The sequence below is a fragment of the Nicotiana tomentosiformis genome, chromosome 9, assembly GCF_000390325.3.
Source record: "Nicotiana tomentosiformis chromosome 9, ASM39032v3, whole genome shotgun sequence".
Taxonomy (NCBI): Eukaryota; Viridiplantae; Streptophyta; class Magnoliopsida; order Solanales; family Solanaceae; genus Nicotiana; species Nicotiana tomentosiformis.
The window spans coordinates 103626974-103699062 of NC_090820.1; the positions used below are offsets into that span (position 1 = coordinate 103626974).

Here is a 72089-nt window from a genome sequence, read left to right on the forward strand (position 1 = left end):
CCATATCACGACGGTAAGGTACCGAACTCAGAACCGAGGTACCTGTCGAGATCGAGGCTAGCAGCAATCGAAACCAAATGTGACAAACATCGAGCAAGATCGGAGATAGCATAATAACAGAAAGGCAAGATATCCGTGGCTGACCGAGGATCATAGCATAAATCACGGTGACTGGTCGAGGATCATGGCATAAATTTCGGAACGGATCAAACCAGAAGGTTAATTAGCTAATCATGGGGTTTCTTTCTGTAATTAGAATTGTACCATAAGTGAAACTCCTCTACTATATAAAGGGGGATTCTAATCATTTGTAGGACATATTTTTGACAGACATAAAAAGCAATACAATTCTCTTTATTGTTCTCACCATTGTTATTCATCTTGCTATACTTTCAAAGTTCTTGCACCAATCAGTTCGAGAGTGTCCAAACTCGAGGGCTGAGTTTCATTCTAACACTGGTTTGTTTTACTTTATTGTTAATTTCTATTGCTTATCTTCACATTTATCAATTGGTACGAGGTAAAATCACGTGTCCTTAGAACCATATTATAAGTTTAATTGTTATCCATTTTTAAGGGTAAGCAGTTTGGCGCCCGCCGTGGGGCTAAAGATAATAGTGATTGCTTAATACTAATTTCAATAACACACACTGCTTTACACTTGTTCTCGTAAGAATCTTTGTTTTCAGGACAAACATGCCAAACTCACAAGTAGCACCTACACATGGTGACAACAACCTTGAATTTCACGGGGAAAATGACAACATAGCCGCCTCAGGAATCGAGGTGCCTCAGGCCGACCTCGAGGGAGCACCAATTGCAAATCCCGTCGATGTCAGTTCACATGTCGCCCTAAATGCAAATTTGGGCATTGAGCCCGAAAGTAGTATACACAGGGAAGTTCGATTAGGTCATTGAGGTACACAGGGCGGAGAAGATGGTGGAGTTAGCCTCCAATTAATATTCGAAATGTTACATGCTCAACAGGCCACTATAGCACAACTACAAAATTAACACCGAACACCGGGTAGGATTGAACCAGAAGTCGTTCAAAGGACCGAGCCTGTACCGAAAAGGTCGAATGCCAATGAATCGGGGACTGACCCTGCGATTATGAAAATGTTCAAGGAGCTCACTAAACGGATTGAATCGGGAGAAAAGAAAATCGAGGCAAATGACAAGAAAGTAGAGACATATAATTCCCGGGTTAACCAAATACCGGGGGCGCCGCCGAAGAAATTCCAAATGCCAGAAATTCCTAAGTACAACGGGACCACTGACCCTATTGAGCATGTCACTTCTTATACATGCGCAATAAAGGGAAATGACTTAGAAGACGATGAGATTGAATCTGTTCTACTGAAGAAATTTGGAAAAATCTTGTCGAAAGGAGTAATGATATGATACAATAATTTGCCGCCTAATTCTATCGATCCCTTTGCCATGCTTGCAGACTCCTTCGTAAAAGTACATGCCGGAGCAATAAAGGTCGCGACTAAAAAATCAGACCTCTTCAAGGTGAAACAAAAAAGATAACGAAATGTTGAGGGAATTCGTATCTCGGTTTCAAATGGAACACATGGAACTACCACCGGTCACAGACGATTGGGCTGTTCAGGCCTTTACTCAAGGTTTGAACGGACGAAGTTCGGTGGCATCATGACAGCTAAAGCAGAATTTAATTGAATATCCTGTGGTAACCTGGGCCGATGTACATAATCAGTACTAGTCGAAGATCAGGGTCGAGGATGATCAATTGGAGACCCCTTCCGATTCTGCTTATCCAAACAGGCATGTCGGCAGAACTCAAAGGGATATCGACAGAGAACCCCGGTCAAGCAGAGATCGGTATCTACCATACAACGCAGATCGTAGAAACAACGGCCCAAGACGCAATCCCATCTGAAATGATCGAAGGAACGATCGAAGACAGAGCTCTCGAGGGCTCATGAGCAAACATGGCTTCGATAAATATGCCAATCCCACAGAAGCACCACGATTGTCAGAATACAACTACAGCGTCGACGCATCAGATATTGTGTCAGCCATTGGGAGAATCAAAGATACTAGATGGCCCAGACCCGTACAAACCGATCCATCCCAAAGGAACCCCAATCAAATATGCAAATACCATGGTACACATGGTCATAAAACCGAAGACTGTAGACAATTAAGGGAGGAGGTGGCCCGTCTATTCAACGAGGGTCACCTTCGAGAATTCTTAAGCGACCGAGCTAAAAACCATTTCAGAGACAGAGACGCAAATAGAAAGAACAAGCAGGAAGAACCACAACACGTGATTCACATGATCGTTGGTGGGGTCGATGTTCCACAAGGGCACGTGTTCAAACGCACTAAAGTATCAATCACCAGAGAAAAACGAACTCGGGACTATGTGCTAGAAGGCACTTTATCATTCAATAATGAGGAAGCAGAAGGGATTTCACAACCCCACAATGACGCTTTGGTAATCTCTATCCTTATGAATAAAATTTAGGTTAAACGTGTTTTAATTAATCCAGGAAGTTCAGCCAATATTATTCGATCGAGGGTCGTGGAGCAGCTCGGCCTACAAGATCAGATCATACCCGTAGCTCAGATTCTCAATGGCTTTAACATGGCAAGCGAAACAACCAAAGGTGAAATCATCCTACCAGTAAATGTAGCCATAATTATTCAAGAAACAAAGTTCCATGTGATCGAAGGCGATTTGAGATACAACACACTGCTCGGAAGACCCTGGATTCATAATATCAAGGCGGTCCCCTCAACCCTTCACCAAATGCTGAAGTTCCCAACACCGGATGGAGTAAAAACGGTGTATGGGGAACATCATGCTTCCAAAGAGATGATCGTGGTCGACAAAGTGATACCGGTATCGGCACTTTCGTCAACAAAAGGATTGGAGTCCAAAGGAAAATAGGGAGCTAAATAGCAACCACATCTACCAGCCTCGACTCAATCGGAGAAGCAGGGAACGGACGAGGATGATGGTTATTGGATCCCTCGATCCTTCATAATCCCAGAGGATTCCGATGCCACCAAATCGATGGTCGAGGAGCTGGAACAAGTCATACTGATCGAGTATCTACCCGATCAAAAGGTATACCTGGGTACAGGGTTAACCCCCGAGCTTAGGGAAAAACTCATTAAATTTCCTATCGATAATATGGATTGTTTTGCTTGGTCCCACATAGATATGACAGGGATCCACCGGAAATGGCTACACGTCGACTAAGCTTGGACCCGAAGTTTCGCCCAGTAAAATAAAAGAGAAGACCCTAGTTCAAGGTAAAACATGCATTCATCAAGGACGAGGTAACCAAACTTCTCAAAATAGGGTCCATTCGGGAGGTAAAATATCCCGAGTGGTTAGCAAACGTAGTCGTAGTCCCTAAAAAGGGAAATAAACTTAGGATGTGCGTAGACTATAAAGATTTAAACAGAGCATGTCTTAAAGACTCTTTTCCTCTGCTGAATATCGATCGCATGATCGATGCCACGGCCAGCCACGAGATCCTTAGTTTCCTCGATGCCTACTCCGGGTACAATCAAATACAAATGAACCCGGAGGATCAGGGAAAGACTTCGCTCATCACTAAGTACGGCACCTATTGTTATAATGTAATGCCGTTTGGACTACAAAATGCTGGTGCCACCTATCAACGCTTAGTAAATCAAATGTTAGAAGAACGAATAGGTAAGTCAGTGGAAGTTTATATTGACGATATGCTAGTTATGTCCCTGCCAGCAGAGGACCATTTGACACATTTGCATAAGATCTTCGATATACTAAGGAAATACAATATGAAACTCAACCCGGAGAAATGTGCATTCGGGGTCAGCTCGGGCAAGTTCCTCGGCTTTATGGTATCAAATCGGGGTATCGAAATCAACCCCGATAAGATCGAGGCAATCGAAGACATCACAGTCGTGGATAATGTTAAGGTCGTACAAAGCCTAACAGGCGCATAGCCTCCCTAAGCCGATTCATCTCGAGGTCTTCAGATAGAAGTCACAGGTTCTTCTTACTGCTCAAAAAGAACAACAATTTTGCATGGACCCCGGAATGCCACCAAGCATTGGAAGAACTAAAGCGGTACCTCTCGAGCCCGCCACTGCTTCATACTCTGAAAGCAGACGAGCAACTATACTTGTACTTAGCAGTCTCGAAAATCACGGTAAGTGGGGTCCTAGTTCGAGAAGAGAAAGGTTCGCAATTTCCTATTTATTATGTTAGTTGAACTCTAGGTGAGGTCGAGACCGGTACCCACACTTAGAAAAATTAGCATTTGCCTTAATAAGCGCTTCTAGGAAATTAAAATCATATTTTCAGTGTCACCCGATCTGTGTGGTGACTACTTATCCCCTTCACAATATTTACATAAACCCGAACTTTCGGGCCGATTGGCCAAATGGGCCGTCGAGATCAGTGGTTACGATATCGAGTATCGACCCTGAACAACCATCAAGTCTCAAATCTTAGCGGACTTCATGGCCGACTTTACACCCGCCCTCATACCTGAGGTCGAAAGGGAATTGTTATTAAAATCAGGTACATCATCGGGGGTGTGGACCCTCTTCACAGACGACGCTTCGAACGTGAAGGGGTCCGGGCTACGCATCGTTTTGAAGCCGCCCACGGGTAATACAATTAGACAAGCTATTAAAACTTCCAAGTTAACTAATAATGAGGCCGAGTATGAGACCACAATTGCAGGTCTTGAGCTAGCTAAAGGTTTGGGAGCAGAAGTCATCGAAGCCAAATGTGACTCCCTGCTTGTGGTAAACCAAGTCAACAGAACTTTCGAGGTCCGAGAAGATCGAATGCAAAGGTACTTGGAAAAATTACAGGTGACTCTACATTGGTTTAAATAATGGACCTTACAGCATGTACCTCAAGAATAAAATGGCGAAGCTGATGCCCTTGCAAATTTGAGTTCATCAATCGAAGACAGTGAGATTAACTCGGCGACTGTCGTACAACTTTCAAGGTCAGTAATCGAAGAAGGCCACGCCAAAATCAGCTCCACAAGTCAGACCTTGGATTGGAGGAACAAATATATCGAGTACCTAAAGAACGGGAAGCTTTCATCGAATCCTAAAAAATTGAGGACTCTACGTACGAAGGCCGCACGATTCACATTGGCCGAAGATGGAACACTATATAGAAGGATGTTCGATGGACCATTGGAGATATGTTTGGGACTAGAAAATACCGACTACGTCTTACGAGAAATCCACGAGGGCACCTACGAAAATTATTCTGGTGCCGAATCATTGGTTCACAAAGTCATCAGAGCTGGATACTATTGGGTCGATATGGAAAAGGATACAAAAGAGTTTGTTTAAAAGTGCGACAAATGTCAAAGGTATGCGCCGATGATTCACCAGCCTGGAGAACAACTCCACTCAGTCTTATCCCCATAACCATTCATGAAGTGGGGAATGGATATCGTTGGCCCTCTTCCATCGGCCCCAGGTAAAGCTAAATTTATTTTGTTTATGACTGACTATTTATCTAAGTGGGTTGAAGCACAGGCTTTCGAGAAAATTAGAGAGAAAGAAGTCGTAAACTTCATCTGGGATCACACTATATGCCGATTCGGGATGCCTGCCGAGATCGTATGCGACAATGGAAAGCAATTCATCGGCAGCAAAGTAACAAAATTTCTCCAAGATCACAAAATAAAGAGGATCTTATCAATGCCATATCATCCTAGTGGGAACGGACAGGCCGAATCGACAAACAAAACCATTATTCAAAATCTAAAGAAAAGATTGGACGACGCTAAGGGAAAATGGAGAGAAATATTGCCCGAAGTCCTTTGGGAGTATCGAACGACGTCAAAATCCAGTACGGGGGCAACACCATTTTCTTTAGTATACGGCGCCGAAGCTCTGATCCCGGTTGATGTTGGGGAACCCAGCGTCAGGTTTCGATATGCAACTGTAGAGTCAAATCACGAGGCTATGAATACAAGCCTCTAATTGCTAGATGAAAAATGGGAAGCCGACCTCGTTCGAATGGCCGCACAGAAACAGCGGATCGAAAGGTACTACAATCGAAGAACCAATCTTCGACACTTCAAAATCGGGGACTTGATTCTGAGGAAGGTCACCCTCAATACTCGAGACCCAAATGAAGGAAAACTTGGTCCGAACTAGGAGGGACCATATCAGGTCCTCGACATTGTCGGAAAAGGATCCTACAAACTTGGCACTATGAACAGCGAACAATTACCAAACAATTGGAACATATCACTCCTCAAACGATATTATTGCTAAGGTATGACCTTCTCCATTTTCGTTTATATTTTATACTAACCATTTGCAGATGTTTGATCGAAGGCATCAAAGGATTCTTCAAACGTAGTCTTTGGGTATGAAAGCACGTGTTGCACTCTTTTTCCCTTAGACAGGTTTTTATCCCAAATGGGTTTTTCCGGCGAGGTTTTTAACGAGGCAACCAATGTTCGTGCTAACTTAGAGCAATTCAACAGTATCCGAGGCTCCTTTACAATCAACCTCGAATATTGGGGGCATCACCCTCGGATAGTTACAATGAAAATACTTCGCGTCAACAGGGTCTCGATAGTAAATTTTGTAGAGGACCAAACAGTCAAATAAACCATGTTTGTGTAGATTACTCGAGCCCTAATGGAAAAATATGTACACATGTATAATTTATTGGAAGAAGTATTTTTCCTTACCAGATGCTACATGCTTTAGAAAAATTTATACTTTACAATTTCATACTTATGATCTATGGTGGAAACTGGCTTAAGGGCCAATCACAACTGAAGTTCAAACAATTTACCCGATACTCGGGGACTGCTGTACAAAAAATCGACATGATCGAATTACTAAACCTCGAGATCGTAAGACCTTAAAAAGGCAATCCTCGATTTTATAGGCCATGGCCACCCCACTCGGGGACTGATACTTTGAACAAGTTCTAAGTATAACAAGGGAACAAGCCCAAAAGGCGAATCCCAAGTTAAAGGCTACGGCCAAATCAACACGGTTCGGAGACGTCCGATTTCCGTTATTAAACAAGCATTCGAATATTTTCACAAATTGGTTAAAAAAGGCTACCCTCGGCTAAATTTCTAAGGGTCTCGATAATATCGACCCTCGAAAACCCTAATGGATACAAAGGTGTTCGAACTCTCGAACAAATGCTTTATTTTATACGAAGGCATTACAAAACAAAGGGTCTCGATAATATCGACCCTTGAAAATCCTAATGGATACGGAACCGTTCGAACTCTCGAGCAAATCCTTTATTTAATATTAAGGCATAACAGAATTTATATAACGATAAACTTTTCAAGCCGAAAAGGGGGAGGAAGCCATTTGTTTTTTGCTATGGCTGTATCGGCCTAATTCAAGAGCCTAAAGGGCTAGTTTATTTTTGAGAAATCATACTCACTCAATTAAAACCTAAGGGTCACCCTATTCCGAGTTCGATCAAGTACTCACTCAAATATAAAAACTACACTAGTTCGGCTTCGACCAAATTGCCTAAACCTCGAACTTATGAACAAAATTTTCACAAGGCATAAATGAAATAAAGACAAGTCGGAAAGAAAAGAGATTTTTATATATATGAGAATATTTACAAGGTTCGATTAGGATCCTATACAAAAGATCAAAAGTAAAAAATCCTAAGGTTCATGATCTTCTCCGGGGGAAGCTTCTTCTCCATCGAGGTCCTCCCCATTCTCGGACCCGCTATTGCTGCCATCATCATCATCTTCATCGGAAGTGGCCAGCACTCCAGCTTCAGCTTCATGCTCTCTATCCTTTATTATCTCGTTGGTAAGATCGAAACCTCGAGCGTGGATTTCCTCAAGGGTTTCCCTCCGAGATTGGCATTTGGCAAGTTCGGCAATCCAATATGATCGAGTTTGAGCGGTCTCGGCTGCCTCTCTTGCTTGGACTTGAGCGGCTTCAGCATCGATCCGGTAGACGGCCACGATCGCATCTGCCTCGGCCTTTGCCTTTTCGGCTTCAGATTTGGCCTTGGCAAGTTCGTAAGCTAACCGAGCCTCGAGCTCCTCTATTTTCCTTGCTTGAGTCAAGATCTTCTCATTCATACCTTGAAGCTGACTTTCGACTGATGATAATTGGGCTCGAGCAGTCTCTTTTTCTGCAGCGAAGCGGACCATACCTTGTTTCCACCCCAAGGACTCCTCCTTTATCATATCTACCTCCTCTCCGAATTGCTCGATCCTCTCGATCTTCTACGGCAGCTGTGAGATTGAAATGTTAGCCACCGTTCCTGAATCGAGCCCATGAGCTTTTAAGATTTTCATTACCTGCTCGATCAGGTTGGTCTGATATTTGTGAGTCGTGGCCAACTCGGTCGGAGGTCCGTGATTTGTTCTTCTTTTTGCTTGTTGGGAAGGTTGAGGGTATTCCTCTCATCGGTAAGCCTTTGAATGTCGGCCTCGTACCGACTCAGCTCGGCTCGAGACCGAAAAAATGCTTCCCGATGAGGCGCTGAAGCCTACGCCGAAAAAAAAAAGTTAGAAAGAGAAAAATAAACACAAAGGTAATACCAACAAGGGGAGTTAAGGCTTACCCTATTTAGAGTTTGATGCGCTTCATTGAAAAGGTTCGATGCCTCACCCGAGTCCTTCCTCGAGACTTCCAAGTCACTCGGGCCGGTAGCATCTTCGACCCCAGTAAAGTAATCGCGGAAGGGATCCTCCCTTCCGTGGGCTCCTTAGATGGAGAGGGTCTTCAAGGCCCGAGCCTCTTGAATCATCTCCTCAGAAAATGAGGGGAGCAGCGGGGAGCCTCCAATTTCTATTGCCCAAAGTGAATCACTTGGGGCATTCCCCTCATCTCGAAGGGCCTCGATAGTCGTACCCACCGTTGTCTCAGTGTGATGGGAGGCATCTTCGATCCTCGATGACTCGGGGACTTCGCCCAAGTCTCTTCCCGAGACTCTCTCATCTCGAGACTGAGTCTCTGCAACCTTCACCGATTCAGTGGCCTTTGGGGCCTCGGTGCTAATTCTCACTCGGGCCACCAGCCCGGATCATCTTCTTCCAATACTTCATATTCCTCCCTTAGACGCCGAATAGACTCTTTGGTTAGGAGGATGATGTTCTTCCTCGACTTGCGAGCCTTCTTCTTCTTAGGTTCTGGATCCTCAGAGGGTGAGGATTTTTTCCTTTTCTTGTCCTTTGCCAGTTTCGGTGCCGGGATCTAAGTCTCCCCCTCACCAGATAAAGGCATCATAACAGCATCTTTGTCAAGGCCTATATGAAAAGAAATTAAGTGAGAAATGCCTTGACAAAACCATCAAAGACATGGAAAAGGGGCTTACATTCATGAGTTTTGGCCTCCCATTGGCCCTTTGATAAATTGCGCCACGAGCGCTCAGCGTACATAGAGGTCGAGGCCAGGTCTCGAACCCAGCTTTTGAGGTTAGGAATTGCACCGGGCACCCAAGAAACCGCTACATCACGGAAAGGGATATCGATAAGAAGAAGCAAAGGGGAAAAACAACAAATAAGAAATAACAGTGGGATTGTACTTACGCTTCATATTTCATTTCTCAGTAAATGGCATCTTCTAGGACGGGATTAGGTCAGAAGTCCTCACCTGAACGAACCGGCCCATCCAGCCTCGGTCCTTGTCCTCATCTATGCTCGAGAACATCACTTTGGTGGCCCGACATTGGAGTTTTATTAGCCCACCTCGATAGAGGCGGGAGCTGTATAACCTAATGAGGTGGTCGAGGGTGAAAGGCATCCCCTCGACTTTGCTCACGAAGAATCAGAGCAGAATAACTATTCACCAAAAAGAAGGATGGATTTGGCCTAGGGTTATTTGATACTGTCAAAAAAATCAATGACGACGGGGTCGAGGGGGCCCGGCGTGAAAGGGTGAGTGTAAATACTTAAAAACCCTTCCACATGGGTGGTAATGTCTTCTTCCGGGGTCGGGATCACTACTTCTTTGCCTTTCCAATTGCAGTCTTTCTTTACCTGTTTAAGGTACCCTTCAGCTATCGATCATATATACCTCGACATTGGCTCACATCGACCAGGAATCGACGAGGCTTTATCGGTCTTGAAGTCAGAAGTGAGAACATACACCCCGGGAACACACTCTTCAGGCCGTGGTTCCACCGGTGTTTTGTCGCTGGCCGGCCGTGATGAAGAAGCGTTTTCCTTTTGAGGAACAGTTTTTTATGTTTTTGCCATTTTTGTATGGGTTTGAAGTTAAAAATAGATGGAGATGATAAGATTTGGTGTTTTGAGAAGATGGTAGCAGTGAAAATCGTAGATTTGCATATGAAGGAGTTAGAAGATATAAACATCTTTGGAGATTAGAAATCTGAAAGTAAAAGTTCGAAAAGATGGAGAGAGCGGCTATTTATAAATTTCACAACGATGGTTCAATATTGGCGGTGGCTGACCATCAACTGACGCGCATTTAATGTCTTGGTAACTGTACATACGGGACGTTTAAGTCACTTCCGTCGCTTACATCAAAAGGATGACGTCATGACAGGTCGAGGTAGAAAATCGAAGGCTCAATTCGTTTCTTGTCATTACACTCCAAAAAAACGAGGTGACTATCTGTATACAGTTAAAACCAGGCCCATCCGATTTTACTGTTTGACCAAGATCGGGGGTTTACATCGAAGGACGGTCTCGTAATGAAATAGGCCATATCACGAGGGTAAGGTACCGAGCTCAGAACCGAGGTACCGATCGAGATCGAGGCTAGTAGCGATCGAAGCCAAATGTGACAGACATCGAGCAAGATCGGAGATAGCACAATAACAGAAAGGCAAGATATATGTGGCTGACCGAGGATCATAGCGTAAATCTCGGTGACTGGTCAAGAATCATGGCGTAAATTTCAGAACGGATCAAACCAGAAACGGTTAATTAGCTAATCATGGGGTTTCTTTCTGTAATTAGAATTGTACCATAAGTGAAACTCCTCTACTATATAAAGGGGGGTTCTAATTATTTGTAGGACACGTTTTTTACAGACATAAAAAGCAATACAATTCTCTTTATTGTTCTCACCATTGTTATTCAGGTTGCTATACTTTCAAAGTTCTTGCACCAATCAGTTCGAGGGTGTCTAAACTCGAGGGCTGAGTTTCATTCTAACACTGATTTGCTTTACTTTATTGTTAATTTCTATTACTCATCTTCACATTTATCAATTGGTATTAGCTGAAATCACGTGTCCTTAGAACCATATTATAAGTTTAATTGTTATCCAATTTTAAGGGTAAACAACACCAAATTCTAAATTCATTATTTTTGAGGATGCATGTGAAATTTAAAGATGAATTGGATCATCGCATTTTGTATTTTTATATGATTACCAAAGTACACTAAGAATAAAAGAAACATAAACTCAATTAGATTCTTTAGTTTGGGTTTGCTCACAGACCGGAAAATAAGTTAAAATTTTGAATATAAACTTTCCACGTAAAAACATGAAATGTCACCTATAAGTTTTCTATTAATTATAGAATGAGGTAAATAAAAACTTATATATAAAAATGACTTATGTGATCAAGTCAAGTCAATTCTTTTGTAATAAAATATACGTGGTGAAAGTGGGAACCCCAATTAAGAATATTTACTTGACTTGACTTGATTTTAGATCCGTACTTTGATGAAAGATGCTCGTACGAATTAATGTGGAACTCGATTTATTTTTTAAAATTGAATATTAGTTTGGATTGTGTTATTATTTTGAGGACATCAACGACGCAGTGTATTATAATGGATCTGTAGCATTGTCCCATTTGAATATGCAACCTAAAGTTAAAGCACGGGCGGAGCTAGAAACCCGAGTACGGATTCGATCAAACTCAATAGTTTTTGTTCAAACAGTGTATTTGTATTAAAAAATTCATTAAATATATACACAAATTTTAAATTTAAAACTTGTTTATTAGCACTTGAAGTCATTCTTTTAAAATCCAGAACCCATAAAGTTAAAATCTTAGCTCCGCTCCCTGATCTGGCTCAGTTCAATTCAATTTTTCTTCCACAAATTCAAAAATTAAAAATAATCCATATAATTAAAACACATTTCTATCAATAAGTAAATTAGTAATGGTGCTATATTTCAGCAACCCTAACTAAAAAAATGGACTTCACTATATTTTAGATACGTTATTAATGAAAAATACTTGACACTAAGTTTCATATCAAATTACTTTCTATTTCAGTACAACAGTAATGAATTCATTATAAGTCCAGCTAGATTATGAGTTGATTCTTAAATTTGACATTTGCTAGTTGGTTTTTCTACACATCTACGTGAAGTTATAGAATGCTTAAATATACAAACAAAAGATGCTCATTAATTCCTTTCAAGCAACAATTTTGCACAACAATATTATGATTGAAACCATCCAACTATATATTTTTCTTCACAACTCTTTTTCATAGAGGAGAAGAAAACAAATGGCTTTCCACAAAGAGTACCTTGATTTGTTCTTAGTCCCAACTGGCCTAATTATTATGTTTGGTTATCATCTCTACTTGCTCTACAAATACTTCTATGTTCCTCATACTACTGTTATGGGCTTTGAAAACAATGACAAAAGAGCTTGGGTTGAAAAAATTATGCTGGTAAGTGGTAACTACCAATTTATCTCTCAATATTATGTTGCAAAAATGCTTTGAAATAACATTTTCAATTACCATTGAGGAGTGTGATGAAATGGATCGGATCCATCTCCCCTTATTTAGAGGTCTCGTCTTATTTAAAATATTACCGATGATCATCAATTTATTGTCTTATTTTGGTTCTTTACGATTACGCTATTAGTGTCATGTTCTTCATAATTTTTAGAGTTTTAGCCTCCATAGTCAATGGCGGGGCTAAAGGTAAGGAAGGCGGTTCAATTAAATCTCGTCTTGGATATCACGTTGTGCGAGTAGGTTAATATTTTGAAGGAAAAATATTATATTTATGAACTATTGAAAAAGTAAATGCACGAAGAAATCAAGAAAATTCAACAGCTAATATATATATGAATATATGAACATTTAACCTTACATACCCTGTTTAATTTTCTGGCGAATGAACCCCCTTTCGCCACCCTGGCTCCACCCATGAACGAGTGAAGCCTCTAGGTATAACATTTTTGGCATTTTTTGGATCCCTTGTTTGGACGTTCCTGCCTCTGCCACTGTCTCTCAATTATTTTTCTCAAAAGTATTTTGAAACAACGTCTCTTTTATATTTATTTTATGGAATATTGCAGGCTGATAAAAAGAATATTGATACAGCTCTAACTGTTTTAGGATCCAGCCTCAATGGAGCAACATTCTTGGCATCAATTTCACTGAGTTTAAGTTTCCTCATTGGAGCATGGATGGCAAATAATAGTGTATTTAGCAGTGAATTAATATATGGTGACACAAGATTAGAAACCATGTCCATTAAGTTCATAAGCCTTCTACTCTGCTTCTTGCTCGCCTTTGCATGCTTTGTTCAATCGTCGAGATGCTTTATTCATGCAAATTACCTAATTAGCACGCCCGATACTGATATTCCAATAAGCTACGTTGAATTAGCGGTGATTAGAGGAGGTGATTTTTGGTCATTAGGACTTAGAGCACTTTATTTTGCTACACCTTTGTTGCTATGGTTTTTTGGTCCAATTCCTATGTTTGTTACTTCAATAGGGATGGTTTTCCTCTTACATTACCTTGACAAAAACACGAAGCAATTGCATTGTTATCGATCTTCTGCAAAAGGAAAACAACCATACAAGAGACTCGAGGAAACAACAAGTAGCTAGGGAAGCTATATCGAGCATTTTGTTATGTGAAATTTGGTTGTGTGAGAGATGTGGCCCTGAAGCTTGTCAAGATCTTGATCATATAATAGAATGAGCCATGCATTTAAGATTGTACAAATATGATTTTTATTCTATGGTTTTATGAAGTAATGTAAATAATTGGTTGTACCTAAGGCATATTTTCTAACATGTACTTGCCATGTACTTGGTATAGGAAAAGCTCGTTCATTGAAACAAAAAAAAAAGGTTCTATTTGTTATTTTTCATTATATATTGATCGTAGCAAGAAATGAAGCAGTGGCAGATCCAGAATTTATTCATACATTACAAGGTTCTACTTAATATTTGATTCCGATACTCCTACAAAAAAATCATCATCAAGTACCAACCACTAACCCTGGCATATTCTATCTAACTAGAGATAGATATTATTTAAAGGGAAAACTACCCTCTATAGCCTTCAAAATTTTAATAGCCCATATTTTTTTTCACTTACACGAAATGGCCTTTCGGTCCAAACATATTATATCTAATAGTCCGAAATATCTTTTTGTAATTTTTTGTATAGTGGCAGTCTATTTTGTATATTTTTTGTATAGTGACAGTCTATTTTGTATAATGACAGTCTATTTAGTATATATTTAGTATAGTGACAGTCTATTTTGTATATATTTTGTATTATGACAGTCTAGTGTATATAAATTGTATAGTGGCAGACTATTTAGTATATTTTTGTATAGTGACAGTCTATTTTGTATATATTTTGTATAGTGACAGTCTATTTATATAAATTGTATAGTGACGGTCTATTTTAATATATTTTTTGTATAGTGAGAGTCTATTTAGTATATACATTACATAAAATTTGTATATAGAGTGTATCGTGCATCTTGCAATGTATCCATAATATATCATTAATGTATCCCGAGCGCTTTTGTGCATTCAAAGTGTATAGACTGTTCTACAATGTATAAATTTTGTATATATAAAGTGTATCGTGCATTTTACTACGTAGTGATGTAGTAAAATGTATACATGAAAGATTTTCTAGAATTTAATATTGTGTTAAAAATTACAATGATGATAGTTATTGACAATTTATATCTATTATATAGTATTTATTTGAATGTACATTTACGTTCTTTGTACGTAAAGGGGTATTTAATTTAAAGAGTGAAGAACATATTATTGTGTATTAAATAAATAAATAAATAAATAAATAAATAAATAAATAAACCCATGAAACGAAAATCATAACTATAAAGATATATTACTTTGAAGATGACCGATTGCTTTCATCTAGCCAATTAAGAGTCAACAACAACAAGGATATATTTTTTTGGGTTTTATTGTACACTACACTATTTTTATAATTAAAAGCTTTTTTGATTTGGTTAGAAAATTAAAATAGTTCTGTATTTCACGTTGTTTGGGGATTAAAGATATATTTTTCATTTATAAAAATGAGATTCTTAGAAGAAGAAAAAGCATTTGAAATATCTGGCATCGGGTTTGGGATGCGGCTGATGGGACTTTTTGTTTCATCAGATGGCTATTGTAATTAATTAATTTCTGGCTAGTGGTTGTTAAAAGTTTGGCCCGAGCAGCCAACAATAATAAAAGCTCTTATTTAAAGACTAAATTACTAAAATATATGAAAAGTTTGTTATAGATCAAAGTAGTTTACTGCAAATTACTTCTAAGCCTAAGTAATGACAAGTTCAACTCCATGAGTTGAGTGTAACAGCCTAAGAGTTTCATATTGACAAGTGTTCCTATGCAATACGTGAAGCAACAAGTTTGCTCTAATAAAAGAAACCCGACGCTTCTATGTAGTTCCTTTCAAGCAACAGTAAATTCACCTAATTAATGTGCAAAAACACAGGCAATTATTCCACTTTTAAAATCTTCTTTAAGAAAAAAGGGGAAGGACGCAGCTGGACAATAAGTTATATTCCAAAAAGAATATCATGAGGCTGTCACGATCCAAAATTTATTAATCGTGATGGCACCTAACCCAACCCGCTAGGTAAGCTAACTAATAACTTTCCAAATTCAATAATATTTAACAGGACAATTAATCAAAAGAAATTATCTGAATCTTATACATTTCCCAAGGACTGGTAGTACAAATTATGAGCTTCTAAGAATAGAATTTACAAAGTTGGAATGAAATAAATACATTGTCTATTTGAAAAGTACATAAACAGAGTTTCATAGACCTAAAGCTACCACGAACAAGGGGCAGCTACAACCGGGACGCAGGTACATCTTCAATCTAGCTCCCATCGAACACCGCAACATCAGCAACTAATATCTGCACGCAAGGTGCAGAAGTATAGTATGAGTACAACCGACCTCATGTACTCAATAAGTAACAAACCTAACCTTAGGTTGAAAGTAGTGACGAGCTAACAAAAAAAAGGATCGGGTCCAACACCAATATTCCACAACAGTTCATAACAGCATAGTACAAGTAATAAAAGAGGTATCTCAGAAATAAAATGCTCAGTTCGTTCATAGTTCCAGAAAAATAAGCATTTCTTTTCAAGTATCTCAGCGAAAACCCAAATCTTTTAGCGAAAATGCCAAAATACGAGTAAGTTTGAAAACTGTAATTTTTCCCAAAACTCCTTTCAATAATAAGTAAGATATTTCATTTTCATATAGCATGAGAAAAGTACGTCTTGATGCCTACATGTCAAGATACAGGTAGAATCATAAATGTCACCAGCACCGGGTAGCAGAAAGAAATGCATCTCTATGCATGTATCTCAAGTACGCATGTCAAATGCAATGCATCTCAATAATGAGCTCATGTACTCACACTCTCAGAGTACTCAATCTCACTGTCTCGCATTCTCTCTCACTATGCTCAATGTTCAGTACACTCAATCACTCAGCGTTGTACAATACCTGATGCGGCGTACAGCCCGATCCATATATGACCATAAGGCCCGTTGCGGCATGCAACTCGATCCACATATAAATAGTCGATTGCGCTCATTGGGGATGTGCAGACTCCGGAGGGGCTCCTTCAGCCCAAGTGCTATATCGCTATGGCGTGCAGCCCGATCCCATAACATATAAATAGTCATAAAGCTCGTTGCGGCGTGCAACCCGATCCTATATATATATATATATATATATATATATATATATATATATATATATATATATATATATATATATACACACACACAACCCTAAGGCGCGTTGCGGCGTGTAACCCGATCCATATACATACAGCCCTTAGGCTCGTTGCGGCATGCAACCCGATCCATATAAAATATAATCAATATAATATGCTACAGCGTGCAGCCCGATCCCAAAATGTCACTCTCACTCAGGCCCTCGGCCTCACTCAGTCATCAATCTCTCCAGTCTCACTCACGGGCTCACAATGTCATGAAACTAACCCGACAACAATGATATGATGTATCAATAAATAATATCTGAGACTGAGATATGGTATGAATGCATGGATATGACTGAGTATGAAATATTAATGAAATTAGTGAGATGACAGTAAGAAACGACCACTATGGGTCCAAACAGTATCGGCATAATGCCTAAACATGATATCTAGCATGATTGACAGCTTAACTACTTTATCACATGGTGAGAACACGGATATCAACAAAGTAGGACCACTATATAGTGACATGGGAACAACAAAGTCTCAATTCACATGGTACACGCCCACACGCCTGTCACCTAGCATGTGTGTCACCTCAACATTAATCACATAACACGTATTTCGAGGTTTCATACCCTCAACTCTAAGATTAGAAGAGTTACTTACCTCTAACAAGCCAATTCCAACACCGAGCAAGCCAAGCGATGCTCCAAAATGCCACCCAGCGCGTTGCGACCTCCGAACGGCTCGAAACTAACAAAAAATAACTCAAATACATTAAACAATGCTAAAGGAACCAATCCCGATCGAAAAAGATCAAATCTTGAATCAAAAGCCCAAAATCAGCCAAAAGCCCAACCCGATCCCGAACCTCGGAACCCGACAAAATTTACAAAATTCAACAACTCATTCAATTACGAGTCCAACCATACTAGTTTCACTCAAATCCGACTCCAATTCGATGTTCAAAACTCAAAATTTCATATTATGGAACTTTAGGCCAATCCCCCCAATTTTCTCCTTAAAATTCACAATCCAATTACCAAAAACGAAGGTAGATTCATGAAATATAACCAAAACCGAGTAGAGAACAGTTACCCCAATTCATATGGTGACATTTGCTTGAACAATCGCCTCAATTCGAGCTTGGAAATGTTAAAATGAAGCCAAAATCGCAAACCCTTGTATTTATCATTCTGTCTAGCACTTTCACACCTGCGACATATTAGTCACTTCTGCGGCGTCGCTTCAGTGACATAACCTCCGCTTCTGCGAAATCAACTAAGAACTCGACCCTCGCACCTGTGGAAAAAATATTCGCTTCGGCGCCATCGCAGGTGCGAGCCACCATCCGCACCTGTGGAATACCTCGCTCATGCGCTTCATCACTTCGCACCTGCGCATCCGCATATGTGCCCAAATCTTCGCTTCTGCAGTCTTCCTCACCCAGCACTCACCTCGTCTCTGCGATGCCTTTGTCGCTTCTGCGGCCATCGCACCTACCCAAAGCAGCCGCAGGTGTGGTCACGCCAGAACCAGCAATAGCAACATGAAGTGAAAATGATCCGAACCTCATCCAAAATTCATCTGAGCCACTCAGGCCCCCGTCCGAACATGCCAACAAGTTCCATAACACAATACGTACCTACTCGAGGCCTCAAAACACACATAACAACATCAACACGATGAATCACACCTCAACTCGAAATCAATGAACCTTGAAACTTCAAACTTCCACAACCGATGCCGAAACCTATCAAATCACGTCCGATTGACCTCAAATTTTGCACACAAGTCACATTCGACATTACGTACCTACTCTATCTTCCAGAAATCAAAATCCGACCCCGATATCAAAAAATCCGCTCCTGGTCAAACTTTCCAAAATTTCAACTTTCGCAATTTCGAGCCAAATTCAACTACGGACCTCCGAATCACAATACGGACGAGCTCCTAAGTCTGAAATCACACAACGGAGCTAATGGAACAATCAAAACTCCATTCCGGGTTTAAATTTACAAAAATTCAAACTTGGTCAACTCTTTCAAATTTAAAGCTTCTAGCTGAGAATCATTCTTTCAATTCAATTTCGAATAACCTGAAAATCAAAACTGACAATTCACATAAGTCATATTACAGCATACGGAGATACTCATGCCCTCAAACAACCGAGCGAAATGTAAATGCTCAAAAATACCGGTCGGGTCGTTATATCCTCCCCCACTTAAACATACATTCGTCCTCGAACGCGTCTAGAGTTGTTCTCAAAGCCATCAAACTGCCGTATAACCTTACCATGCACATACCTGGGGGTGATCCTACGTCACCCTATCCCATACAGGTCCGATAACACAACATAACTAAAATTTCTCAATTTAACCTAGTCCATAAGCCTTAGAATCCATTTTTTTTCAACATCCGGAATTTCTTATAAGATCTGAATCTCGCAACCTACACCCTGTATAAGTCTGAACAAGTTGTACCAAGCCGCAACCATAACCCAAGATACAATCACATGATATATCACATAACACAGATACTCGAAACAATGATTTCTAATCACAGTAGCTGCTCAAATAACCCAATGCCGGTAATAAACCTCATATCAAACAAGACTCCATTCTAAAACCTTCGTACACTGTCGATGATGAAAGAAACACGCAGAAACTCGTAACGATTCATCAGATCAACCAGTCATGGAACTCCTTCTCCTTCGACAAGAATTATCGCAAATTTCAAAGCCGACTTTCGATATTACCCTTCCAACCATGCAGTAATCTATTCCGATAGTATCCATTCTAGGTCCAATGACCTCATCTCATCCAACACGACCACTCTAGTAATATGACACATCAATACAATATAAAGCCATAACCCGTGCAATCCGTGCACCAATAAGCAACATTCCAAATATACTCAATCATGAAAAACAAATGACTCAGATGAGAGAACTGTCCCGCAAGCTCAACAAGTACCATCACAATGCAATATTAAGAACCTATCACACACCGTAGAACCAAAACACATGAATCTAACACGAAGGATCATGTCTCAACATAACTCTGCCGCTATGTGTGACCCCATCCAAACACTGGCCCATATGAGACACCTCGAGCCACCATGCTCAAAATCAATAGCCACGCGAAATTCAACATCGAGTACCCAAAGTGCATTACCATAACCACGGAGAATCATATGACACAATGCCACACAAACCCGAAAGAACATAACCAATACGCTCTCAATCATGCAATACCCAACTACTCATCTCGCTCACATTCTGCGATAAGACCACAATAGAACCGCACCATGTGTGCCAAAAACCAACGAACCACAACTCCTCGTAGCATAAAAGAGTAAGTCACAGATCATTTCAGAACACGAATAAGCTCAACAACAACTGAATGGCACATCTCTCAACAATAGCAGTATGGACCCAACTAATCCGGCTCGGTACAGAATACACATCCTAATTGGGCCAACCAATGGACCCCCAAATCGACTCTGGTCACCCACAAATAGATAAATAATCCTCCAAAAGTCCACAATGACTGAATAATAACACATACTATCATCTGGCTAGCTTCGTCCACAACCTCACAGTCCACAACCATGAAACAATCTGCTCCTGAGAAATCCCAGACTCCAAATCCATAAAACACACGAATCACCATATCTGATTCCATCTCCACCGCCTGAATGTCTAACACATCTCTCATACACGATCATCCCACGAGGAATACTTCTAAAATTCTTCCGTGCCACCTTGCAAAATTTGAATATCAGCAGTCGATCAACCAGAAGAGTGTCGCAATACTAGTGAAGTATCCATAAATCAAGCACATTGCCCCTTCTGAAATGTATACTCTCATCAAGCCATACCAAATAGTAATATCATTTACCTAGTTATCTGAAACCGTCCATGCTGCCTACGAATTTTATAACCTTCCCTTCCAAACAGAACTATGATCCCACTCACGTAAATCCCAATCCCACACAACACACTGCATATACCATGCCATCATATGAAAAATACGAGAACTTCATAGTCCTCTCCGAGTCACAAGCAACTACATACTCAATTAGCCAAGGACCTTCCATTTGATTTCATCCGGGGAAAATTCACTATAGATGTAACGACACGGTCGGTCGTTTCGAGAGTTATAGTCCCATTTTCCCCATTTCTACTTCCTTTTGTGATATTCAGCAATATTATGTTATATCGGGTTAGTTGGTTCGGGTCCGGAAGGAACTCAGAGTGAATTGAGACACTTAGTCTCTTAAGTAGAAACTTGAGTTGAAAAAGTCAACTGGATGTTGACCTATATGTAAACAATCTTGGATTTGAATTCTGATAGTTCCGTTAGCTTTGTTAGGTAATTTTGGACTTAGGAGTGCGTCCGGAATGTGATTTGGAGGTCCGTGATAGAATTAGGCTTGAATTGGCAAAATTAGAAATTTGACGATTTCAGTCGGCAGTAAAAAATTTGATATCGGGGTTGGAATGGAATTCCGAAAGTTGGAGTAGGTTTGTAGTGTCATTTGTGACATGTGTGCAAAATTTGAGGTCATTCGGACGTGGTTTGGTTGGTTTTGGCATCGGTTGCCGAATTTAGAAATTTAGAAGTTCTTAGGCTTGAATCCGACGGTAATTTGATGATTTGATGTTGTTTTGAGTGATTCGAAGGTTCGACTAAGTTGGTATGTTGATATATGACTTTTTGGTATTTTTGGTTGAGGTCCCGAGGGCCTCGGGGTGATTCCGGGTGGTTAACGGATTTGTTGAAGTTGGAATTGCAGCTGGAGCTGCTGCTTCTGCTATCCGCACCTGCGGAAGAAAGGGGCGCAGGTGTGAGGCTGCTGGTGTGCGTGGGGAGTGCGCAGGTGTGGGAGACACTAGGCCAAGGCTGGGAATGCAGGTGCGAAGAATTAACCGCATCTGCGAGCCCGCAGGTGCGAGGCTTTGAGCGGAGATGAGAAGTTTGGACTGGTTTCGCAGATGCGAGTCCGCAGGTGCGAGGAAGGGGCCCACAGGTGCGGAATCTGGGTGATTAAGTGAGTTGCGCAGGTGCAGCTTTTTGGACCGCAGGTGCGGTCGCGCAGGTGCGAGAAAATGGCCGCAGGTGCGAAAAACCTGGACAGAAACCATAAATAGAACCCTTCGCAATTTTGGTCATTCTTCACAATTTCAACTCAGTTTTTGGAGCTTTTGGGAGAGATTTGAAGAGGGAATCAAGGGGGTTTCGTTGAGGTAAGTTACTTGAGCTCTAATACTTGTATATATGGTGATTTCCCATTGTTTTAATCATGGTAATTTGTAGAAATGAGGGGTTAGGGCTTGGAATTTTTGGAGAGTGATTTAAGGATTTGAAGGACCAAATGATGTCGGATTTTGATGAATTTGGTATGGTTAGACTCGTGAGTGAATGAGCTTTCTAGTTTTGTAAATTTTGTCGGATTTCGAGATGTGGGCCCGGGGGCTGTATTTGAGCCAATTTCGAGTTTTTGGTCTAATTGTTATAGTTTTTCTTGTGGAATTCATTCCATTAGCGCGTATTGATGGTATTGTACTGATTGTGAATAGATTTGGAGCATTTGGAGGCCGAGTCCAGAGGCAAGATCATTGCGGGTTAGAGATTTGACCGATTTGAGGTAAGTAATGATTGTAAATCTAGTCCTGAGGGTATGAAAACCCGGATTTTTTATCATTCTACTATTTTTAGTGACGTACATGCTAGGTGACGGGCGTGTGGGCGTGCACTATTGGGGATTTGTGACTTGGTCCGTCCCATAGCAACTGTAAAGTTGCATACTTTGTTGAAACCATATGATACTTATATGTTTTAGAAAGAATTTTTGTAAATTGGGCTGAATGCCATGTTTGGGCCTTGCGCCAATGCTGTTTGGACCCTTAGGGGCTGTTTCTTACCATCCTCTCATTGTTTTTGATTGAAAATCTATACTCAGTCATGTTTATACTTGTTTACCGCATAACTCTATTTTATGACTCTATTTTGATGCATATAAATGTTTTGGGCCGAATGCCCTGTTTTACTGAAATGCCCGAGTGGCTTGAGAGGTTTATGACTGAGTGAGGCCAAGGGCCTGATTTGTGAGGATGAGTGTGGATCGGGGCTGCCCGCCTGCAGCATACTTATGACTGAGTGAGGCCGAGGGCCTGATTGGTGCTGCCCGCCTACAGCATACTTTATTATTATCGCACGTGAGTTGTCCGTGTAGATTATAGCGCTTGGGTTGAGGAGCCCCTCCGGAGTCTGTACACACACCCAGTAAGCGTAGGTACCTACTGAGTGCGAGTGTTGAGTGCTGAGTGACTGGGAGGCAAGAGTGATTGTGAGGTATGCCCGAGCGGCAAGAGTGATTGTGAGGTATGCCCGAGTGGCACGAGTGACTGTGAGGTTTGCCCGAGGGGCTGTTTATGATTTCATCATTTTTACTCACCTTTGCATTGAGCCTTTGTTTGAAAAACTATTGGAAAAATGTCTTTAAAAATGATTTTTACTGGAACTGGGTTTAAACGAGATGTTTGATTCAAATCTTGATTTTTAAGAGCATGTGGTATTTTACTGAGATTTCCTGATATGAACGTTATATGCTTTATTGCTCGTCACTACTGATCAGTCTTTATTTATTGTTGTTACTTACTGAGTTGGCGTACTCACGTTACTCCCTGCACCTCGTGTGCAGATCTAGGTGTAGCTGGACACGGTAGCGGTTATTGAGTGTTCTGGTTGCAGATTTTCTTGGAGATAGCAAGGTAGCTGTTTGGCCATCATAGCCCCTGCTCTTCTCCCTCTTATCTTCCTCTAGTTGTATTTAGCTATTTTCCGGGCTAAGTTATCCTTGATATTGTTAGACAGATTGTAGTATATGCTCATGACTAGTGACACCCCGATGTCGGGCTTTTCTTTTCTGCACTTCTATTTTTCTTTGGTTTGAACTCTTTTAATGGAGGTTTTATGTCAAATAACCTTGAAATTATCTTTAAAATGAAATATCGGTTGTTTTGGAAATGAGTCGGCTTGCCTAGTTCCACGATAGGCGCCATCACGACAGGGGTTAGTTTTGGGTCGTGACAGATTGGTATCAGAGCCTAGGTTACATAGGTCTCACGAGTCATGAGCGGGTTTAGTAGAGTCTTGTGGATCGATACGGAGACGTCTGTACTTATCTTTAGGAGGCTGCAAAACCTTTAGGAAACTCCACATTCTTGAATTGTTGTCGTGCGAATCTGTTGATTCTAGTAACTAAACATCTATTGTTTCATTATCTCATAGATGGTGAGGACTCGTACTACCGGTCAGGAGGGCCAGCCACTAGTACCACCAGCCAGGGCCGCGAGAGGCCGAGGCCGCGGTAGAGGCAAAGGTGCAGCCTGTACAACAGTTGGGGCAGTACTTACAGATCCACCGGTTGTCCCAAATCAGGACCAAGTTCCAGTTGTTGATGCACCAGCAGAGGCACCGCATGTGCCTATTGTGCTTCCAGGCCTTTAGGAGGCCCTAGCTCAGATTCTCACAACGTGTACTGGCCTTGCTCAGGCGGTCTCTATTTCGACGGCCGCAACCACTTCTCAGGCCAGGGGAGGCACTCAGACTCCCGTCGCTCGCACACCTGAGCAGGTTATTCAGGGACTTCAGACACCAGAGGCACCACCAGCCCAGCCGGTTGCTGTTGCTCAGGATTATGTGGTTCCTGCTATGCCTGAGGATGATCAGCGTAGGTTGGAGAAGTTTGGGAGACTTCAGCCACCATCTTTCAGTGGCACAGAGAGAGAGGATGCTCAGGACCTTTTGGACAGGTGTCAGAAAATACTTCGTAATACTGGTATTTTGGAGACTTGTGGGGTCTCATTCACTACCTTTCAATTTTCTGGGGCTGCACTCAGATGGTGGGAGACTTACGAGAGGCGTAGGCCTATTGGCGCAGCACCCCTTACTTGGCAGCAGTTCTCCGTGGTCTTTTTGGAGAAGTTTGTGCCTCGATCTCGCAGAGAGGAGCTGCGTAGACAGGTTGAGCGGCTCCGCCAGGGTGATATGTCTGTGACACAGTATGAGATGCGGTTCTATGAGTTGGTCCGTCATGCTATCTGGTTGGTTCCCACAAATAGAGAGAGGATCATGAGGTTTATTAATGGCCTCACTTATCAGCTACAGTTGCTCATGACCAGGGAGCGGATTTTGGGTGCTACCTTTGATGAGGTTGTCGACATTACTCAGCAAATTGAGATGGTTCGCGGTCAGGAGAGTGTTGAGCGGGAGGCCAAGAGGCCTCGTGGTCAGGGTGGATTCAGCGGTGCTCTTTTTGGGGGTCAGTTCCAGCACGGTAGAGGTCGTCATTTCAGACAGGCTCAGTCAGCTCGGCCATTTCATCGGGGTGCATCATCTGGCCATGGTTCTCATCAGGGCCACTCATCACTTAGTGCCCTTCCAGTTCAGAGTTCGTCCCGTGCTCCACCTGGTCAGGGCTCTTCTATGCCAGGTTCTTCTACCAGTCATCCAGGTGCTAGGGGTTCCCTTTAATTTCCGCCGCCAGCACCAGGGAGTTGTTTTGAGTGTAGGGAGCTTGGGCATATGTGGAGGCAGTGTCCTCATCGTCATGGAGGTCTATCTCAGTAGAGGAGTCAGCCTCCGACTACAGCGCCAGTTACCTCACCATCTGCCCAATCAGCTCGGGGTGGAGGTCAGTCAGCTAGGGGTCGCCCTAGAGGGGGAGGCAGATCAGGGGGTGGTCAGGCCCATTTCTATGGTCTCCCTGCCAGACCAGATGCTATTGCTTCAGATGCTATGATTACAGGTATTGTCTCAATTTTCCACAGAGATGCCTCAGTATTATTTGACCCTGGTTCTACGTATTCATATGTTTCCTCGTATTTCGCCCATTTTCTGGATATGCCCCGTGAGTCCTTAGTTTCATCTGTACATGTATCTACTCCTGTTGGCAATACTATTACTGTGGACCGCGTATATCGGTCATGTGTGGTGATAATTGGGGGTCTGGAGACCCAAATAGATCTATTGTTGCTCAGTATGGTTGACTTTGATGTGATATTGGGAATGGATTGGTTATCTCCGTGTCATGTTGTTCAAGATTATCACGCTAAGATGGTGACGTTGGCTATGCCGGGAATTTCGAGGGTTGAGTGGAGCGGTTCTGTAGATTATGTACCAAGTAGGGTAATTTCATATTTGAAGGCGCAGCGCATGGTTGAGAAGGGTTGCCTGTCTTATTTGGCTTTTGTGAGGGATGTTAGTACTCCTGTCATTGATTCTGTTCCGGTGGTACGTGATTTTTCGGATGTGTTTCCTGCAGACCTACCAGGCATGCCGCCTAACAGGGATATTGACTTTGGTATTGATTTGGTGCCGGGCACTCAGCCCATTTCTATTCCACCGTATCGTATGGCACCGGTGGAGTTGAAGGATTTGAAAGAACAACTTCAAGAACTCCTCGATAAGGGGTTTATTCGGCCTAGTGTGTAACCTTGGGGTGCACCGGTTCTATTTGTGAAGAAGAAGGATGATTCCATGAGAATGTGTATTGATTACAGGCAGTTGAACAAGGTCACAGTCAAGAACAAGTATCCTTTGCCTCGCATTGATGATTTATTCGACCAGCTTCAGGGAGCGAGGGTATTCTCAAAGATTGATTTGAGGTCCGGTTATCACCAACTGAAGATTCGAGATTCAGATATTCTCAAAATAGCTTTTAGAACCCGATATGTCCATTATGAGTTCTTGGTGATGTCTTTTGGGCTGACCAATGCCCCAGCAGCGTTCATGCATTTGTTGAACAGTGTATTCCAGCCCTATTTGGACTCATTCATCGTTGTATTCATTGATGACATCCTGGTGTACTCTCGTAGCCAGGAGGAGCACGCTCAGCATTTGAAGATTGCATTACAGAGATTGAGGGAGGACAAGCTTTATGCAAAATTCTCCAAATGTGAGTTTTGGCTCAGTTAAGTAGCATTCTTGGGGCACGTGGTGTCCAGCGAGGGTATTCAGGTGGATCCGAAGAAGATAGAGGCGGTGCAAAGTTGGCCTAGACCGTCCTCAGCCACGGAGATTAGGAGCTTTCTTGGTTTGGCGGGTTATTACCATCGTTTTGTGGAGGGATTTTCATCTATTGCATCGCCCATGACCAAATTGACCCAAAAGGGTGCTCCATTCAGGTGGTCGGATGAATGTGAGGAGAGCTTTTAGAAGCTCAAGACTGCTTTGACCACAGCTCCAGTGTTAGTTTTGCCATTAGCTTCAGGTTCTTACACCGTGTATTGTGATGCCTCGAGGATAGGCATTGGTTGTATTTTGATGTAGGAGGGTAGGGTGATTGCCTATGACTCGCGCCTGTTGAAGACACATGAGAAGAACTATCCTATCCATGATCTTGAGTTAGCAGCCATTGTTCACGCCTTGAAGATTTGGCGTCATTATTTGTATGGGGTTCATTGTGAGATCTATAATGATCACCGGAGTTTGCAGTTGCTGTTAAAGCAGAAGGATCTTAATTTGCGTCAGCGGAGATGGTTGGAGCATCTTAAGGACTATGATATCATTATTTTGTACCATCTGGGAAAGGCCAATGTGGTGGTCTATGCTTTGAGTCGCCGGGAAGAGAGTTTAGGGAGTTTAGCATATCTTCCAGCAGCAGAGAGACCTTTGGCATTGGATGCTCAGACCTTAGCAGGCCAGCTTGTCAGATTAGATATTTCGGAGCCTAGACGGGTATTGGCTTGTGTGGTCTCCAGGTCTTCTCTTTATGACCGTATCAGGGAGCGTCAGTATGATGACCCCCACTTTCTTGATCTTCAGGACAGGGTTCGGAGAGGTGATGCTAGGGATGTGACTATTGGTGATGACGGCGTGTTGAGGATGCAGGGCCGGATATGTGTGCCTAATGTAGATGGGCTTCGAGAGTGATTCTTGAGGAGGCCCACAGCTCGCGGTATTCCACCCATCCGGGTGCCGCGAATATGTACCAGGATTTGAGGCAGCACTATTGGTGGAGGCGGATGAAAAAGGATATAGTTGGGTTTGTCTCAGTGTCTAAACTGTCAGCAGGTTAAGTATGAGCATCAGAGATCGGGTGGCTTGCTTCAGAGGTTAGAGATCCCAGAGTGGAAGTGGGAGCGGATCACTATGGACTTTGTAGTTGGGCTTCCATGGACTTCGAGGAAGTTCGACGCTATTTGGGTTATTGCGGATCGGCTGACCAAGTCCGCGCACTTCATTCCAGTTGGTACTACTTACTCTTCAGAGCGGTTGGCTGAGATTTACATCCGAGAGATCGTTTGCCTGCATGGTGTCCAGTTTCCATCATTTCAGATAGGGGTACTCAGTTCACATTGCAAGTTTTGGAGGGTTGTGCAGCGAGAGTTGGGTACTCAGGTTGAGTTAAGCACAGCTTTTCACCCTCAGACGGACGGGCAGTCCGAGTGCACTATTCAGATATTGGAGGACATGTTGCATGCTTGTGTCATTGACTTTGGGGGTTTATGGGACCAGTTTCTTCCACTCGCGGAGTTTGCATATAACAACAGTTATCAGTCGAGTATTCAGATGGCTCCGTACGAGGCTTTGTATGGGAGGAGGTGTAGATCTCCGGTTGGATGGTTTGAGCCGGGTGAGGCTAAGCTCTTAGGTACAGACTTGGTCTAGGACGCATTAGATAAGGTGAAATTAATTCAGGAGCATCTTCGCATGGCGCAATCCAGGCAGAAGAGCTACACGGATAGGAAGGTCTATGATGCGTCTTTTATGGTTGGGGAGAAGGTTTTGCTGAAGGTATCACCCGTGAAGGGTGTTATGAGGTTTGGGAAGAGGGGCAAGTTGAGCCCCCGGTTCATTGGGCCTTTTGAGGTGCTTCAAAGGATAGGAGAGGTGGCTTATAAGCTTGCCTTGACACCCAGCTTGTCGAGTGTGCATCCAGTGTTTCATGTTTCCATGTATATTGGAGATTCGTCCCATGTTTTGGATTTCATCACGGTTCACTTGGAGGGTGATATGACTTATGATGTGGAGCCGGTGGCTATTTTGGATCGGCAGGTTCGAAGGTTGAGGTCAAAGGATATAACTTCAGTGAAGGTGCAATGGAGAGGTCAGCCTGTGGAGGAGGCCACCTGGGAGACCGAGTGGAAGATGCGGAGTAGATATCCACGCCTATTCGAGACTCCAGGTATGTTTCTAGACCCGTTCGAGGACGAACGAATGTTTAAAATGGAGAGGATGTAACGACCCGGCCGGTCGTTTTGAGAGTTATAGCCCTGTTTTCCCCATTTCTACTTCCTTTTGTGTTATTCAGCTATATTATGTTATATCGGGTTAGTTGGTTCGGGTCCGTAGGGAACTCGGAGTTAATTGAGACACTTAGTCTCTTAAGTAGAAACTTAAGTTGGAAAAGTCAACCGGATGTTGACCTATGTGTAAATGATCTCGGATTTGAATTTTGATGGTTCCGTTAGCTCCATTAGGTGATTTTTGACTTAGGAGTGCGTTCGGAATGTGATTTGGAGGTCTGTGGTAGAATTAGGCTTGAATTGGCGAAATTGGAAATTTAATGATTTCAATCGGCAGTGAAAAATTTCATATCGGGGGCGGAATGGAATTCCGGAAGTTGGAGTAGGTTCGTAGTGTCATTTTTGACGTGTGTGCAAAATTTGAGGTCATTCAGACGTGGTTTGGTTGGTTTTGGCATCGGTTGCCGAATTTAGAAATTTAAAAGTTCTTAGGCTTGAATCCGACGGTAATTTGATGATTTGATGTTGTTTTGAGTGATTCGAAGGTTCTACTATGTTGGTATGTTGATATATGACTTGTTGGTATTTTTGGTTGAGGTCCCGAGGGCCTCGGGGTGATTTCGGGTGGTTAACGGATTTGTTGAAATTGGAATTGCAGCTGGAGCTGCTGCTTCTGCTATTTCTGCACCTGCGGAAGAAAGGGGTGCAGGTGCGAGGCCGCTGGTGCGCGTGGGGAGTGCACAGGTGCGGGAGATGCTGGGCCAAGGCTGGGAACGCAGGTGCGAAGAATTAGCCGCATCTGCGAGCCCGCAGGTGCGAGGCTTTGAGCGGAGATGAGAAGTTTGGACTGGTTTCGCAGATGCGAGTCCGCAGGTGTGAGGAAGGGGCCCGCAGGTGCGGAATCTGGGTGATTAAGTGAGTTGCGCAGGTGCGTCTTCTTGGACCGCAGGTGCGGTCGCGCGGGTGCGAGAAAATGGCCGCAGGTGCGAAAAACCTGGACAGAAACCATAAATAGAACCCTTTCGCGAATTTTGGTCATTCTTCACAATTTCAACTCGGTTTTTGGAGCTTTTGGGAGAGGTTTAAAGAGGGAATCAAGGGGGTTTCGTTGAGGTAAGTTACTTGAGCCCTAATACTTGTATATATGGTGATTTCCCATTGTTTTAATCATTGTAATTTGTGGAAATGAGGGGTTAGGGCTTGGAATTTTTGTAGAGTGATTTAAGGATTTGAACGACCAAACGATGTCGGATTTTGATGAATTTGGTATGGTTAGACTCGTGAGTGAATGAGCTTTCTAGTTTTGTAAATTTTTTCGGATTTCGATACGTGGGCCCGGGGCCGTGTTTGAGCCAATTTCGGGTTTTGGTCTAATTTTTGTAGTTTTTCTTGTGGAATTCATTCCATTAGCGCGTATTGATGGTATTGTACTGATTGTGAATAGATTTAGAGCATTTGGAAGCCGAGTCCAGAGGCAAGATCATTGCGGGTTAGAGATTTGACCGGTTTGAGGTAAGTAACGATTGTAAATCTAGTCCTGAGGGAATGAAACCCCGGATTTTGTATCATTCTACTATTATTAGTGACACACATGCTAGGTGATGGGCGTGTGGGCGTGTACTGTTGGGGATTTGTGACTTGGTCCATCCCGTAGCAATTGTAAAGTTGCATACTTTGTTGAAACCATATGATACTTATATGTTTTAGATAGAATTTCTGTAAATTGGGTTGAATGCCATGTTTGGGCCTTACGCCAATGCTGTTTGGACCCTTAGGGGCTGTTTCTTACCATCCTCTCATTGTTTTCGATTGAAAATCTATACTCAGTCATGTTTATACTTGTTTACCGCATAACTCTATTTTATGACTCTATTTTGATGCATAAAAATGTTTTCGGCCGAATGCCCTATTTTACTGAAATACCCGAGTGGCTTGAGAGGTTTATGACTGAGTGAGGCCGAGGGCCTGATTTGTGAGGATGAGTGTGGATCGGGGCTGCCCGCCTGCAGCATACTTATGACTGAATGAGGTCGAGGGCCTGATTGGTGAGGATGAGTGTGGATCGGGGCTGCTGTAGGAGCCCGCCTACAGCATACTTTATTATTATCGCATGTGAGTTATCCGTGCAGATTATAGCGCTTGGGCTGAAGGAGCCCCTCCGGAGTCTGTACACACCCCTACTGAGCGCAGGTACCTACTGAGTGCGAGTGCCGAGTGCTGAGTGAGTGGGAGGCAAGAGTGATTGTGAGGTATGCCCGAGTGGAAAGAGTGATTGTGAGGTATGCCCGAGTGGCAAGAGTGATTGTGAGGTATGCCCGAGTGGCACGAGTGACTGTGAGGTTTTCCCGAGGGGCTGTTTATGATTTCATCAATTTTGCTCACCTTTGTATTGAACTTTTGTTTGAAAAACTGTTGGAAAAATGTCTATAAAAATGGTTTTTACTGGAACTGGGTTTAAACGAGATGTTTGATTCAAATCCTGATTTTTAAGAGCATGTGGTATTTTACTTAGATTTCCTGATATGAACGTTATATGCTTTATTGCTCATCACTACTGCTCAGTCTTTATTTATTGTTGTTACTTACTGAGTTGGCGTACTCACATTACTCCCTGCACCTCCTGTGCAGATCCAGGTGTAGCTGGACAAAGTAGCGGTTAGTGAGTGTTCTGGTTGCAAATTTTCTTGGAGATAGCAAGGTAGTTGTTTGGTGATCGCAGACCCTGCTCTTCTCCTTCTTATCTTCCTCTAGTTGTATTTAGCTATTTTTCGGGCTGAGTTAGCCTTGATATTGTTAGACAGATTGTAGTAGATGCTCATGACTAGTGACACCCCGATGTCGGGCTTTTCTTTTTCGCACTTCTGTTTTTCTTTGATTTGAACTCTTTTAATGGAGGTTTTATGTCAAATAACCTTGAAATTATCTTTAAAATAAAATATCGGTTGTTTTGGAAATGAGTCGGCTTGCCTAGTTCCATGATAGGCGCGATCACGACAGGGGTTAGTTTTGGGTCATGACACTACACCACATGCTCCTCACACCAGCAGGAAATATACCTCTCGAACCTTGGTAAAAACCATTGAGAAATTTTCGAAACCCATTTACACATAGCCAAGCTATCTGAACCAAATCTCTCTAACTCAACCCAACCACACAGGTTTCCAAAACCCAAGAGCATTGCCACGAAACACCTGTAGAGACTAGCCACGTCATAAGTACCCAAAAAACCAATCATACTCATTACTGTGCTAACCCAACCTACTACTACGCTGTCCTATTTCTCCAAGTCCTTTCTAAATTGCCTTCAAGTTGATATTTCTCCTTGTTGGAGCACCACGATCCTTAACCAAAATTCACCACACAAGAGGCCCTAGTATAAAACCACCACGCCCTAAGGCCCATAAGCTGCTGACTTCCCTCTTAAGCACCCCAAAGCACCACAACCGAGATACCCACTCTAAAGAGACCTTATGCGAACCTAAAAATATTTCCTTCACCTTCTTGATACTGAAATGCATAATCCACAACGATATAAAAATGCCACAAGTCTCGACACCATCCCATGCAAATATGAGATCCTAGCCATATATCAATCCAAAATTCTCAATTTCTACATATAATTCTTGAATCCATTAGAACCATTCTCGAGAGTCATCCACTCTACTCAAATCTCAATTGAACGGACGAAACGACATGTGCCCCATTAGTACACTAACACCCAAGGGAGTAGTCCACACTCCTAAGCAATCGAGCAAATTCCTACTCCATGTACCCTACATCCTTCACGAATAATCACTCAATTATTTTATGATTCCCATATACTCATAGAGCGTAATACAACCTGTATCCAGAAATTCCTTTACCCGAGTTATCCTCGATCTCGACCTCTACAATTCATAACTGATTCACCAGTATACCCCGAACCAAAACCAATACGACACATAACCGTGCAAACAACTTGTCGATAGCAGACTCCCCCACTTGGCTCAAAGCCATAGAACAAAATAGTCGATAACATCACGATACCCATACTCTAATACTGCCAGAATCCCGCACTGAAATTCAACTAAATTCTTCGCAAGCCCATGTAACACAAATCATATAATACCTCAAATCGTTTGCAAATCTCGCATTCACCCTTGTAATAGTCAAGCCAACTTCCATAAGCGATCCAAACTCAAATTGCAACATATATCATTCACTGGTAAAAGAGAACTCTCTACAAAACATCATAAGGACCACACAACCTCAGGACACCTTGCAAGAGATAACCCGCCTGCTCTGCCTCAAACTAACATATCTCTATACCCTTCCACAGTCACGACTACTACGCAATCACTTAATCTTCTTGATTCTGAACTCATCAACAAGACATGAGAATCTACTTCACTCCATAACTAAACAACATGAGAGATCCCTTAACACACCCAAAACTCGAGACCATACACCAAATCAAGACAGAAATCAAACACCCCATAGTCCTTGCTACATCTCAAGTAAACTCTTCTCGTCACATTCGAATAATCTGAACATATATCACAATCTCATCATACTCACCACATAGTCATCCAATCACAAATTCCTCTAACAGGGACACCACTAGACATATAAGTCCCAAAAACACATGCTCACACAACTGAAATCTTCGTGCTCAAGCCACCGTCAAAACCCGGCCTCAAGTCCTCCAGACTAGCCCAGACCAAAATACATAATACACATCTTGAACCGTGTACATAGAATCACATGCCGGCGATGCACAGCTGGTACCGAGCGCTCATGTGCACATATGAATGCGTGGAAGGAATTCAAAGAGTTACGCTTCAAGCTGAATCAATGACGCACGATAAGGAAAGAAAGATGGGAATATATCCTAAATGTCCTATAGCCTCTCGAAGATAGGTATGGACATCATCATATCGATCCGCAAGATTCTACTAGACACTTGCTCATGACTTGTAGAACCTATGAACCTAGAGCTCTGATACCAACTTGTCACGTCCCAAATTTCACTAGTCGTGATGGCACCAAACCCAACCCGCTAGGTAAGCCAACTAATAACTATCCAATTTCAATAATATTTAACAGGACAATTAATCAAAAGAAATTATCTGAATCTTATGCATTCCCTAAAGACTGGTAGTACAAATCATGAGCTTCTAAGAATAGAATTTACAAAGCTGGAATAAAATAAATACATCATTTATTTTAAAAGTACATAAACAGAGTTTCATAGACCTAAAGCTACCACGAACAAGGGGAATCTACAACCGAGATGCAGGTACATCTTCAATCCAGCTCCCATCGAACACAGCAACATCAGCAACCAACATCTACATGCAAGGTGCAGAAGTGTAGTATGAGTAGAACCGACCTCATGTACTCAATAAGTAACAAACCTAACCTTAGGTTGAAAGTAGTGACGAGCTAACAAAAAAAGGGTCGGGTCCAACACCAATATTCCACAACAGTTCATAACAGCATAGTACAAGTAATAAAAGAGGTATCTCATAAATAAAATGCTCAGTTCGTTCATAGTTCCAGAAAAATAAGCATTTTTTTTCAAGTATCTCAGCGAAAATCCAAATCTTTTACCGAAAATGCCAAAATACGAGTAAGTTTCAAAACTGTGATTTTTCCCAAAACTCCTTTCAATAATAAGTAAGATATTTCATTTTCATATATCATGATAAAAGTACGTCTTGATGCCTACATGTCAAGATACATGTAGAATCATAAATGTCACCAGCACCGGGTAGAAGAAAGAAATGCATCTCTATACATGTATCTCAAGTACGCATGTCAAATGCAATGCATCTTAATGATGAGCTCATGTACTCACACTCTCAGAGTTCTCAATCTCACTGTCTCGCATTCTCTCTCACTATGCTCAATGCTCAGCACACTCAATCACTCAGTGTTGTACAATACCTGCTGCAGCGTGCAGCCCGATCCATATATAACCATAAGGCCCGTTGCGGCATGCAACCCGATCCACATATATATAGTCGACTGCACTCACTAGAGGTGTGCAGACTCCGGAGGGGCTCCTTCAGCCCAAGCGTTATATCGATGCGGCGTGCAACCCGATCCCATAACATATAAATAGCCATAAGGCTCGTTGCAGCGTGCAACCCGGTCCCTATACATACAGCCCTCGGGCTCGTTGCGGCGTGCAACCCGATCCATATAAAATATAATCAATATAATATGCTGCGGCGTGCAGCCTGATCCCAAAATGTTAGTCTCACTTAGGCCCTCGGCCTCACTCAGTCATCAATCTCTCCAGTCTCACTCACGGGATCACAATGTCATGAAACTAGCCCGACAATAATGATATGATGTATCAATAAATAATATCTGAGACTGAGATATGGTATGAATGCATGGATATGACTGAGTATGAAATATCAATGAAATCAGTGAGATGACAGTAAGAAACGACCATTATTGGCCCAACCAGTATCGGCATAATGCCTAAACATGATATTTATCATGATTGACAGCTTAACTACTTTATCACATGGTGAGAACATGGATATCAACAAAGTAGGACCACTATACAGTGTCGTGGGAACAACAGAATCTCAATTCACATGGTGAACGCCCACACGCCCGTCACCTAGTATGTGCGTCACCTCAACACTAATCACATAACACGTATTTCGGGGTTTCATACCCTCAACTCTAAGATTAAAAGAGTTACTTACCTCGAACAAGCCAATTCCAACAACGAGCAAGCCAAGCGTTGCTCCAAAATGCCATCTCGCGCGTTCCGACCTCCGAACGGCTCAAAACTAACAAAAAATAACTCAAATACATCAAACAATGCTAAAGGAACCAATACCGATCGAAAAAAATCAAATCTTGAATCAAAAAGCCCAAAATCGGCCAAAAGCCCAACCCGATCCCGCACCTCGGAACTCGACAAAATTGACAAAATTCAACAACCCATTCAATTAAGAGTCCAATTCGATATTCAAAACTCAAAAATTCATATTATGAAACTTTAGGCCAAAACCCTCAATTTCCTCCTTAAAATTCACAATCCAATTACCAAAAACGAAGGTAGATTCATGAAATATAACCAAAACCGAGTAGAGAACAGTTACCCCAGTGCATATGGTGACATTTGCTAGAAAAATCGCCTCAATCCGAGCTTGGAAATGTTAAAATGAAGCCAAAATCGCGAACCCTTGTATTTATCATTCTGTCCAGCACTTTCGCACTTGCGACACATTAGCCGTTTCTGCGACATAACCTCCGCTTCTGCGGAATCAGCTCAGAACTCGACCCTCGCACCTGCGGACAAAATATTCGCTTCTGCGCCATCGTAGGTGCGAGCCACCATCCGACCTACGGAATACCTCGCTCCTGCGCTTCATCACTTCGCACCTGCGCATCCGCATATGCGCCCAAATCTCCGCTTCTGCGGTCTTCCTCACCCAGCACTCACCTCGCCTCTGTGACGTCTTTGTCGCTTATGCGGCCATCGCACCTGCGCAAAGCAGCTGCAGGTGCAGTCACGCCAGAACCAGCAATAGCAACATGAATTGAAAATGATCTGAACCTCGTCCAAAACTCATCAGAGCCACTCGGGACCCCGTCCGAACATGCCAACAAGTTTCATAATACAATACGGACCTACTTAAGGCATCAAAACACGCATAACAACATCAACACAATAAATCACATCTCAACTCAAAATCAATGAACCTTGAAACTTTAAACTTTCACAACCCGATACCGAAACCTATCAAATCACGTCCGATTAAACTCAAATTTTGCATACAAGTCACATTCGATATTACGGACTTGTTTCAACTTTAGAAAATAGGAATCCGACCCCGATAACAAAAAGTCCGCTCCCGATCAAACTTTTCAAAATTTTAACTTTCGCAATTTCGAGCCAAATTCAACTATGGATCTCCAAATCACAATCCGGACCCGAAATCAGACAAGGGAGCTAATGGAACAATCAAAACTCCGTTCCGGGTTTAAATTCATAAAAAGTCAAACTTGGTCGACTCTTTCAAATTTAAAGCTTCTAGCTTGGAATCATTCTTTCTAATCAATTCTGAATAACCTGAAAACCAAAATCGACGATTCACATAAGCCATATTACATCATACGGAGCTACTCATGCCTCAAACAACCGAGCGAAGTGTAAATGCTCAAAACGACCGATCGGGTTGTTAGAGAGGCAATCAGATTTTCTAAATTAGCTATTCCTTTTTATCACATTTGATTGATCAATACATCAGAAAGCCCATTGTTTTGTGTCTCATTTTTTTTAACTAAGAAATTTTTTAGGCAAGTATCCCGATGTTCAAAACTCGATGAATAATGGGCTCACCCCTTTATCATTTTCACGTAGTACCATATTTTTGTACATGGGAGAGTTCAATACATGATGTGCGTTTGACCTACACATTATGAGTGCACTCTCCACCCGATCAAAGCCATGTAGGTTTTTGTGTCTCATTATTATATGAACTTTTTTTAAAGAAGTTTAAGGTTCTTTTAATATATTTTAATTTTAGGCCACCAGTTTCATTGAGACCACTGCCTCACAAATATGTTGTTCAACTGGCTTCATTCACAATTGGTATTCTAAATGAAACACTTATTTTCTTTAATGTTCTTATCATTGTTATCTTATTTTAATTGAGATTCTATAAAATTTGATTGAGAATGTTAGGGTTGGACGGATGGCTCAAGGAGGGGAGGCTAGTAAAGCCTCGATTTAGGCCCTTGAGATTTTGAGGCCCCAAAAATTTTTAACAGTGGATTTTATGATTTTATTTTAGTTTAAACGATATTAAAATTTGCAGAAAAAAATACAAAAGTACACAAATTTTAACAAAAAGATTATCTACTCTTTAACAATAAAAATATTTTAGAACATCGAATTAAACTACTTAAATATTCATATTAGTAAATATAAATTTTTTACAACAATATCAAAGAAAATATATTATAAATAAATGCATAACATCTTATTTATTAAAATTACTCCTTATAAATATAAATAATAATATTACTATGTGAAGCGAAGACTTCATGTTATTTAAGAATATTATACTATAAACAACAAGTAGGAAAAAAAATGATAACACTATTTGTTTTTCATATGTGTGTGTATACATATATTAATATAAAAAGTATAAGGCTTCTTATTAAAATTTAGCTTTAGGCCACTAATTTTATTGAGTCATAGTACCAAAATGCGAAGAATGGGTCCAATACTGAAACTTGTGTGGCGCCCGCTGCTCGGGGAGTAAGATAAAGCTAAAAGCAATCTCTGGTATAGATATTGATATTGACCCGCCTCTACAGAAGGTGGGTGGGGATCCAGAGAAGCAAGGTCGGGCACATCATACTCTTCGGGGATTGTCTCATGTCAATTTCAGAAAAATCGGGAATAGAGCTAGGAGGCTCCCTTACGTTAGACCATGCCTCAAACATCTCCATCACTCTTATTTTTAACGTTCTGCTCTCCTCGATTGTCGCTGATTCAGATAACCATGTGGGTTGTTCTTAGAGTTGATGAGGTCACTTTCAATATCTGTGGGAACGCTTTCTTTCGATCGAGTGAAGTAGGTATGTAATGCCAGGGTACCACAAACCAACCACCAATCTTGTCTATGACATGCGCAACAAAGTTGCCCTTGATTGCTGAAATATCATTCTTACAGGAGGCATCACCATCCAAAAGCCTGGGAAAAAGAAAGTAAGACTTGCTAGGTGAAGAAATACAATAATTGTTAATATTGCTAATACTATTAACACTAGCAAAAAGAAGTTTTAAATTGCAACGTTTAACTAAAGTTCAGGTCAATCTTTTTTTAATTTAAAATTTTATCAAAATTTCTTATATTAGTAGATCGCATATGTGATCACCTAATTTTTTACTATATTTGAATCTTCATCACTTTTTTGTATTAATATTTTCTAGGTTTAATCTTGATATTTTAACTTTTATATTATTTTTATTGGTAGGCTTTATTAGAGAATATGTAATATTTTTAGCAAAGCCTATTACATAGAGGGCGGAAGAATTTATTTTAATCACTGACCAAATCTAATAAAATTACTTCCTACCTTACCTACATTATTTTCTTGTCTCATTACCCACCTACTATACTATTCATGTGTCACATCTCACTCCCCTACAATATTTTCGTGTCCCATCACCCACCTACTATACTATTTACGTGTCATATCTCACTCCCCTATACTATTTCTGTGTCCCATCACCCACCAACTATACTATTCACATATCACATCTCATTCCACTTTTCACTATTCCCTTATCCTATCACCCTCTTCCTACACTCTTAATAGCTATAAAACATCATTGTTCCAGCCGCGAAATCAGCACCTAAAACAACCATGTTTTCAACTTGAGACCAACCTCTAAGCTCACCACTAAACAACCTTGTCATCGCCACTCAAACCTCCAAAATCAGCGTGAAAATCAGCACGAAACTACAGTCCAAACTCAGTCGATCTGAGTCCGTCCGGGGTTGCCGATTCCAATTCGAGTTTCTAGTTCCTAGCTTCGCTTGAGGATTACTGTTTGTGAGCTTCTTTTTCATTGTACCTGCTGGAAATTTTAGCAATAAAGGTCAAATCTCTTGCTCTACTATTTATGTTATGGCATAAATATATTATTTTAATGTTCTCAATATTTATTTTAGCCAGATCAAATATTACTGTGATTATGTTATAATTCTATCTTTATTATCATGTGAATGATGTTTGAGTTAATATTTGCGAATGATGTTATGAGATTCTTGTTCAAATTGCTGAATATTGTTCTTGGTATTTTTATGTGAAAATGGGAGTTCACGTGAGGATTTGCTACGCTGGTTTCTTCATTACAGTTGTTCCTCTTTGTCATAGCTTTAGATTTCTTCTGTAGGTATAAAGTTAATTGCTAAATAGATTAGTTGAATAAGATTTGTTTAGAATTAAAGGGTCTAGTGTCATATTAATGGGTCATGTTTAGACTTAAAACAATGATAATTGGATTTGAGATTAATTGTAGATGAAACTGTTTCAATTGTGAAAATATTTTAAAGCCTTTGTTGATAAATATCATAATCAAAATCATGTGGCATTCATTCTAGAAGCCATTAGAAAGATGGCAAAATGCCTTGGTAAAGTGGCAAATTCCATCAACCACGTTTTGTAATAAAGCTTCATGCAAATGAGGCTATAAATAGCCACTGTCAATCTCTTCTTTTCATCATTGGCAACTTGCAAGACAAAATAAATACTTCTATCTTCTTTTCCTCTTACATATTCTTCTCCTTCTAATATCTTCTTCTATATATTTTAATTGGCATAAGATATTAATCGCTTTTTCTCTTCCAATTAGTTGGGTTTGTAATTTAATATTTTGTTTATTCCTGTATCCTCTAAATAAAATAGAGGTAAGCTTGTTTAATCCTGAAAAAATATTTTACACTGCTGAAATAGTTTCTTAGGACAGTGCCCAGCACGACTCAAGCTAATTCGTGTATCTGCTTACAAATAATATTATAGCAGTGTTATTATTATTTTTTCCGTGTTATTTTCCTACAATCTAAGAAACTATGGCAAACAACATTGATGCTAAAAATACTACTGATACTACTAATATTGGCGCTACCTCCGCTGCTCCATTTCTAGTTGCACTATCATATGCCAGGCCATTTTCAGATGTGTCAAATATTAAAATTTTTTCCAATGAAAATTTCAAGCGTTGGCAAGAACGTATTTTTTTCATTGCTTGATGTCCATGGTGTTGCACATGCATTATTGCATCCACAACCTAGTGCAAATACTGATAATAAAATAGTAGAATCATGGCAACATGCCAACAAGATATGTCATCATACTATATTACAAACTATTTCTAATGAACTGTTTGACGTGTATTGCAGTTATAAGGAAGCAAAAGCTATCTCGGAAGCCTTAATTAAAAAATTCACTGCTGAAAATGCTACAAAACAAAATTTTGTAGTAGAAAATTTTTATCAGTGGCAGATGAGAGATGATAAAGAGATGAACGTGCAAATCAACGAATATCAAAAATTACTAGAAGACTTGAAGACTGAAGGGATATCTTTACCAGAAAAGTTTGTTGGTGGTGTCTGGAGTGCTAATTGAGAAGTTGTCTGACTCATAGAGTGACTACAAGAACAACTTAAAGCACAAACAGAAAAATTTTACAGTTGAAGAAATTGTGACCCACATCCTAATTGAAAATTCCAACAGAAAAGAATCTGACAAATCTAGGATGACATCACTTAAAGCAAACTTTGTGCAAAGTAGCAGCAACAACTGCAAAAGGTATGAGAATAAGTCTCAAGGTTACAAGCCCAAAAATCCTAACCTTAAAAGAAAAAAAAAGGCTCTTATTTTGTTTGTGAAAAACCTGGCCATCATGCCTCACAATGCAGGTACATAGTAGGAAATGACAAAAGAAAACTAATACTCCTAAGGCTAACTTAGCTTAAGGAGGTAATATTATTGCAGCTGTCATTTCACAAGTAAACATTGTAGCATATGCAAAAGAATGGGCGGTAGATTCTGGGCTACTCGGCACATTTGTGCAAATCAAGAAGTATTTTCTTCTTATACTCCTGTAGAGGATGATAGAAAAAAGGTCTACCTTGGAGACTCAAGTACTACCAAAATCTTGGGTGCGGGTAAAGCTCTCCTGAAACTCACTTTGGGAAAAACTTTAACCCTTGTTGATGTACTGCATGTTCTTACTATGAGGGCAAACTTGATCTCTGTATCTTTATTGGAAAGATCCAGAATGAAAGTGTCATTTGAATCTGATAAGATTATAATGACCAAAAATAAGGTGTTTGTGGGAAAAGGCTATTGTAACCACGGACTCTTTGTACTTAATGTTTCTGATGTTATCAATAAAAATGCATTTGCTTCTGCTTATATAGTTGAGTCTATTTCTTTATGGTATGCAAGATTAGGACATGTTAATATCGTATATATAAGAAAATACAGTCATTAGGTTTAATATCTGGTTTAGACTCAAACAATATTGACAAGTGTGGAATATGTGTTGCAGCTAAAAGTACTAAAAAGGCTTGTTTTTTTGTAAATAGAGAAACTGAATTATTATCTTTGATTCACACTTATTTAGGCAATCTAAAGCAGACTATGACTAGAGGTGGTAAAAGATATTATGTGACTTTTATTGATAATTTTTCTAGATTTATTATGTTGTATTTGCTTAGAAATAAAGATGATGCCTTTAATGCTTTTATTTTTTATAAAACTGAGGTTGAAAATCAACTTAGTAGAAAAATCAAGAGTATTAGATCTGATAGAGGTGGATAATATTTATCTTTAAATATTTTTTGTGAAAAGAATGGAATTATTCATGAAGTAACTCCGCCTTATTCACCCGAGTCAAATGGAGTAGCTGGAAGGGAAAATAGAACATTGAAAGAGATGATGAACTCTATGTTAGTTAGTTCTAATGCTCCTGATAATTTGTGGGGTGAAACTATATTATCTGCTTGTCACTTACAAAATAGAATACCACATAGAAGAACTTGCAAAACTCCTTATGAATTTTGAAAGGGTTTTAAACCTAACTTAAAATATTTAAAAGTGTGGGGGTTCCTTGCTAAAGTCCTTTTGCCTGAACCTAAAAAGAGAAAAATGGGTTCTAAAACTGCTAATTACATGCTTATTGGATATGCTGAACATAGTGCTGCATACATTTCTTGTTTTAAAAAGTGATGTGCTTAATAGCAATACTATAATTGAGACAAAGAATGTTGAGTTCTTTGAATATATTTATCCATTGTCTGATAAAATTTTTCATACACCTATTGAAACAAATAATGAAAGTATCTCTAACGAGGAACTAAGAAGGAGCAAAAGGCCCAGGAAAGAATATTTTTCTTATGGAAATAATTTTCAAACTTTTCTTATTGATAATGAACCATCAAATTATTTTGAAGTTATATCTTCTTTAGAAGCTAATTATTGGAAAGAGGCAATAAAAGTTGAAATTGATTCTATTGTGAAAAATAAAACATGGATTTTAATAGATTTGCCTTCTCGTGTAAAGCCTATTTGTTGTAAATGGATTTTCAAAAGGATATTAAATTCTGATGTGTGATGACCTGAAAAGTCATCTTTAAATTAATATTTATTTATGTGTTCTAAAACCTCAAATAGCACCATTCAGCTTTTCTCGACTTGCGTGTGCAGTCCGTATAATTTTTTTGGAAGCTTTTATGTGAAGAATAAATAAAAATGTGAATTTGTACTTTGAAACTCACTTAAGTTGACTTCGGTCAACATTTTGAGCAAATGCACCCGGATCAGTATTTTGACGGTCCTGATGGGTCCGTATGGTTGTAACGACCCAGCCGGCCGTTTCGAGAGTTATAGCCATGTTTTCTTCATTTCTGCTTTTTTGTGCTTTACAACTGTATTATGTCCTACTGGGTTGGTTGGTTTGGGTCCGGAGTGGTTTCAGAGTGAATTGAGACACTTAGTCTCTTAATTGGAAGCTTAAGTTGGAAAAAGTTGACCAGATGTCGATTTATGTGTAAACGACCTCGGATTTGAATTTTGATGGTTCCGTTAGCTGATGTAGGTAATTTTGGACTTAAGAGCGCGTCCAGAATATGATTTAGAGGTCCATAGTAGAATTAAGCTTGAATTGGCGAAGGTTGCAATTTTGGCGACTTTGGCCGGCAGTGAAAATTTTGATATCGGGGTCGGAATGAATTTCCGGAAGTTGGAGTAGGTTCCTTGTGTCATTTTTGACTTGTGTGTAGAACATGAGGTCAATCGGACATGGTTTGGTAGGTTTCGGCATCGTTTGTAGAATTTGGGAGTTTAGAAGTTCTTTAGGCTTGAATCCGGGTGTAATTTAGTATTTTGGTATTGATTGGAGTGATTCGAATGTTCGACTAAGTTCGTATTGGGTTATAGGATCTGTTGGTGTGTTTGGTTGAGGTCCCGAGGACCTTAGGGTGATTTCGGGTGGTTAACAGCCTGAAGGGAGTTAAGGAAATGCAGCTGAAGCTGCTGCTACTGGTGTAACCGCACCTGCGGAGTGGTAACGGCAGGTGTGAGTCCGCAGAAGCGAATAAGGAGCCGCATATGCGGCCAAGAAGGAGCTGGGCAGGAGCCGCAGGTGTGAAGATTTTCCCGCACCTGTAAGGGTCGCAGATGTGGCCACCAGTACCCCCACCCAGGGCCGCGAGAGGCCGAGGTCGCGGTAGAGGCCGCGGTAGGGGAAGAGGTGCAGCTTGCATAGCATCTAGGGCAGTACCTGCAGATCCACCAATTGCCCCAGATCAGGACTAGATTCCAGTTGTTGATGCACTAGCTCAGGCACCACATGTGCCTATTGTGATTTCAGGCATTCAGGAGGCCTTAACTCAGATTCTGACCACGTGTACCAGTCTTGCTCAGGCGGTCTCTATTCCGGCCGCAGCAGCCACTTCTTAGGCCGGGGGAGGTGCTTAGACTCCCGCTGCCCGCACACCAGAGCAGGTGGTACAGGGATTCCAGATACCGGGAGCACCACCAGCCCAGCCGATTGCAGCTGCTCAGGACTATGTGGTTCTTGCTATGCCTGAGGATGAGCAACGTATATTGGAGAGGTTTGGGAGACTCCAGCCTCCATTTTTCAGTGGTGCAGAAGGAGAGGATGCACAGGGTTTCTTAGACATGTGTCAGAGGATACTCCGTACAGCAGGTATTCTAGAGGCCAGTAGGGTCTCGTTCACTACTTTTCAGTTCTCTAGGGATGCCTTCAGTTGGTGGAAGGATTACGAGAGGCGTAGGCCGGTCGGTGCAGCACCCCTTACATGGCAGCAGCTCTCCGTTCTATTCCTGGAGAAGTTCGTGCTATAGTCCCACAGAGAGGAGCTGCGCAGACAATTTGAGCAGCTTCGTCAGGATGATATTTTTGTGATGCAGTATGAGATGCGATTCTCGGAGTTGGCCCGTCATGCTATCTGGTTGGTTCCCACAGACAGGGAGAGGATTGGGAGGTTTATAGATGGCCTCACTTTTCAGTTGTGATTGCTTATGACCAGAGAGAGAGTGTCTGGTGCTACTTTTGATGAGGTTGTCGACATTGCTCGTCAGATTGAGATGGTTCGCAGTTAGGAGAGGGTTGAGAGGGAGGCCAAGAGGCCTCGTGGACAGGGTGGATTAAGCGGCGTTCTTTCTGGGGGCAGTTCCACCACAGTAGGGGTCGTCCTTTTAGACATGCTCAGACGGCTCACCCAGTCCACTGTGGTGCATCATCTGGCCATGGTTCACACAGTTATCAGCAGGGCCATTCATCTCCCAGTGCCTTCCCAGCTCAGAATTCGTCCCGTGCTCCATCGGATCAGGGCTCATCTATGCCAGGTCCTTTTACTAGTCATCCCGGTGCTCGGGACTCCCTTCAGTCCCCAGCACCAGCACTGGGGAGTTGCTATGAGTGTGGAGAGTTTGGCCACATCAGGAGACATTTTCCCCACCTTAAGGGAGGTCTGACTCAGCAGAGGAGTCAGTCTACGACATTAGCACCAGTCTCTTCACCACCCACTCAACCAGCTTGGGGTGGAGCCCAGTCAGTTAGGGGTCAACCGAGAGGGGGAGGCCGATCGGGGGTGGCCAGGCCCATTTCTATGCTCTTCCTTCCATACCAGATGCCATGGCTTCGGATGCTGTGATTACAGGTATTGTCTGAGTTTGCCACAGAGATGCCTTTGTATTATTTGACCCTAGTTCCACTTATTCATATATTTCCTCGTATTTTGCTCATTTTCTGGATATGCCCCGTGAGTTTTTAGTTTCATATGTTCATGTATCTACTCTTGTGGGCGATACTATTATTATGGACCGCGTATATCAGTCATGTATGGTGACCATTGGGGGTCTGGAGACCAGAGTGGATCTTTTGCTACTCAGTATGGTCGATTTTGATGTGATATTGGGTATGGATTGGTTGTCTCCATGTCATGCTGTTCTAGATTATCACTCTAAGACTGTGACGTTAGCGATGTCGGGGTTGCTGAGAGTTGAGTAGAGCGGTTCTATAGACTATTTTCCCAGTAGAGTGATTTCATACTTGAAGGCTCAGCGGATGGTTGAGAAGGGTTGTCTATCTTATTTGGCTTTTGTGAGGGATGTTAGTACAGAGGTCCCTGCTATTGATTATGTTTCTGTGGTGTGTGATTTCCCAGATATGTTTCCTGCAGACCTACCGAGCATGCCGCCTGATAGGGACATTGACTTCGATATCCATTTCTATTTCACTGTATCGTATGGCATCGGCAGAGTTAAAGGAGTTGAAGGAACAGCTTCAGGAACTCCTTGATAAGGGATTTATCCGGCCTAGCGTGTCACATTGGGGTGCACCGGTTCTATTTGTAAAGAAGAATGATGGTACTATGAGAATGTGCATTGACTACAGGCAGTTGAACAAGGTCACAATCAAGAACAAGTATCCTTTGCCACGTATTGATGATCTATTTGACCAGCTTCAGGGGGCGAGGGTGTTCTCCAAGATTGATTTATTGTCAGGGTATCACCGGCTGAAGATTCGGGATTCAGATATTCTTAAGACATCTTTCAGGACCCGATATAGCCATTATGAGTTTCTTGTGATGTCTTTTGGGCTGACCAACGCCCCAGCAGCGTTCATGCATTTGATGAACAGTATGTTTCGACCTTATTTGGACTCGTTCGTTATTGTATTCATTGATGATATCCTGGTGTACTTTCGTAGCCAGGGGGAGCATGCCCAGCATCTGAGGATTGTGTTACAGAGATTGAGGGAGGAGAATCTTTATGCAAAGTTCTCCAAGTATGAGTTTTGGCTCGGTTCAGTGGCTTTCTTGGGGCACGTGGTGTCCAGCGAGGGTATTCCGGTGGATCCGAAAAAGATAGAGGCGGTACAGAGTTGGCCCAGACCGTCCTCAGCCACGGAGATTAGGAGCTTTCTGGGTTTAGCGGGCTATTACCGTTGTTTTGTGGAGGGTTTTTCATCTATTACATCGCCCTTAACCAAATTGACCCAAAAGGGTGCTCCATTCAGGTAGTCGGATGAGTTCGAGGAGAGCTTTCAGAAGCTCAAGACTGCTTTGATCACGGCTCCAGTTCTAGTTCTACCATCAGCTTCTGGTTCCTACACAGTGTATTGTGATGCCTCGCGGATTGGTATTGGGTGTGCTCTGATTCAGGAGGGTAGAGTGATTGCTTATGCTTCATGCTAGTTGAAGCCCCACGAGAAAAACTATCCTATCCATGACATTGAGTTGGCAGCTATTGTCCGTGCCTTAAAGATTTGGCGGCACTATTTGTACGGGGTCCATTGTGAGATTTACACTGATCATCGGAGTTTGCAGCATCTGTTCAAATAGAAGGATCTTAACTTGCGTCAACGGAGGTAGTTGGAGCTTCTTAAAGACTACGATATCACCATTTTACCATCTCGGGAAGGCCAATGTGGTGGCCGATACCTTAAGTCGCAGGGCGGAGAGGTTGGGGAGTTTAGCGTAACTTCCAGCAGCAGAGAGACCCTTGGCATTGGATGTTCAGGCCTTAGCTAGCCAGCTTGTCAGATTGGATATTTCAGAGCCGAGTCGGGTATTGGCTTGTGTGGTCTCTAGGTCTTCTCTTTATGATCGTATCAGGGAGCGTCAGTATGAGGACCCCCATCTGCTTGTCCTTAAGGACACAGTCCAGCACGGTGATGCTAAAAAGGTCACTATTGGTGAGGATGGCGTGTTGAGGATGTAGAGCCGGATATGTGTGCCCAATGTGGATGGGTTTCGGGAGTTGATTCTTGAGGAGGCCCACAGCTCGCGGTATTCCATTCATCCGGGTGCCGCGAAGATGTACCAGGATTTGAGACAGCACTATTGGTGGAGGAGGATGAAGAAGGATATAGTTGGGTTTGTGGCTCGGTGTCTCAACTGTCAGCAAGTTAAGTATGAGAATCAGAGACTGGGTGGCTTGCTTCAGAGGTTAGAGATCCCAGAGTGGAAGTGGGAGCAGATCACCATGGATTTCGTAGTTGGGCTCCCACGAACTTCGAGGAAGTTCGATGCTATTTGGGTGATTGTGGATCGGCTAACCAAGTCCGCGCATTTCATTCCAGTTGGCACTACTTATTCTTCAGAGCGGTTGGCTGAGATTTACATCCGAGAGATTGTTCTCCTTCATGGTGTCCCAGTTTCCATCATTTCAGATAGAGGCACACAGTTTACATTGCAGTTTTGGAGGGTCGTGCAGTGAGAGTTGGGTACTCAGGTTGAGTTGAGCACAGCCTTTCACCCTCAGATGGACAGACAGTCCGAGCGTACTATCTAGATATTAGAGGACATGTTACGCGCTTGTGTCATTGATTTTGGGGGTTCATGGGACTAATTTCTGCCGCTCGCGGAGTTTGCATATAACAACAGTTATCAGTCGAGCATTCAGATGGCTCCGTACGATGCTTTATATGGGAGGCGGTGTACATCTGCAGTGGGATGGTTTGAGTCGGGTGAGGCTAGGCTCTTGGGTACAGACTTGGTCCAGGATGCATTAGAAAAGGTGAAATTGATTCAGGAGCGGCTTCGCACAGCATAGTCTAGGCAGAAAAGCTTTGCTGACAGGAAGGTCTGTAATGTGTCTTTCATGGTCGGGGAGAAGGTTCTGCTGAAGGTATCACCCATGAAGGGTGTTATGAGGTTTGGGAAGAGGGTCAAGTTAAGCCCCTGATTCATTGGGCCTTTTGAGGTACTTCAGAGGATAGGGGAGGTGGCTTACAAGCTTGCCTTGCCACCTAGCTTGTCTAGTGTGCATCCAGTATTTCATGTTTCTATGCTCCGAAAGTATATCGGCGATCCGTCCTATGTTTTGGATTTCAGCACGGTTCAGTTGGATGGTGATATGACTTATGATGTGGAATCGGTGGCTATTTTGGAGCGGCAGGTTCGGAAGTTGAGGTCAAAGGATATAGCTTCACTGAAGGTGCAGTGGAGAGGTCAGCCTGTGGAGAAGGCCAATTGGGAGACCGAGCGGGAAATGCAGAGTAGATATCCACGCCTATTTGAGACTCCATGTATGTTTCTAGACTCGTTCGAGGATGAATGTTTGTTTAAGAGGGGGAGGATGTAACGACCCGGCCGGTCATTTTGAGAGTTATAGCCTCGTTTCTCCAATTTCTGCTTCTTTTGTGCTTTACAACTGTATTATATCCTACCAGGTTGGTTGGTTCGGGTCCGAAGTGATTTCGGAGTGAATTGAGACACTTAGTCTCTTAATTGGAAGCTTTAGTTGGAAAAAGTCGACAGGATGTCGACTTGTGTGTAAATAACCTCGGATTTGAATTTTGATGATTCTGTTAGCTTTGTTTGGTGATTTTAGACTTAGGAGCGCGTCCGGAATGTGATTTGGAGGTCTGTAGTAGAATTAGGCTTGAATTGGTGAAGGTTGGAATTTTGGCGACTTTGGCCTATAATGGAAATTTTGATATCGGGGTCGAAATAGATTTTCGGAAGTTGGAGTAGGTTTGTGGTATCATTTTAACTTGTGTGTAAAATTTGAGGTCAATCGGACATGGTTTGGTAGGTTTCGGCGTCATTTGTGGAATTCGGAAGTTTAGAAGTTCTTTAGGCTTGAATCCGGGTATAATTTGGTGTTTTGGTGTTGATTGGAGTGATTCGAATGTTCGACTAAGTTTGTATCGGGTTATAGGATCTGTTGGCATGTTTGGTTGAGGTCCCGAGGGGCTCGGGGTGATTTCTGGTGGTTAACGGCCTGAAGGGAGTTAAGGAAATGCAGCTGAAGCTGCTGCTACTAGTGTAACCGCACCTGCGGAGTGGTAACCGTAGGTGCGAGTCCGCAGAAGTGAAGTAGGAGCCACAGATGCAGCCAAAAAGGAGCTAGGCAGGAGCCGCAGGTGCGAAGATTTTCCTGCACCTGCGAGGGTCGCAGATGCGGGCAGCTGGGCGTAGGTACGAAGGATGGCCACAGGTGCGATGGATTCCCGCACCTGCGATAGGCGCAGATGCGGTCTTGGGGCCGCAGGAGCGAAGTCCGGATTTTTAAGTGAAATCTGCACCTGCGATGGAATTTTCGCAGGTGCAGCATTGCAGAAGCGACAAGAGGACCGCAGGTGCGGTATTTCTGGGCAGAAAAACACCAGCTCGAGGGTTGGACTTTCATTTTCGATTTTGGACTTGAGAAGCTCGGGAGATAGGCGATATTTTGAGGATTTTCAAGGAAAATGTTGGGGTAAGTAATTCTAACCCGGATTAGTCTAAATTTCGTGAATCTATGGCTTTCTCCATCATCTAATTAGGGATTTGAGTTGTAAATTTGGGGGGAAATGGTAGAAACTTCATAGGCTAAATTTCGAGTTTTGGAAGGTGATTCGAGTAATTCTTGTATGGTTGGACTCGTGAGTGGATGGGTGTTCATATTTTGTGACTTTTGTCGAATTTCGAGACGTGGGAACGGGGGCCGGTTTGGGCCTATTTCGGATTTTGGCTTATAATTCTGTGTTTTTCTTGTGGTATTGATTTTGTTGGCTTATATTAATTATATCATACTACTTATGGCTAGATTCGAAGCGGTTGGAGATTGATTCGAGGGGAAAAGGCATTGCGGAGTAGGATTTTGCGCGTTTGAGGTAAGTAACAGTCTTAAATCTGGTTTTGAGGGTATAAAACCCCGAGAATTGGTATGATGTGAGTGTTTGGAGGTGACACACATGCTAGGTGACGGACGTGTGAGCGTGCACCACGAGGGATTGTGACTTGGTCCGTCACGTGAGACTGTAAAGTCGAATAGCCATTGTTATTACTTGTTTTTCCTTGTCTTGAGCAATTGACTTCCTTTCATGTTAGAAACCATGCTTAGGCCATATGATATCACTGTTGGGACCCGCATCGGTCGTATACTTGTTGAATTGAATGCTAATTATTGTCTTGTACTCAGTCACAGTCTTACTTGTGTGTTATATCTCTGTTCCCTCTATTTTCTTGTTAATACTTGTTGTATTCTCTGTTTGGGCCGATTATTATGATAATCTGTGAGCCCGAGGGGCTGGAGAGGTTAGTGACTGAGATAGGGCCTGAGTTTCGTGCTGTGAACTATGTGAGGGCATATGGATCGGGTTGCACGCCGCAACGATCCGTATGGCTACTTATATGACTCAGGCTGCACGCCACAGCGATATAGCGCTTGGGCTGGAAGGAGCCCCTCCGGAGTCTGTACACCCCCAGTGAGTGCAAGTACCTATTGAGAGTGTGTATTGAGGGCTGAGAGTCGAGAGTATGAGCTGATGAGATGAGTTGAGTGACTGCTGCCTTGAGAGGCTGTACTTGCTTTTATTTATTGTTGCACTTAGTTTCTATCTGATGTCATTGTAAAATTTCTGGGAGATTCATATCTGTTTTACTTGAGCTCGAACTGATTTGACTTATACCACCGGATTTGAAAGCATGTTCAATCTTTACTAAAAGCTTTTGAAATGATCTGTATTATTATAGTTCCTCACTGCTTCTCAATTCCTTGTTTAATTCTGTTACTTGCTGAGTTGGTTGTACTCATGCTATACCCTGCACTTCATGTGCAGATCTAGGTGTGTACGGTTCTGGCGGTCGCTGCGTTCGTGCGCGGGTTGATTATTGGAGACTTATGAGGTAGATGCCAGCATCCGCAGTCCTTGTTTCTCCTTTCTTATTATCTTTTCTCTCTTGTATTAGCATTTGGCACAGACTGTAGTAGACTCCATTTCTAGATTGGTTATTAGATGCTCATGACTTAGTGACACCCCGATGTCGGGCTATTTTTCCGTACTTATGTTTTATTTGGGTTTTACCCCCATTTTTTTAGAAAACTCCGATTATTTTAAATGTCTTAATTCATTTTGGTTAAATTTTGAAAGTGTTTTGAAAAGGTCAGCTTGCCTAGTATAACGATAGGCGCTATCGCTACGGGTTAGGTTTTGGATCGTGACAATTGTGATTTTAGACTTAGGAGTGTATCCGGAAAGTTATTTGGAGGTCCGTAGTTAAATTAGGCTTGAAATGGCTAAAATAGAAATTTAAGCTTGAAAGTTTGACCGGGGAGTTACCTTTTTGATATCGAGGTCAGAATCCTATTTTGGAAATTGGAATAGGTCCGTTATGTCATTTATGACTTGTGTGCAAATTTTGAGGTCAATCGGACTTGATTTGATAGGTTTCGGCATCGAATGTAGAAGTTGAAAATTCTTAAGTTTCATTAAGCTTGAATTGGGGTATGATTCATGGTTTTAGCGTTGTTTTATGTGATTTGAGGTTTTGACTAAGTTAGTATGATGTTTTAGGACTTGTTGGTATATTTGGTTGAGGTCCTGGGAGCCTCGGGTGAGGTTCGGACGGTTAACGGACCAATTTTTGGACTTGAAAGATGGCTGACGCAACAACTTTCTGGTGTCTGGCTTTCTTCTTCGCATTCACGATGGGAGTCACATGTTCGCGAAGGGAAACTGAAGGCAGGAGAAGATTTCTTCTTCGCGTTCGCGAAGCATTAGACGCGTTTGCGAAGGTTGAGGGCCAGTGTGCATCGCGAACGCGAGAAAGCAGACGTGTTCGTGAAGAAGAGTGAGGGCTGAGGTGGACTTCATGCGTTGGCCTACGCGTCGCGAGTGAGGCGTCGCGTTCGCGAAGGCCTGGGATCCCTAGTCATCGCGTTCGCGAGAGGACCCTTACATTCGTGTAAGAGGAATTTCGAACAGTGAATTTTTGTGCTTCGCGAACGCGAGGAAGCTTCCGCGTTCGCGAAAAAAAAAAGTCTGGGCAGTGAGTTTAAGTTCTGAAAATGGGACTTCATTTTTACCGATTTGGAGCTTGGGGAGAGGTGATTTTTGGGATATATCCAAGGAAAATAACGGGGTAAGTGTTCTTAACTCTATTTTGGTCAAATTTCCCGAATCCATGGGAGTCACGCGTTCGCGAAGGGCAACTGAAGGCAGGAGAAGATTACTTCTTCGTGTTCGCGAAGCATTGGACGCATTCGCGAAGGTTGAGGGCCAGTGTGCATCGTGAACGCGAGAAAGCAGACGTGTTCGCGAAGAAGAGTGAGGGCTGAGGTGGACTTCACGTGTTGGCCTACGCATTCGCGAGTGAGGTGTCGCGTTCGCGAAGGCCTGGGATCCCTAGTCATCGCGTTCGCGGGAGGACCCTCACGTTCGCTTAAGAGGAATTTCGGACAGTGAATTTTTGTGCTTCGCGAACGCGAGGAAGCTTCCGCGTTCGCGAAGAAGAAAAGTCTGGGCAGTGAGTTTAAGTTCTGAAAATGTGACTTCATTTTTACCGATTTGGAGCTTGGGAAGAGGTGATTTTTGGGATATTTTTAAGAAAAATAACGGGGTAAGTGTTCTTAACTCTATTTTGGTCAAATTACCCGAATCCATGGTTATTTTTAACATTTAATTGGTGATTTAAGTTGAAAAATTATGAAAACCCTCTTGGTTTAATTTGAAGATTTGAGGGTCGAGTTGATGTCAGAATTTGGTGAAATTTGCATGGTTAGACTCGTGGTTGAATGGGCTTTCAGGTTTTATAACTTTTGTCGGGTTCCGAGATGTGGGCCCCACAGACAATATTTGAGTGCAATTTCGGATTTTAATTGGAAAATTTAGTATTTTCATATAGAATTGGTTTCTATAATTCGTATTGAGTATATTGAATTGTTTGTGACTATATTTGAGGCATTCAGACAATAATTCGCGAGGCAAAGATGTATTGGAATCTTCAGTTGGTTGCAAATCGAGGTAAGTGTCGTGGTTAACTTTGACTTGATGGAGTAGGACTTGTTTGTCTATTTGCTACTTGATTTAATGTGTGGGCACAACGTATATGTGAGGTGACGAGTACTTATGCGTTGTGGTTGAGTCAAAGCATGCTGGGGGAATTTGTTCATTTTGAATAATTGTCTATTTAATTAAGATATTCCTACTTAAGTTTATTATTAATTATTTGATTATTATTCATGAAATTATTATTTATTTAATAATTGTTGAATATTGTGGAAGAGTGTAAAAGCACGAAGGGTGATGCCGTGCCATTTATATTATTTATATTATACTTGTCATGGTGAGAAAGAGTGTAAAAGAACGAAGGGTGATGCCGTGCCATATTCCAAGAGTGTAAAAGCACGAAGGGTGATGCCGTGCCAGAAGAGAGTTAAAGCACGAAGGGTGATGCCGTGCCAATCTTATTATTTATTTATCAATTCATGGCAGAAAAGAGATCTAAAGTACGAAGGGTGATGTCGTGCCAATCTTATTATTTATTTATAAATTCATGGGAAGAATGAGAGTAAAAGCACGAAGGGTGGTGTTGTGCCATTCTCATGTTATCAGCTGCTCATTTTATTGTTGATGAATTAATTGGCTGCTACGTGACACTTCTCCTGCTGAAGATTCTATATCATTCCACTTCGCATGTTCCCTCCCAAATTTATAAATTGTTATTTATTGTGTTATTGTTGCTTCGTATTTGTATATACTTGTACAAGTTATTTACGTACGTGTCTTGTCATAGCCTTGTCATTACTTCGTCGAGGTTAGGCTCGACACTTACGGAGTACATGGGGTCGGTTGTACTCATACTACACTCTGCACTTCTTGTGCAGATTTTGGAGTTGGTTCCAGCGGCGTACCATAGACTTGCACGGATTCAGCTATCCATAGGAGACTTGAGGTATAACTGCACAATATCCGCAGTTCTGAAGTCCCCTTCTATCTTATCTTAGTTGTGTATTATCTTTCAAACAACTTAAATTTTATTCAGACCTTTATTTGTATTATTCTAGTAGCTCACGCACTTGTGACACCAGATTCAGGGATGTATTTGGATGATTCGGTTGTTATGGTCTTCCGCACTTTATTTCAGTAATTGACTTCTGTTTAATTTAATTTATTTAAAATTGGTTAAGATTATTCTGTGTTGGCTTGCCTAGCAAGTGAAATGTTAGGCGTCATCACGGCCCCGAAGGTGGGAAATTCGGGCCGTGACATGATGGATCTTTAGATAAATATAAAGCTCGGTTATTAGCAAAAGAATTTTCTCAAAAATAAAATATAGATTATTTTGATACATTTGTACCGGTGACTAGAATTTCTTTTATTCGAATTTTAATTGCCTTAGTTTCAACTCGTAAGTTTTTTGTCCATCAAATGGATGTCAAAAAGCCTTTTTAAATGGTGATTTAGAAGAAAAAATTTATATGGTTCAACATGAAGACTATGTCATTCATGGATAAAAAAAAATAAAGTTTGTAAATTAATTAAATCTCTTTATGACCTTAAACAAGCTGCTAAGTAGTGGTATGAGAAATTTGAACAAGTCTTGAGAGACGGTTTTTCTTCAGTTGAGGTTGATAAATGTGTTTATACTAAAGTGGTAGATAATAATTATGTAATAATATGTCTATATGTTGATAACATACTTATATTTGGTACAAGTTTAAATATTGTACAAAGTACTAAATTATTTATGTCTGCTAATTTTGATATGAAAGATTTGGGTGAAGTATATACAATATTGGGAGTTAAAGTAATAAGGAGTGAAGATGGAATAATGTTGTCACAAGAACATTATGTTGAGAGACTTCTTAAGAAGTTCGAATATTTTAATGTCACACCTGTGAGTATCCCTGATATAGCCTATGTTGTGTGTAGAGTGAGTAGATATACTCATAATCCCAACAGAGAGAATTAGTCTGCATTAGCTAGACTAATAAAATATTTGAGAAGAACCATGAATTATGGTATCCTATATAGTGGATTTCCTTCTACTTTAGAAGGGTACAGTGATGCAAACTCGATTTCTGATTCAGATGAGACAAAATTCACTAGTGGTTATGTATTCACCCTTGGTGGTGATGCAATATCATGGAAATCAGCTAAACAGACGATCATTGCTAGAACGACTATGGAATCGGAGTTTATAGCTCTGGAGTTAGCTAGTTCTGAGGTTGAGTGGCTAAGAAACTTCTTAGCTAATATTACCTTTAATAAAGGACGTATTGCCTCCTGTGTCTATGCATTGTGATTGTCAAGCGGTAATAGCTATTGCAAAGAATGAATCTTTTAATTGTAAAAGAAGACACATGAAATTGAGACATGATGTCATAAAACAAATGTTAAGAGATAGAATAATTTTCATTAACTATGTAAAGTCCGAGATAAATTTGGCCGATCCACTAACTAAACCTGTGGGAAGAAAATTAATTCTTCAAACCTCAAAAGAGATGGGGTTAAGGCCGACATGTTGTCAATAGAGATGGTAACCCAACCTATGTGATTGGAGATCCCATGAAATAGGTTCATATGGGTAATAATAAGTTGATATTGACACTGAAGCACTAAAAGAGAGTGCTTGACTGCTACTAATTGAGAGGTTGAGTTATAACTCTTAATGAGTTCATATTCCTTATGGATGGTATATTTAAAAGCATTATACATTTGATGAATTCACCTATATGAGAGTGAAGTGGGGCCACTCCTATGAGATTTTGGCCTAGTCTCTAGAACTCTCATGAATAACCAGGCACGCGCATGGCCTACTGGGTGCAAAATTGCGCTGAACAGCAAAATTGTGAGGGTCGAAATGTGATTGATAAAATCTTTGACTTACGATAAGAATTATTGTTTCATAAAAATATTATATTTCACCAGTAATTTTGTGGGTCAAGCTTTATCGATCTAAGTTTGGCTCATAGTCCAAAAGACACCAAACCTATCACATTTAGATCATACAAATCCAGCAAGTTTATTTCAAAAAGTCTTTAAAATAGGAAAATTTGGCAATATTTTAAAGCCTTTGTTGACAAATATCATAATCAAAACCATGTGTCATCCCTTCTAGACGCCATTAGAAAGATGACAAAATGCCTTGGTAAAGTGGCAAATTCTATCAACCAAGTTTTGCCATGCAAAACAAAGCTTCATGCAAATGAGGCTATAAATAGCCACCGTCAATCTCTCCTTTTCATCATTAGCAACTTGCAGAAATACTTCTATATTCTTTCCCTCTTATACATCTTTCACATTCTAATATCTTCTTCTATATATTTTAATTGGCATAATATATTAGTCGCTTTTTCTCTTTCAATTAACTGGATTTGTAATTTAATATTTTGCTTATTCCTGCATCCTCTAAATAAAATAGAGGTAAGCTTGTTTAATCCTGGAAAAATATTTCACACTGCTAAAATAGTTTCTTAGGATAGTGCCCAGCACGACTCAAGCTAATTCATATATCTGCTTACAAATAATATTATAGCAGTGTTATTGTTATTTTTTCCAATATTTTTTCCCTACGTCAATAAAGAGGGTAGGAGAATTTGCTTTCTTTCTTCTTGGATGATAATGAGAATAAATCTTTCTTTAAGTTTAATTGGGTCTACCTATAGCTAGCTCATCTCATAACTAAATTACTTCACCTTTCCCACAATAATATTCCATAACTTTAGCCTTACAATAATATTGATGTAGTTTAGAAAAAAAAAACAATTCTCATTAATCGTGAATATGCTTTAGGCACATTCTTAATTCAATCAACTATCGTGATTACGTATACGTTCGTGTGACATAATTACGACCTAAAAATAAATCAAGGTATGCGTTCACGTAACTTTGGCAAAAATAATCTTAATATAAATAAAGTTTTATTAATTGTGTACACGTAAGCGTGATATAATTTTTAGCACACTGAATAAACGGATTCACACACACTTGGTTCGTTTCAAGATAATTTCATAACGCCATGATCAAGTAACTAAAATCGTTTTAAGGCAAAAATGCATAAAACTTCCAACAAACACAATAATATATATATAATTAATTCAAGCCAAGTTGTAATCAATAAAGTGACCGTGCTAGAATCATGTGACTCGGGGAATGCCTTATACCTTCTCCCCGGTCAATAAAATTCCTTACTCGAACTTTATTTTCGCAGACAAATAATAATATAGTCAAACCTTCATTTGACTAGGGATTTAAATAAAAAGTGATTTGGAACACACAAAAAAATCAATTCCAAGTGGCGACTCTGTAAATAAAATAATCCTTACTCAAGTTTGTCACTTTAATTGGAGAAATTATTTAACCCACAATACATAACATACATATCTTTTGGGGTAAAAAGGGAGTGTGACAATATAAAAACATGCGACCTACTTTAGAAAAAGATTCTCTCAAAAAGTATTATTGTGTGGCAAGTGGTAATTTCCTCAGTAGAGTATAGGAGTTGTAGTAAAATTACCTACCAAATTTTGATGCTTTAATTTAAACTAAGAACTTATGTGATTGAGAATAATATAAGGAGAAAATGGGGAAGCCCAAAACTAATTTTAGATGGGAAGTTTTAATACGTTAGCTTAACACGTATTGCCTTTGATGAAATCAAATAGAAGTATGGGAATATGGCTAAGATAATATATGCAATAAAAAAACACCACTTGTAAAAGCTGACGCATAAATTCCTTAATGTTGAAAAATCTATAGTAATTGTGGATGTCCACTACCCCACTATTTTCACCCATGATGTAAATAATCTCACACTACTCATCATTATTATGATTGTAATTCTCACACCTCCATAACCCCTCCTCATCTCCCATAATCTCAATTGTTAATGTCATGTTTAAAAAATGTGATATGGGATACACTTGAACACTTGATGAAATTAGAAAGTTATTTCTTCTTCTCTTATTCTACTTATTGTAATAACCGAAATTTGTATGCTATAAAATTTATTAAATGGTTAGTGAACCTAATTAACTAGTATACATATTAAGTTGGATAATAAAATAACTAAGACAATGATTAATGGTAAAGAAATGGGGTAAACCCATATATTTTTCTTATTGGCCCATGTACAAAGACCTTTGGTGTAGGAAAAGGAGTAATTTAGGTCTTAATTTAAAAAAAATAAAAAAAAAGGAAGAAGAGGAAAGAAAAGAAAAAGGGAAAACACACGTTAGGTTCAGGGGCGAAGCTACAGTGTAGCAAGTCGTCGGAAAATGTCGAAAAATTAACACTGTGTATATAGGTAAAATTTTGGATTTACATGCATGTAATACATATTGAACACCCTTGCAACAATGAAGATTCATAGCTCAGTGGCAAAGGGTGGTCAAAAGGGGCTCATGGGTGCGGGTTCGAACTTCACTCTCCACAATTTTTATTTTTCTTGTACAAATTTGAACACCCTTGAAATATTTTTCTAGCTTTGCTACTGATTGGGTCAGAGGAGATTGACGGCGGGCCGAGAGTTCTCTGTCTATACAAAAATTAGGAAGATAATTTATGTAATAATAAGAACATAAAGTAATGATTATTCATGATTGCCAATGATTAGATGGTGTTGGGTGGATTAAGCCATTGTAATACATTCTGAAGTTCCACTGCTTCGGCATTCTTTTAACGTTCGGCGTTTGATAATTTTGCACAGATTTTTAGTAATTGGACGGGGGATTGACTTTAATTTTGACTTGTCCTAATATCATGAAAATTATTCATCTAGACTAATTAGGATGTGTTATTCAATATTTTGGATAGATTGTGACCATTTGAGGCCGTTTTGTTGGTGTCTTAGACATTGCAAGGTTGGGAAACTTCCCTCTAGCGAGGTAAGTGAGACTTTAAGCTTTGATGCTTTCTTTTTCTAAAACCCGTTTTGAAAAAAAAAATTGTCTGCCTGGTCCATGTGTTGGAGCAAGCGTGCGCTTGGCAGAATCGGTGGTCTTAGATTAGCCGTAAATATATTATTTTATGAACAATACAAAATTAAAAAAATATATTTTATAAGTTGTTTGATGGCGTGATACGGCTGTGAGCCATAATGTTGAGTTTGATACGGCTGTGAGCCATGATGTTGAGTTTGATACTTTGATACGGCTGTGAGTCATGGTGTTGAGTTTGATACTTTGATACGGCTGTGAGCCATGGTGTTGAGTTTGATACGGCTGTAAGCCATGGTGTTGAGTTTGATACGGCTGTAAGCCATGGTGTTGAGTTTGATATGGCTGTGAGCCATGATATTGGGGGCATTGTGTATGCCTTTGTTCATTACCCGAGCATTGTATATGCTTCTTGATATATATTTGGAGCATTGTGTATGCTCAGTTACATATTTGAGGCATTGTGGCATCGTTGTGGACTTATAGAGGTATTGGTTAAATTCTTTCATTGTAGTTATGACAAGTCCTTAGTGTGTAGTGGGATGAGATATGTGTGTTTTTGTTAGTTAACTATTATTAACTCTGTTGATACCTATATGTTATGTTATTGTATAATTATTGAGTTTAGTATACTGTTCTTGTATTTTCTAGCTTCGCCACTGATTGGGTTAGAGGAGATTGACGGCGGCCGAGAGTTCTCTGTCTATACAAAAATTAGGAAGATAATTTATGTAATAATAAGGACATAAAGTAATGATTATTCATGATTGCCAATGATTAGATGGTGTTGGGTGGATTAAGCCATTGTAATACATTCTGAAGTTCCACTGCTTCGGCATTCTTTTAACGTTCGGCGTTTGATAATTTTGCACAAATTTTTAGTAATTGGACTGAGGGTTGACTTTAATTTTGACTTGTCCTAATATTATAAAAATTATTCATCTAAACTAATTAGGATGTATTATTCAATATTTTGGATAGGTTGTGGCCATTGGTGGCCGTTTTGTTATTGTTCTAGACGTTGCAAGGTTGGAAAATTTTCCGCTAGCAAGGTAGGTGAGACTTTAAACTTTGATACTTGCTTTTTCTAAAACTCGTTTTGAAAAAAAAAAAATTGTCTGCATGGTCCATGTGTTGGAACAAACGTGCACTTGGCAGAATCGGTAATCTTAGACTAGCCGCAAATATATTATTTTATGAAAAATATAAAATTAAAAAAACTATTTTATAAGTTGTTTGATGGCATGATACGTCTGTGAGCCATGATGTTAAGTTTGTTATGGCTGTGAGCAATGGTGTTGAGTTTGATACTTTGATACGGCTGTGAACCATGGTGTTGAGTTTGATACTTTGATGCGGCTGTGAGCCATGATGTTGAGTTTGATACTTTGATACGGTTGTGAGCCATGGTATTGAGTTTGATACGGCTGTAAGCCATGGTGTTGAGTTTGATATGGCTGTGAGCCATGATATTGGGGGCATTGTGTATGCCTTTGTTCATCACCCGAGCATTGTATATGCTTCTTGATATATATTTGGAGTATTGTGTATGCTCTGTTACATATTTGAGGCATTGTGGCGCCGTTGTAGACTTATAGAGGTATTGGTTAAATTCTTTCATTGTAGTTATGACAAGCCCTTAGTGTGTAGTGGGATGAGATATGTGTGTTCTTGTTAGTTAACTATTATTAACTCTGTTGATACCTATATATTGTGTTATTGTATAATTATTGAGTTTAGTATACTATTCTTGTTATGATGTATTTGTATTTTCTAACACTTGTTTCAGAAGTACTCAGAGTGGCGGGTCGAGAATCTTATTGGGTTATATTTACGTATAACTCACTCCTTGCATGTTCTATGCAGATATCGTTGCAGGAGATAGAGTTAGTGGTTGACGAGTCTGTTTGAGTGGATCTTATTGCTAAGACGAGCTACCGCATTGTTCGTGGAGGCTTTTGTTTCAGTTTTGTCTAGTTCGTGTTAGTTATTTTCTTTTTCTTTGGGGGTTTGCATACCCGTCAATAAAACTCATATTACTCTATTAGATGCTCCAAGGTCTTAGTGTGGGATTTGGGCTAGAGTTTTATTATTTGAGTAATTGTTAGTTTTTCTATCAATTGACTAAGGTATTGGGTGATAATTATTTCGTCTTTAATCATTAATAATACTTTTAGCTCTGCACTTAATTGTTCTCCCAGTGTCTGAGTGAATGGCTAAATGTTTGAGAAAAATGTTCGCCTAACTGGTGGTGTTAGCTGGGTGCCAATCATATTCACGGGTAGTTTGGGACGTGACAAAGTTGGTATTAGAGTCTAGGCTTTAAGTCCTGGGTCATGGAGCAGTGTTTGGTAGAGTCTTGTTCATGGGTATGTAGATGTCCATAGTTATGGCCTTGAGGCTACTGAACATTTAGGATATTTTCCCTGCTTTCATTCCTCATTCGTGCGTTAAGTTATATCGAGTTTAAACTTGGGATGTCCCTTTTTCGCGGATGGCTAGCACATGCATATCCTCCTTTGCAGGGTGACACAGTTGACTTGAGATTTATTTTTGAACAAAATATATGAGATTGAGAGTGGCCTTGAGTACATGGGCCGTTGTGTGCATTGGTTCTATTTTGACAATCGGTTGGTTATAAATTTTGGGATAACACGAGTTACAAAGGAACACCTGCAAAAAAAAAATAAAAAAATAAAAAAATTAAGTAGATAGTTAGTCAAATATTTGAACGTCGAGACTCTATATGAATGGTAAAGTGATATAGAATATGATTTTTGCCTAAAAGCGAATTATTCAACATTCAAGTTTGTGGATACAACCGTCCCTTATGAGTTTGGGAAGGAGAGAAAACGATTTGAGCGGTAACGTAAGAGGTGTAATAAATTATCCACATCTAGGTTATTGGACTTGATGGTGAAATATATTTGAGGAAAGTAGTTATATAGTTCTCAACCTAATGCCTCTTGGAGTGATTTGATAGTATTAGTGGTATCGTGATAACGATGTTATATGTGTGACTGTGGCGTAAGAATGAATTATTCAAATGCATTAAGTATAATTATGGTACTGGCACTACATGTGTAAAACTTGTTGATGGTGAGAGTTCGTGTAGGAATACTAGCTTGTGAGAGCAAATAAGACTTAAGTATGTGGCTATACACCAATATAGTAAAAAGTTAGGTATGAAACTTAGCACATAGTAGCATTATACATGGAGTAGTGACACTGGCACACATCGGAATGAAATAGATGAACACTAAATGAAGTTGAGTATAAAAAAAATAAAATAACATGATTATCTTAGAGAAAAGTAATCAGTATATACCGTTTTATTATCATATGTTGTGTTCGATAAAACATATATTTAAGGAAGAAGAGCAACACGTTATGAGTTATATATGTGGGGGGGAAAATTTGAGTACTTGGATCTATCATTTAGTTTTAACCTAAGTGGGAGGGTCTTAATATTGGAACGATCTATCAGATATATGTGGATATGGTTTAGAGTTGTGATACACTTACGAACTTGTGATAACTTAGCATGGTTGACTTGAGGTCATCTTGGCTTGGATTAGTCGACTTTGTGATTTCCTGCACTTGCTTGCCATGAAAGATTGTCGAATTTTCTATTTCGATTGAGCCTAGTATAGAGGATTCACTTGGTATGCCTCTAGGCAAAGCTACCTCGTCAATAAAGGTTCTACACATGATAGGTAAGGTTGTGTGTTTATTTAACTATAACTCGGGGTACCATAGTAGAGTAATTGACTATTGAATTAGTCATTGTGATTAATGAATTTCCAAATGTATTTTCAGAAGACTTATCGAGTGTACCGCTTATTAAGGAGATAGACTTGAATACTAATATATTTTTAGAAACTTAGTATACTCTTGTTCTCTATTATAGAATGGCTTTGTGGAGTCAAAGGGTAAAAAAAAATGCAAGGCTTCGGGGATTAAGAGGTCACTAGACCAAATATATCATTTTGAGGTGCTTAAGTTATGTTCGTTGAGAAGAACAATGGATTTATGCATGATTATCGATAATAGACAAATGAAGTAGAGTGTCATATAAAGCAAGATCTTTTGTCATACTCAGATGATTTATACCTCCACTTATAGGGTGTTACCTCATATTCTAAGATAAGACTTGTGATCGGGACATCATGAATGGAAAATAGTAGTATTTGATATTTTGAATACATGTTCCTAAACTTGTTATGGTTAGTAATTGTGATGGTCTAGATAAACTAGATATTCAAATAGTCCCTTAGCATTCCTTTTTATTATATTCATTAATGACACATGTGAATATTTTCGTAGTGGATAAGACTATGTGCAGTAATTGAGGAGGGTCCTATGGGCATTGAGAAAATATCGATTAATACTGGGGCTATAGTTGTAAATTTTAATTCTTATATTATGATATTTTGGGCCTTGTGATGTCTAGTAAAATGGTGACGGTATTATGCTTGCTAAGGCTAGAGCACATGTGATATCATAATTGTCATTATTTGGGCAATCAAAGTTTATCGGTGTGAGAGTCCTGACTTTATTGGAGGGGTTAGTCATCCTCTATTAGAGGCGAAACCTACTTGAAAGTGAATAACTATAGAACACTTTGGCTAAAGAGTTGAATGTGTATACAATCGTAGGGGTTGACTTGAGGAGATTAGTACTCCAAGAGATGCAATGTTTATAAAATTCCACAAATATAACTTGGAATTAGAGAATGAAAGCTAACAATGACAATGGGTGATACGAGATATCAAAAATATTGTTCTTTGTTATTTGAATTGTTCATATATTAAATACGAATGTTAGAGACTCAAATTACCGTAAAGATGATTAACTCTAAAAGAAAGTGAAAATATACCATTGTAGACTCCGTGGGTTAGTATATCATATTAGTTGAGAAAGTTATGATACTAGTTGCAATAATTGTGATAGGCTAAATTCAGTCTAAATTACTTATACATCATATTATCCTATAAAGTGATATGTTAGAGATATTATGCAATATCACAAGATGCTCGTATCGTCACTGTGACAAGATTACCATTGCATGAAATTTTTACATAAGGATGTCTGGATGTGTTCCATCACTACCATACGCGAGAGTATTATGTAGGAGTGTTTGGATGTGTTCTAACACTGCCGTATATAAAAATTGTGGATGTGTTCCACTGTAGAACTATGATTATGACGCGTAGATATGCTCTAATATAATAGAGTCGTAAGAAAATATGGGTTCAGTCCCAACACCAGGAAAACAGATATTATATATTAGAGTTGTTCATGATCAGTTGCTTTTGACCGAGTTCGTGCATGATAGTAGTTTTACTAACTAGATATGCATATCTTATCATTTTAGGCTTTATATGAATGTGAGTGTCTTGCTCTATTTAGTTGGTTGAAACGGTAAGTCACAATTACTGGATCCAAATTTGATTTAGAAGCCTTGGATCATGTTGCACTAAATACCTAAGTGGTCTAGCACATTATAAAAAAATATTGTTATGTCAAGAAACGATATTGGGATTTGGAGTAAATGGAAGGTAAAAAAAAAAGTCTTAGAAGATTTTTCCATGAAAGGAGTTAATGAGATTTTGAATGAGATTGGGTTAGTGGCATATAGACTTGCCTTACCCTCGTGACTTTCAGTTGTACATCTTGTGTTTTATGTGTTTACGACAAGAGTCATAAAATTCAGTCCAAAGAAAGGGAACTAGATGAAAAATTTGAATATGACGGAGGTCTCACAGTTATTGTTGATAGGCGAGTGCGATAATTGAGCTCGAAAAAAGTTGCTTAAGTGAAAGTATTATAGCGCAACCATCCAATTGAGAAAGCTACGTTGTGGTTGGGGATAGACATGTAGATCAATTACCTACAGATGCTTGAGATGTCATGTACGTACACTTTCTAACCCGTTCGAGAACGAACGTGTGTTTAAGTGGGGAGAACGTAATAACCGAACTTTGTATGCATAAGTATTAATTTACGAGTTATAAAATTTATTAAATATTTAGTGAACCTAATTAACTAGTATACATATTAAGTTGGATAGTAAAATAACTAAGACAATGATTAATGGTAAAGAAATGGGCTAAACCCATATATTTTTCTCATTGGCCCATGTACAAAAGACCTAAGGTGTAGGAAAAGGAGTAATTTAAGTCTTAATTTAAAAAAAAAAAAAGGAAGAAGAGGAAAGAAAAGGAAAAGGGAAACCACACGTTCTGTGGACTCTATACAAAAATTAGGAAGATTATTTATGTAATAATAAGGAAATAAAGTAATGATTATTCATGATTGCCAATGATTAGATGGTGTTGGGTGGATTAAGCCATTGTAATACATTCTGAAGTTCCACTGCTTCGGCATTCTTTTAACGTTCGGCGTTTGATAATTTTGCACAGATTTTTAGTAATTGGACGGGGGATTGACTTTAATTTTGACTTGTCCTAATATCATGAAAATTATTCATCTAGACTAATTAGGATGTGTTATTCAATATTTTGGATAGATTGTGGCCATTGGAGGCCGTTTTGTTGGTGTCTTAGATATTGCAAGGTTGGGAAACTTCCCTCTAGCGAGATAAGTGAGACTTTAAGCTTTGATGCTTGCTTTTTCTAAAACCCATTTTGAAAAAAAAAATTGTCTGCCTGGTTCATGTGTTGGAACAAGCGTGCGCTTGGCAGAATCGGTGGTCTTAGACTAGCCGCAAATATATTATTTTATGAACAATACAAAATTAAAAATATATATTTTATAAGTTGTTTGATGGCGTGATATGGCTGTGAGCCATAATGTTGAGTTTGATACGGCTGTGAGCCATGGTGTTGAATTTGATACTTTGATACGGCTGTGAGCCATGATATTGAGTTTGATACTTTGATACGGCTGTGAGCCATGATGTTGAGTTTGATACTTTGATAAGGCTGTGAGCCATGGTGTTGAGTTTGATACGGCTGTGAGCCATGTTATTGAGTTTGATACGGTTGTGAGCCATGATATTGGGGGTATTGTGTATGCCTTTGTACATCACCCGAGTATTGTGTATGCTTCTTGATATATATTTGGAGCATTGTGTATGCTTTGTTACATATTTGAGGTATTGCGGTGCCGTTGTGGACTTATAGAGGTGTTGGTTAAATTCTTTCACTGTAGTTATGATAAGCCCTTAGTGTGTAGTGGGTTGAGATATATGTGTTCTTGTTAGTTAACTATTATTAACTATGTTGATACCTATATATTGTGTTATTGTATAATTATTGAGTTTAGTATAATGTTCTTGTTATGATGTATTTGTATTTTCTAACATTTGTTCCAGAGGTACTCAGAGTGGCGGGTCGAAGATCTTACTGAGTTATATTTACGTATAACTCACTCCTTACGTGTATCTCTATGCAGATACTGTTGCAGGAGATAGAGTTAGTGGCTGACGAGTCTGTTCGAGTGGATCCTATTGTTGAGATGAGCCACTGCATTGTTCGTGGAAGCTTTCGTTTCAGTTTTGTCTAGTTCGTGTTAGTTATTTCCTTTTTCTTTGGGAGTTTGCAAGGTCTTAGTGTGGGATTTGGGCTAGAGTTTTATTATTTGAGTAATTGTTGATTTTTCTATCAATTGACGAAGGTATTGGGTGATAATTATTTCGTCTTTAATCATTAATAATACTTTTAGCTCTGCACTTAATTGTTCTCCTAGAGTTTGAGTAAATGGCTAAATATTTGAGAAAAAGGTTCGCCTAGCTGGTGGTGTTAGCTGGGTGTCAATCACGTCCAGGGGTAGTTTGGGATATAACACTTATCTTCTTGTTTTATATTGTTACTTTGAGCTATATTTTTTAATACGTTATCAACATGAAGTTGAGCTCTTTTCGTTATTCAGGTATATTTGTTCGTTCTGTTTTCTTCGTTGTATATTTTGATTTCATGATTAGTGTCTTTAATATGCAGTTTTATAATTTCTCACATTTCTGGATATGTGTAAAAATAAAAATAAAAACTATGTTTCTTTATTTTAAGTTATTTGCATGACCTAGGTGAATAACCTAATAGTTTATTTGCTAATGATTTCTAATTATTTATCTTCTTTGATAGTTTTCACTATGTTGAATTTGTCAAAGCTTGAGTTTGTGGAACTTGACATTTTCGGAAAGAATTACCTATCATGGATTCTCGATGTTGAGATTCACTTAGCCGCTAAAGACCTTGGTGATACAATTACTCAGGGTAATGAGGCATCAAGCCAGAACAAAGTGAAGGCCATGATTTTCCTTCTTCATTATATGGATAAAGGTTTGAAGATTGAATATTTGATAGTGAAAGATCCACTTGAATTGTGGACTGGCCTGAAGGGAAGGTATGATCACCTTAAGGTTACGGTATTGCCAAGGCTCGATATGAGTGGATGCACTTACAGTTGCAAGTTTTTAAAACCGTAAGTGAGTATAACTCTGTTGTATTTCGAATAGCTTCCCAATTAAAATTATGTGAGGATGTTATGAATGATGAGGATTTATTGGAAAAGACTCTTACTACTTTTCATGCCTCAAATATGATATTAGAGCAGCAATAACGTGAAAGTGGTTTTAAAAAGTATTCTGAATTGATCTAATGCCTTCTGGTGGCTGAGCAATATAATACCCTTTTGCTGAAAAATCATGAAACTCGTCCCACAGGGTCAGCTCTGCTTCCTGAAGCGAATATGATAGCGAGATGTGATAAGTCTGAAAAAAGACAGAATAATTATCACGACCATATGAATGTACGTGGGCATGACAATGGAAAGAGACGATATAATAATCATCATCGTGGTGGTCATGGCAAACGAGAGAACAATATGGGTTCTCAAAATAATCCTTCAAGAGGCAAAAACGATAACTGTCACCGATGTGGCATGAAAGGTCATTGGAAAATTGAATGTCGTGCACCTGAGCATTTTGTTAGGCTTTATCAAAACTTCATCAAAAGAAAGGCAAATAATGTTGGAGCATCTTCTGCTAATACCCCAGTGGAGTCTCACTTGACCTTTAAAAATAATTTTGAGGCAGGGCCTTCAAACAAATATGATGACAATGCCCAGGCAAATCTTGCTTTGAATGATGATGATTTTGAAGGCTTCGATGATCTTACTCATTTGCAAGTTGAAGACTTGTTTGGAGATCAAAACTAAAGTTTGATCATTTTACTGGAGAATGCAATTATGTTGTTATTTTTATTCAGTATTTTTTTGTCTCGTTCTAAAGTTATTTTTATTTTCAAGTAGTACTTAAGTTGTCTTATGTTGTTGTTGGTGTTGGTGTTGTTAGTTTTTTCGTATTTCTCATGGTGTACTTTTATTTTTTTATGAAGAAAATAAAATTTCCCAGTCTTCAATTGGATCCAAGATGAGTAATGAAGATTTATGTCTTTTGGATAGTGCTATAACTCACACAATATTAAGAGAAAAGAAATTTTTCTCTTATTTGGTTACGAAAAAGGCCTATGTTAATACAATATCTGGTAATACAAAGTTAATTGAGGGATCTGGAAGAGCGTCCTTATTACTACCTGGAGGAACGATACTAACTATTAATAATACATTATATTATAGTAAGTCTCAAAGAAACTCGCCAAAATGGCTACCATGTTGAGACCTCTAATGAAGGAAAGGTTGAATACCTTTATATTACTATAATAAAAGTGGAGAAAAAATGTGTGCACGAAAAATTACCCATATTTTCTTCTGGGTTGTACTACACAAACATTGGTGTGGTTGAATCACATGCCATAGTAAACAAAAGGTTTACTACTTATAATGATTTTATCATTTGGCATGATCGGTTAGGCCATCTTGGTTATAACATGATGCGCAGAATAATAGAGAATTCAAACGGGCACACATTGAAGAACAAGAAGATTCTTAATTTAAGGAATTCTCTTGTTCTGCTTGTTCTCAGGGTAAATTGGTTATTAAATCTTCAGCAACTAAAGTTGGGATTGAATCTCCTGCATTTCTGGAACGTATTCAGGGTGATATATGTGGGCCTATGCACCCTCCATGTGAACCATTCAAGTATTTTATGGTCTTGATAGACGCATCTACAAGATGGTCACATGCGTGTTTATTGTCAACTCGTAATATGATATTTACGAGATTGTTGGCCCAAATAATAAGGTTAAGAGCACAATTTTTATATTATGCAATTAAGACAATTCGTCTTGATAATGCTGGTGAATTTACATCTCAGGCCTTTACTGATTATTGTATGGCCACTGGAATAAAAGTTGAGCATCCGATTGTTCATGTTCATACTCAAAATAGTCTAGCAGAATCATTGATTAAACGCCTCCAATTAATAGTTAGACCATTGCCAATGAGGGCAAAACTTCCCCTTTTAGTGTGGGGACATGTTATTTTGCATGCAGCAGCACTTGTGCTTATAAGGCCAACCAGTTATCATGAAGTCTCCCCATTACAGTTGGCTTTTGGTCATGATCCAAATATTTCTCATCTAAGAATTTTTGGATGTGCGGTATATATTCCAAATTGCTCTACCACAACGCACAAAGATGGGTCCCCAAAGAAGGTTGGGAGTATATGTTGGTTATGAATCTCATTCTATTATTAAACATCTGGAGCCTATGACAGGAGATTTGTTTATAGCTAGATTTGCTGATTGTCATTTTGATGAATCAGTTTTTCCAACATTAGGGGGAGAAAATAAACATCTGGAAAAATAAATAGATTGGAACGTATTATCTCTATCTCATTTGGATCATCGTATAAATCAATGTGAACAACAAGTTCAAAAGACCATTTATATACAGAATATTGCAAATCAATTGCCAGATGCATTTACTAACCTTCCATGGGTTACTAAATTGCATATTCCATGTGTAAATGCTCCAATTTGAGTTGATGTCCCAGCTGGACAATATGATAATGCAAATGAATCTAGGTCATGCCTTAAACGTGGTAGACCAATTGGTTCCAATGATAAGAATCCCCGGAGAAGGAAAGGAGCAAATGATCAAGTTGATCATAACATGGAGGCAATTGCTTAAGAGGAGCAAAAAGACATAATAATTGATAAGACCTCACAGGAGGTTCTAGTACCTGGAAATGATTTTAATGAAGAGATCTCAATAAGTTATGTCTCTACGGAAAAAAGGTGGAACCAAAATAATGTTGCTGTTGGCAACAATTTTGCATATAATATTGCAGTTGAAATAATACAACAAGATAAAGATCTTGAGCCTAAATCTCTCGATGAATGTAGACAGAGAAATGACTGGCCAAAATGAAAAAATGCAATTCAAGCAATATTGGCTTCACTTGATGTTTACTATCTCCGTCTGTCTTCAATTCTGCTAATGGATTGGTGCACAATAGATGTGTGCCTTCTCAAGTCTGAAGAAGTGCAGATTTTGTTTAACATTTGTTGAAATAATTCTTAATTGAAGTCGACAATTGGCATGTACAGCTCCTGAATCCCAGGATGGATGTACATAGTTATCATGAACTTCTGTCAGCAATACGGTTGCTTATCTCAGAGGATCAATGCGGTGGCAGATTTGTTTTTAGTCGTCAGGTTTTACTAACTTCCAAGCCATGAACGGAGCATCCTTCTGGGTCAGCCTGGTCATAGGTGTTGTAATGGATGCGAATCTCTCTACAAAAGGATGGTAATACCATTCACAGTAAATAATGATGAGCATGTTGAGGAAGTTATTCTAAATGAAGTAGATGATGATGATAATGATGATGTACTTGATCTGGTAATTTTCAGTGTAGCTCTCGCATCAAAATATTATTTAAAATTTTGTCTAAAAACTCCATGCAGAACTTCTCCTCATAAGGATTTTATTTCATCAAGGAGATACTTGAAGGGCATGATAAGTGATGTTATGAGATGTTTAGGATGGAAAAATATACATTTCTTGACTTATGCAAAATACTAAATGAACAATATGATTTGAAAGCAACAAGAAAAATGACCATAGAGAAGATGGTTGCTATGTTTTTACTTGTGATCGGACATGGTGTAGGGAATCGAATGATTCAAGAATGATTCCAATACTCTGGAGAGACTGTTAGCAGACATTTTCATCATATTTTGATAGCATGTTTGAAATTGGCTATGGATATTATTAAGCCAAAAGATCCAA

At 40.1% G+C, this 72089-nt stretch overlaps 1 protein-coding gene and 1 long non-coding RNA gene across 2 annotated transcripts; both read left to right on the plus strand.

Moving 5' to 3' along the window:
* The first annotated feature begins 12389 nt into the window (after window positions 1-12389).
* Window positions 12390-14137, plus strand: LOC104114571 (uncharacterized). Its single transcript, XM_009625051.4, has 2 exons — window positions 12390-12635; window positions 13274-14137. The coding sequence occupies exons 1-2, from the start codon at window positions 12468-12470 to the stop codon at window positions 13811-13813; spliced, it is 708 nt and encodes a 235-aa protein (XP_009623346.1). The 5' UTR covers window positions 12390-12467; the 3' UTR covers window positions 13814-14137.
* Window positions 14138-38550: 24413 nt separating this feature from the next.
* LOC104115596 (uncharacterized) lies at window positions 38551-42159 on the plus strand. The gene is made up of 2 exons (XR_690646.2): window positions 38551-39838; window positions 41142-42159. It is a non-coding gene; the product is annotated as an uncharacterized lncRNA (long non-coding RNA).
* The last annotated feature ends 29930 nt before the right edge of the window (window positions 42160-72089 follow it).

Excerpts from the sequence above, each read along its gene's own strand:
- LOC104114571 (XM_009625051.4), top strand. The coding sequence starts at position 12,468 with ATGGCTTTCCACAAAGAGTACCTTGATTTGTTCTTAGTCCCAACTGGC. Across the intron at positions 12,636-13,273 it reads GGGTTGAAAAAATTATGCTG|GCTGATAAAAAGAATATTGA; the intron begins GTAAGTGGTAAC and ends GGAATATTGCAG.